The 71,450-nt window shown below is 47.0% G+C and overlaps 1 protein-coding gene across 1 annotated transcript; it reads left to right on the top strand.

The window, feature by feature from the left end:
* Positions 1-31,966: 31,966 nt before the first annotated feature.
* FNDC5 (fibronectin type III domain containing 5) lies at positions 31,967-70,635 on the top strand. Its single transcript, XM_054999938.1, has 6 exons — positions 31,967-32,063; positions 55,888-56,003; positions 59,060-59,258; positions 61,356-61,448; positions 68,743-68,876; positions 70,594-70,635. The coding sequence occupies exons 1-6, from the start codon at positions 31,967-31,969 to the stop codon at positions 70,633-70,635; spliced, it is 681 nt and encodes a 226-aa protein (XP_054855913.1).
* Positions 70,636-71,450: the final 815 nt, after the last annotated feature.

Below are 71,450 nucleotides of genomic sequence, written 5' to 3'. Positions count from 1 at the left end.
GCCCTCCTATCTGAGTAAAAAGCCTTTTTGAACAATTCTGTTTTGCATTGTTTGCGGAAAGCCAGGAACGTGGGGGCTCTCCTGACCTCTTCTGGCAGGCCGTTCCACGGGGTGGGGGCCACCACAGAGAAAGCCCGTGTACAAGCTGCGGTTGATTTCACCCATGTGCAGGGTGGCACCTGCAGGAGACCCTGTTCAGAAGAGTGAAGCTGCCATGGAGGGACATATGGAGGGAAGCGGTCCCGTAGGTATGCCGGACCAAGGCCGTGAAGAGCTTTGTTAGTGATAACCAATACCTTGAACTGAATATGGTAACTAATAGGTAATAGAGTGACTGCAGGATAGGAGTGATATTCATGCTCCTGCTTGCTCTTGATAACAGTCGAGCCACAGCGTTCTGCACCAATTTTGCCCCACTGATTGAGGCCTATATTATCTTTTACTGGGCGGCCCCTGCTTCCTTTTCTCTAGGGAAAGCAAGAAAGCTTCTCACACATCAGGCAGCCATGAGACGTTCGTCTCTTTGGTCTCCAGATTCTGTCTGCTGGGCTGTTTTCTTCTCGGCTGCTTCTCCTGGGAATCGTTTCCCTCTAGTTTCTCGTGCTCAGAAATTACTAGGGACAGACAAGAACCCTCTTGGGACTCCTTCGGCAGATGCGACACACCACCCCTGCTTCTCCCTTTGGAGGGGAACCTGCAGGTATTCCCTCAAGTTGCCATGGCAGCCACGGAGGACTCTGTCTGGCTTGGTGCGACCTTGGCAGGGCAAATTTTCAAGAGAGTTGGCCTCCAGCATCCTTTGCGGTTGGAAAATCCCTCTGGCAAACTCTGTAACGTGTAAATCGTCTGCAAGCCCTGCAGATGAATCAGCTAAAGCCTTAACTGATTAATGGGGGGTGGGTGGGTTTTAGCAGGTGGCACAGAGTAATTTATTTCCATTTTTAAAGCTCTTTCTTTTATGGAGTGATATTGTAAAAGGAAAAATAAAATATCAAATAAGAAGGTTGATACTTTCCCCCCTCGTAACAAGTGATAATGTTTGTTTATGAAATGGTGGGATACGGAAGCAAACAGGCGGTAACAAAGGCCGCTAGACTGAGGTTTCACCAATATACAAGTTTATTTAAATGGAATAAAGGGATTCAAAAGGAACCCACAGAACTGGCACATTTGCAATGGGTGTACCAGGTAGTGGGGCAACAAACCCATCAAGGGCCAGAGAAGAGAGGTCTGTCAGCATGGCATTCCACAGGACAGGAACCAGAGCTGGGCCAGGCCAAGCTGGGCCAGCCTAGCCTTTGTTTGTCTGGCGTGCAAAACTCAGCAGGTAAATTGCTTCACAGCTTGGAAGTAGACACGATTTTTGGCAGATCAGCCTGCAGTTAAAGGGCTGCTGGTTGGACTGTTTGCAATTTTTCCTTCCTTACTTTACAGCCTGCCTTTCTCACTGAGACTTGAGGTGGATGCTGTTGCTTCTGTATGCTGCTGCCCTCGAATCATGCTGGATCAACCCGAATGTCTGTCAAATGCAGGTTCTTCCTTACTCAGTGCCATGCCTCTCCAGTGCTTAAGTTGAACAGATGTAGAGGAGGGCTGGGTTTCTGCAGGCATAACAGTTCTGCACAAGAGGACAGGCTGGTGGCTGCAGCACAGATGGGAATCCTCTTTTCTTGCAGAAGAAACTGAGAATCCTTTTCCCAGTGACCACCCCCCCCCTTCTGCAAGGAACCATTGCCTCCTCGTGAGGAGGTCTTACTTCTGTGGAAGAATGGGTGGTTTTTCCTTCCAGGCCATCAATGAGCCACAAAGGGCAAACATTACATAGGAGCATGGTGGGATGCTGGCTAGAATTTCTGTGTGTTTATTTGCAAGGTTTGAATCAAGTAGAGTTGCCAACTCATTGTTGGGCAATTCCTGGGGATTTGGGGGTGATACCTGGGGATGGTGGGGTTTGGGAAGGGTAGAGATGTGATGCCAAAGTCCACCATTTTCTCCAAAGGATCTGATCACTGGACTTTCAAGATCAGTCATAATTCCAAGAGCTATACAGGCTCCACCTGGATGTTGGCAACCATAGAAGAAAGGCACGGATAGCCTTTGGCCCTTTGAAACCTTTTTAGAGTTCCTTTTTAGGCACTTTTGAAGTGCCTTTTTAGGATCAACTCAACCAAAACATTACTAAATAGCAAACTCCAAGTTTTATAAATCTTGTTCTTCTGTGATGTTTTGGTTGGTCCTGATGAAAAGGTATTAAAATTTCATTAAGAACTTATCTTTCCAAAAGGTAAAGAATCAAGAAAAGCTGCCTTGGACTCCTCTTTGATCAAAAGAAGGAGGAAAAGATTTCCTTTTCTCTGCTTCAGGATCAGTCCTGAAAAGGCTCTTTATGCTAGGTAGTTAACCCCCCCCCCCAATTGTCAACCTCTCCACCATCTCATTCCAATTCATTATGCAGCGTGTGCCCCCCCTCCACTAAACACAAAGACATGATCAAGGTTAAGGGAACCTGAGCACTGCAGATCTAAAAGAACAGATCATAGGGGGGCGGGTTGGGGTAGGCGAGGGGAAAATGAGGGATTAATTGCCAAAGCCCAGATAATGAGGATCTCTGCTCAAAAGCCCCTGCATATAATTTAAAGCTCTTGCCAGTTTTCCTGGAATACAAAGCCCTTTGTGATGTCTCTGTGCTCATCTGAAATGGAAGCTGTACTCTTGCTAAATCTAGACTTAGGCAGGTAGGGGAGGGGTGGCAGCAGCAGAGGGTGAATTCATTTCATAATGGAGGATGCATTCTCACATACGCGGCTCCTCAACCTCCAAACACCTTAGAAAGGTCAAGATCAGAGTGAGGCAGGGGCAGGGGGGGAAACAGTTCCCTGAGATGTAAAACCACTGTTGTGCCTCATCTCTAGAATTGTGATGGTGTTTATTTCTTTATTTATCTCATAAAAGCCACTTTTGGGAAGAGATCCAGAGGAGTTAGCCATGTTAGTCTGTAGCAGTAAAATAGTAAAGAGTCCAGTAGCACCTTTAAGACTAACCAACTTTATCGTAGCATAAGCTTTCGAGAGCCACAGCTCTCTTCGTCAGATGCATGCAAGTGAATGGCAAGTGAACAGGGAGGAATACACGTGAGTCTGTTCACTTGCCAGGCAAGTGTAATCTGTCACTTGTAACTTGGCTCTGATCTTGTTGGATCTTGGAAGCTAAGCAGGGTTGGCCTCAGTTAGTAATGGATGGGAGACCTCCAAGGAAAGCTGGGGTTGCTATGCAGAGGCAGACAATCGGAAACAACCTATGTCAGTTTCCTGTCTTGAAAACCCCAGCAGGGGTCACTGTAAGTTAGCCATGGCTTGAGGGTACTTTCTCCAACCATCACCAAGGCAGCATGGTATAGCCTGACCTTGTCAGATCTCAGCAGGGTCAGTTCTTGGACGGCAGACTGCCAAGGAAAGCCTGCAGAGGAAGGCAATGGCAGCCCACCTCTGCTTCTCACTTGCCTTGAAACCCCCTTGCTGGGGTCATTGAAAGTTGGTTGCAACTTAATGACACATACATACATATAAAAGGCACTTTTATTGTTCTGATTACACTCGGTATCCTGCCCTACCTCGAAGGAGGAGTACATACCTTTCCTGTTGTTCCCTGCCCAATAATGTGGCCGAATCCACACTTCCCTACCTTCCGCTTTTCATGTGCATTAATCGCGCTGGATTCTATCCCGCAATGTCCCAGTCTGTGTTCACATCCCTTCTCTTACTGCCGCTGCCTCGCGCTATACTTTGTCCACATCCCTGGTAGAATCGTGCAATACCGGGCAGGTTTAGATCCGATGTTGCCGATGACGACATCACGTTCATTTTTTTTTCATTTTTTCATCAGATTTCCACTATAGCGTTTTTTTGCTAAACTGCTATGGTGAGGCCACACCCCTATGATGCCTGCAATTGGTTAATGTTATTCTATGCCTTCTTCTTTGAAAGCCATTGGACCATTATTCTGGCGGGCTAATTTGAACTGATATTTAAGGTGGGGGTGATCCAAACTCTCCAAATGGGCAGACTAATTATTTGACGCTTGAACGTAATGTTAGAATGACGGATTTCCGCTATAACGGTAATTTCAACAGTTAAAAAAATTAATTTTAACAGCCACCGATATTTCCGACTGTTCGGCATCCTAAAAATGACATGGAAATGGAAATGACACCACCCCTAGATGTCTCCACGGGGATTTTGGAGCACCCCAATTAAGATTTTTGGCCGGGATTGTGCAACAATGCTGGGAAAGTCCCCTTTTTTTAAAAAAAAAGAGAGAAACGGTGGGCAGGCAGGCATGCTGCGGAGGGAGTGGAAAAGCTTGATAATTGCATGGCAAAGAGGGATGGTGTTCCGGAAAGGCTACAAACACGGAAGTGGGGTGGTTTGAAGGGGGCGGTCTCCTTGTGAAATGCTTCTATTTGTCCACATCCACGGTGACATCCATGGTGAGAACTGTGCAAGAGAAACGTTTGAACGCATGACAAATTCGTCTGAGGCGCAACGTGAAAGACACAAGAGAATGGCGGGATTGAGGAAAGACTATGTGAACAGCCCTCTGAGAAGCGAATAATGGGTGGGGGAAATGCAGAAAACTTGAGACGTGTGGATTTGGTCTGTGAGAGCTTAGGCTGAGGAAAGACATCAACTTATGCAAGGTCATCCCCTGCTGTGATTTGAACTCAGATCTCCCTGTCCCGAATCAGGCCCTGCCACTCTTAAAGATATGTTATCAATTATATTTATGCCCTGTTCTTGTGTGGGGCTCCTAGTGGCCTTCCATCCTAGGGACTGATTAAACCCCTCTGGCACTTTGCCTGTTTGGCTTCAGAGATAACAGTGTGATGGGTACCACCCAGACTATAGACTCCATAACAGGGCTGCCCACAAAAAAACCAAATGAAGGAGTCAAATGGCTCATTGATGTCCCCAAGCAGCTGAAATGAAGACTCAGCCCTGCCAACAGGCTCACAATTTCAATGGCTACGTCAAGCGCCCTTCTTTCTTCTGGGACTGTGATGCAGGTCTGCTTTGAACTGAATCTCAGCTCCCCCACTCAGATACCCTTAGACAAGCATCTGCCCCATCCACCCTGATGAAATATGGGGATAAGGGGACTATCGTATCTTACAGGAGAGTCGTAAAGATGACCGAGATAGCGTATGCACAGCACTTAGAGGAAAAAAAGAGTCATTTTTGTGAGATGTGCCATTGGGTATAAGCAGGGCTTTTTTTCAGCGGGAACGCAGTAGAACAGAGTTCCGGCACCTTTTAAAAATGGTCACATGGCCAGTGGCCCCGCCCCCTGATCTCCAAAAAGAGGAGAGTTTAGATTGCCCTCTGCACCACTGGAGCAGTGCAGAGGGCAATCTAAACTCCCCTCTGTCTGGCGATCGGGGTGGGGCCACCAGCCATGTGACCATTTTCGCCAAGAGCGATTTAAAATTTTAAAAACTCCCCCCTTGTTCCAGCTGACCCAAAATGACATCATTGTGTGGTCCTGGGTTCCACCACTGAGTTCCACTGCCTCTTTTCCCAGAAAAAAAGACCTGAGTGTAAGTCATGAGACCTGATGACACTGGAATATGAAATCTGGGTTAGGGGCAACATGGAAATGGGAGTCTACAACAGTATAGTGGGCAGAAGATAAAAACACATGTATAACATACATTTCGGCCGTGTTGGTCTGCAGTCGAAGAACAAGATTTGGGTCCAATAGCATCTTGAAGACCAACCATCTATTAGACCTGGATCATACATGCAAGCTCCTTGCATGTACCTGAGAGATCATTCTGAATTCTCTCCTCCTTCCTGTGTTGCTTAGCCCGTAGTCACAAAGCCCCCGTTTCCAGGGTCCCTGAAGCACAGGGAAAGGCTGTTAAGCCAGCCAAGACCAGCGGATCATATCTGTGCCACTGACAGTGCCGGGCAACCGCTCCTGCTGTGACAAACAGAGAAAAGCCATTCAAAATGGATTTGCATCCAGCTCTGATCCTGCAGGAAGGATGTAAAATTTCCTTTAATGTGTGTGCCTTCACTGTTGTTATGAAAATGTAGGATGCTTTACTGACATCCCATCCTCAGTACTTTTTTGCTGGGACAAAAAGCTGAAGTCCCTGGCAGGTGGGCAAACTGCAGCCTCCAGTGACACCCAGTATGAACTCTCTGAATGGGGATATGAATCTGAGCATGGTTTGGAGGCTCTTGCTCACTCTTCTTTCTCAACTGTACATTTCTGACACTCCAACCCGGTAGGCAGGCAAGAAAGCCCAGCCCAGAGAATTTGAAAAGACTCTCAAGGCAAAGGATAAGGTCACCCAGAAAATTGGCATCTCTCTGAAACCAGAGAGGAAAGGACAATTAACTCTGGCAGGGGAAAGAAGCTTCGGCCTTATGCCTGGACTGCAAGGGGGGAGGGGGGGCTCACAGGTTCTGTTTTATTCATGCACAGCCTGAAGCTGCCCCAGAACTTACTGCACTGGCATCAGTCACCACAGATAGGTCACGATTAGGATTTCCTCCAGAGAGGGAGGATCACATTTTAGCACAGCAAAGTGCCTCGGTTTGACATCTGAATGCCAGTGAAACAGGGAGAGCTGAGAACAGGCCACCAGCGAGTTCCTAGCAGAAGGCAGGCGTGGGATGCCAGCTTGGATGGAAGCAGCCATCTCTGTGCCAGTTTCTGTTCTGGAGAGGAATCGTCTTGGGGCAGAGTCGGAAGCTGTCTTGTAGATGCAAAGAAAGAAGAGCAGGTGGGGACGAACACGGAAGGGGCTTCCAACTCTGGGTTCAGGCAGCCAACTTTCATCTGGCCCTTACTGTCAGGGGAGGATTGGTCATTAAGGCCACTAGGAAAAATCCCAGGGGGCTGATGGCCTGAGGGGGGGCCACCTTCCCCCCACCAGGGCCACTCTTGTGCCAAATACAGAGCTCCCTTCACCCCATTCAGGCCAGCCCTTGTAGCTGCTGCTAGCAGCTGGTAAACAAGCCAGCTGCCCTGCTCCCATGGTAAATTGGGCACAGATGAAATAAGAACAAGTTAATGATTTTGTAATTGTTGTATTAGTACTTTATTTCGTTAGAACATTACGATGCTTTGGTACGTTACTGCTCCCATGGAAGGCAAGTGAGGCACAGTGGCATGCCCACCCTGTATGGGACCAGGGCAGCCTGTTCATTGATGGCAGTGGCGTCCCTGCCCTACACAGGGCCAAGGGAGCAGGCCTTCTCACCACTGTGGCAAGAGAACTGTCTTTTGCTCCCTCCCACATGGGGGGAAGGCCAGTGGCAGGAGACGGCGTCCTTTCCAAAGCTGTTTTTGCTTCCCAGTCCAGCCCTGCTCGCTGCTGTCCAGAGCAAGGAACAAAACCTGCATGATGCCTTTATATTAGGGCCAACCAAAGTGACACAAAAGATTGTGCACGCTTTGCTGCCCATCAGAACTCTTCCTCGGTCCGCTAGTCTTCAAGGACTAGTGTAATCCGCAGGAATTGGAAGATGCGGCTTTGCAGGGCACGGAGCTGAGCATAATGAAGCCATTTACCACTACAGATGAAGCTGGCTGAAAAGTTGGTTCACCTGCCCAGGATTCGGCTGCTGCTACGATTTTATTTGCATACTGAAAGGGAGGGGCTGCAGCTCTTGGGGTGATCATGCCCCCGGTACTCTATGAAGCATTGGGTGATCCCCCCCAAAAGAGAGGTGTGCGAGGCTTTAGGTGAAACAGTCATTCTATTTTTAAAAATCCTTTAAAAATATTTTTCTTAAAATGAGAGGTACTGAAGTTATACATCTAGTGTCATCACTAGATGTCATTACTAGACCTCTAGTATTATCACTAGATATATTAATGGTAAGTCAGGGCCAAGCTACACATGACGAATGACACTTGAACGGCAAGTGGATTGAGTGGAGGGCAAGTGAACAGGGAGAAATACACTTGCTGTTCAAGTGTCATTCGTCATGTGTAGCTTGGCCCTCAGCTAAATGGAACTTCCAAGTATAGGAGCAATGTACCTTTGATGACCGGATGCTGGGAGCTAAGGCCTGCTCAAGATTTCCAGCTGCTCCAAGCACCCCCCTTCCATACTGCCAAGGTGGAACTTCTTCTGTAGCTGACTTTGGAACTCCTGTTCGAGAAACAGGAGAGAAAACCACAGCAAAGAACAGGGGGAAAGCACAGATGTCCTCTCAACAGTAAGAGGCCTGTTGTATGGATAAGATGTACAGCTTAGGGGTATTTAGGGGATTCCTGATGTTGTTCTAATATCTAGTGCACCAGCACAGGCTCTGCAGACACCTTGTTCTGCCTTGGGGGATGTGGAATTTATCAGGTTGGCCCAGGTCTCAAGCTGCTAGACCTCAATGAGGAGGTCACCCTTCCAGTTCTATTCTACATTCCACTGAGCCCTTTAAGATCAGCCTAATGTTATAATGTTTATTGTGTTAAACCATGTGGGATTTCCTCTCCCCCACCCCTAATTTCTGTATAGGTACGCTGCTATGTATGAGGTGAATAGCTGGATGTGATGCTGTAATAGAATAAATGTTTACTGTAATTTGCAATGTCTGCACTGTATTTATAAGGTCTGAGCCCTTTAAGATCAGCTGGATGTAATTACGTGGACTATGCCAAATTAGGCCCATTAACCTAGTTGTAATGATGTATTTAGAGTCCCTTATCTGCTGTATGAGCCTTGTCCATTCACCTATGTCTGTCATTCATTTGGAAATGTAATAGGTCTTGAGCAGTCACGTGGGAGTGGATTGGCAACCTGTGAGTACACGATGCCTACGCATGTTCGTTGGCACTTCAATGGATTAATTAAGGTTTGACTTATATATTAATTTTTTTCAGTCCAGTTGTACTTGTGCCCAAGAAGTAGTATGTTTCATACGAAACGGGAATTGTATAAGATGCCTGCATAATCCCGTCGGCACCTGTGGATTTTACATCTCATTGGACTTGAGCCACCAGCATCAGACTGCCTTGTGACTTCCTCTTTAGTATATCCCCACTGTGGGTTTGTTTCGGACATTTATATTATGACTTGGACAACTGAATTGTATTAACTATATTTATTGTATTCATTGCATGTTATTTATTTGCACTTTGCACTTTGCACGTTTGCACTATTGCAACCTCTCAGTGGGGCCTGGAATTCTCCTGGAATGCCAAATGATATGCATACTACAAAGACCAGTTCTCCCGGAGGAAATGGCAGCTTCGCAGGGTGGACTGTATGGCAACACCCCCCTGCTGAACTCCTCCAAATTCTGCCCTTCCCAAACTTCACCCCCTAATCTCCAGAAGTTTCCCCACCTGGAGTTGGCAACCCTAACTCAACCCCTACAGAAACACCACATATATGATTCTTTTCTGCGGCCACCAGCAGAATAAGGGCTAGCCGTCCGCACATCTAGATACCTGCAGCCAAGACATTGCTCCTGTCTCTTTATTTGAAGAAGCGTCTCAAAGAAAAGCGTCTCTAACTCTCGCTCTGCTGCTGGTGGCAACAGAAAGGAAGTCTCATCCTCCTACTCCAAAGCACCAGACGTGTTGGGGAAACCTTAGTAAAATCTCACTTCTGTTGGGAGCAATTCAGAGCCAGGCAGGCCTCCCCCTGCCTTCTTGTTGCATCTTGGCAAGCGGGAGCCATCAGGCTTTTGTGTGGGTGCACACCAACCACCGTAATGCCAGTTTCTGAAAGAGAAAAAAAAAAGGAACTTTACTTGTAGAAGCAGCCCTCGCTCACAAAAAGAGAAAGCAGGGAGTGATTGACAAAATGCTGCTAGCTGGCTGGTTAGCGGCAGCTGAATACCATGTCCCCGAGTTTGTCCTTCTTTGCTCTGCTCACCACCAGTACTGAAGGCCTGGGTGTAGCTAGAGTACTCTAGTCTTTCAACTCTTAGCCTGAGAGTCGTTGTGTAGGGCTGGGTGGAAGACTGGCCGGCAGAGAGGAGGCGTACGACTTGCTTGGAACTCTCCCTTCCGCTTTTCCTATTAGGAGAAAGGGGGGGATATAACCAGGGCTTTTTTTCAGCAGGAACTCAGTGGATCGGAGTTCCGGAACCTCTTGAAAATGGTCACATGGCTGGTGGCCCCGCCCCCTGATCTCCAGGCAGAGAGCAATCTCAACTCCCCTCTGGCTGGAGATCAGGGGGCGGGGCCACCAGCCATGTGACCATTTTCTCCGAGGGCAACCCACTGAGTTCCACCACCTCTTTTCCCAGAAAAAAAGCCCTGGATATAACTAAATACATAAACAGTTTTTTTGGGGGGGGGGACAGATAAGCAAAATGCAAGTAAAGGAAAATAAAAGAAGCGATCCATGCAGCCTCTCCCCTATATCTAAAACTCTCATAGACAGAATTGTCTTTAAGATTTCAGCTTTCCATTCAGGCTGTCTTTTTCCTTTGGCATTTTCCCTCCCCATCTTCCTCCCTCAAAGACAAATTCTCCTGTATCGACCACTATACTCTCTCCACCCTACTTACTGGACCACTACCAGCTTACTCGGAGAAGATCCCCTGGACTCTCTGTTATTTACCTGCAGGAAACCATCTTCTGGCTGCCTCCATCAACGTAAGAATTGTTCTGCATCCTTCTGGAAAAGTAATTTTAGTTTAACCTCTCTGAGCATTCATCTTGTGCCTGTGTGTGTTATGTGCCATCAAGTCACCTGCAACCTATAATGACCTGCTTTCCTCTTTTCCTACTGCCTTCTACTTTTCCCAGCATTATTGACTTTTCCAGAGAATCTTGGCTTCTCATAACGGGACCAAAGTACGGTAGCCTCAATTTTGTCATTTTAGCTTCTAGGGAGAATTCAAGCTTGATGTGATCTAGAACCCACTTATTTGTCTTTTTGGTTGTCCGTTGTATCCGCAAAACTCTCCTCCAGCTCCACATTTCAAATGAATCAATTTTCTTCCTGTTAGGTTTCTTCATTGTCTGGATTATCTATATCTTGGTCCGCAAAGAGAAATCTTTATCTTTAAGGATTTTTTCTAGTTCCCTTATGTATGCTCTTCCAAGTCTCAATCTTCCTCTAATTTCTTGGTTGTAGGTCTTCTTTTTGATTGATGATTGAGCCAAGGAATAGAAAATATTGAACAATTTCAGTTTCCTCATTGTCAGCTTTAAAACTGTTTAATTCCTCAGTAGTCGTTACTTTTGTCTTCTTGATGTTCAGCTGTAATCCTGTGCTGGTGCTTTCTCCTTTAACTTCCATCAGTACTCATTTCATATCTTCACTATATTCTGCTAGTAATGTGGTGTCATTTGCATATCACAAATTGTTAATATTCCTTCCACCAATTTTCACTCCACCTTCGAAATCTAATCCAGCTTTCCTTATGATATGCTCTGCATAGAGGTTGAACAGGTAGGGAGATAATATGCAGTCTTGCCTGACACCTTTGCCAATTAGAAACCATTTGGTTTCCCCATATTCTGCCCTAACAGTAGTCTCTTGTTCAGAGTACAGGTTGCACATCAGAACAATCAGATGTTATGGCACCCCCAATTTTTAACACCATCCATAACTTTTTATGATCCACATAGTCAAAAGCTTTGCTGTAATCTATAAAATACAGGCTGATTTTTTCCTGAAATTCCCTGGTCATTGTAAATTTGCAATGTGATTTCTAGTGCCTCTTCCTTTTCTGAATCCAGCTTGAATATCTGGCATTTCTTGTTCTATATATGGTAAGAGTCTTTGCTGTAGAATTTTAAGCATTGCTTTGCTTGCATGGGAAATTAAAGCAGTGGTCCAATGGCATCTCCCTTTGGAATCGGAATGTAGACTGAGCATTTCCAATCTGTGGGCCATTGTTTCATTTTCCATATTTGTTGACAGATTCTTGTTAAGATTTTGATGGACTCTGTTTCTGTAGCTTCAAATAGCTCTATTGTTATCCCATCTACTCCAGGTGCTTTGTTTCTCCCAATTGCTTTGAGTGCAGCTTTCACTTCACTTTCAAAGAATTCTGGTTCTTCATCAAAAGATTCTTCTGTGAAGGTATCTGTCATCCTTCCATCTTTTCTGTATAGTTCTTCAGTGTATTGTTTCCATTTTTCCTTTATTTTGTGGAGCTTCTCCATCTTCTGATTCCAGTTGTGTAATCTATTTGGTTCCTGTACTGGTCACACGGTGATTTCCACATATACAGTCATCTTTTTGGTTGGCTGAAGCATGTGTTAGCAATGAACTAGTTGTTGGCTTCCCAAAATCCTATGTGTCGCTCTTCTGCTTCATTTTGTGATCCTAGTCCAAATATTCTAACAATGGCCGAATCCACACTTCCTTTTTGTTTGCGTGCCTTTTTCACAACTGCGGCACTGTTCAAGCAGATACTCACACGCTTTCCCATTCTCTGTGTTCCCTGCCATCACTGTGCCACAATTGCTCCTCCTTTCCATACCACGTGATAATGGTGGAAATCTGTTTTTGCCCGGCCCTTTTTTTTTTTTTAAAGGGCTTTCATAGCACATTTGCACAATAAAGAAAGGTCGGTATACTGCAAAACCTACTTTAGTGAGCAGCAGTTTGCGCCGGAAAAGAAACGGTCCCTGGAGCATGCGCATGTCACCAGCCAATTGTTAGAAAGTGGTCTGTGATGAGCAAAAAATGGGCCAATCAAAGTTGAGGGGGAGGGGACCCTGCCATTTCTTAAAAGTCAGAATATCAGTATAGCGCAAAATTAACTTTTTTTTTAAAAGGGAAGTGACGTGCGCCATCAACGCTGACAATGGAGGAGGGAACCGCCCACTATAACGCTTTACTCAGTGGCGTGTGGAGAACTGATTGTGCCACGAAGACGCACTGGGAGGGTGAATGTGATGATGCACAGCATGGTAGCAGAATGAACCCAACTGCCATGACTGCACAAGATAAGCGGATGGTGAGTGCATGTGGATTTGGCCAGTGTTTGATTCTGCTTTGTCTCCTACTTTTGCGTTCCAGTCACCTATGATTGTCAGCATATCTTGTTTAGGTGTATGATCAATTTAGTCTTGGACACTTGCCTAACAGTTTTCAATTCCTTCCTCCTCAGCATCTGTAGCTGGGGCATAAACTTGAGTGATGGTTATGTTAATAGGCCTTCCATGAAGTCTGATTGATGTTAATCATTCATCTTGCAGTATTGTAATCCCCATTCCTGGGGGCAGGGTGAAGATAGGAAACAGGCCAGCAGGCAGTCCCATTCCCAAAGCACTAGTAACAAATGCATCATCGGTGAAACTTCTGATGAAATTGTTTTGGAAACAGCAGCTGGAAGCTCACAATTACAGCTCACCAGTGCTGAAGGATCTTCACTGGCTTTGGATTAGTTTCTGGAACAATTAAGAGTAATGACCTTGACTCTGAATGCACTAAACGACTTGGCTCTCTGAAGGACTCGATCTATGCAATAACTTTTATTATTAAAATATTTTTATTATTTAAATACATTTTATTAACCCAATGACACACAACCGTGGGCCAGCTTTCGAGTTGTCAAAACTGCCTTCTTTTCCATCAACATACCTATGCAGTGAGATCCTCTTTTGAGACTCTTCTGGCGGTGTGGACACCTTCACAGGTGAGACGGATAGTTGCCAGAGACAAGGACCCTTTCTGTGCAGTACCATGTCTAGAGAATACCCTCTCCAAATAGATTTGCCTCTCACCTACTTTGATTTCTTGTTGCGTGTGTCATTCACTAAAGCCTTTGGCAGGTTTGAGATTTTTTAAATGTATCTTTATTTGGTTTCATTCTTCGCTTTGTATTGGTTTTTATTTGTTTTGCAAGCTCTCATGAGCTTCATTTTGATGGAAGATGGGAGGAAAATATTTAAAACAAATCTGTCTCGCTGCCTTCCAGCCCCTGCCAATCCATTTTCAGTATCCAGTCTTCTACTTTTTAATGTCTGCTGTACTAGAAGGTGACTTATAAACACAGTGAAGACATCAATACTGAATCTGGAGTGGGCACAGCTCTTCTTCTTCTCATTCAAACCCACCTTTTCCATCTTCCCCGAGAAGCTGTCCTCTCTGCTGTCTATTAAAAAATGTTTCAAACCAACAAAATCAATAATCAAGCGGCCATTTGACCCTGAGTTTGCTGTTGCTTTATTTTCAGCACCTCAAAGTAAGGGTGCCAACACCAGACCCCGAGAAGGCTCCTCTGCCTTTAAGAGTTGCTAAGGATCCTACCAGCAGAGGCTTTCCCATCAAAGAGCTGCTGTTACAGGAGAAGCTGCCATGCACTCTGGTTTTCCCTTTTATGCAACACTATATGCATTTATTCAGAAACAGCTTCTACTAATTTTAGTGAGACTTGCCATTGTGGAGCATTCCCAGAACAGCAGCCTTTAAAAGGCAGACTGCAGCTGGCTGCCCCCCACCCCCTCAAAGGTCCATCCTTTGTACCAGGCTTCTTTCTCTGGGCCACTGCAACCCTCTCCCCACCCTCTCCCCTAATGCAGCTTGGTTTATTGTTTTCCCCTGTGTAGTTATGCAATGGCTATTGCCAGCCACAGGAAAAAAATCTGGTGTGGCAAAGGTCCCCCCCACCCCCCGTGTATTATTATTTATTTTAGTGCATTTGTATCCTGCAAACTTCCTTTGCACTTTCTTATACTTTCTCGCCAGCAAGAGGAAAGCAACTGCTTTTGGACTGCAACGTGTGTGCACCTGGGTTCACTTTTGGAGGTGGGAGCCCTCTGCCGGGAGAACCAATGGAATCCCAGAGTTGGAAGGAGCCTTACAGACCATCTAGTCCAACTCCCCTGCCCAATGCACGGACAGCCTAAAACATCCCGACAAGTATTCGTCCAGCCACTCCTTGAAGACTGCCTATGAGGGGGGACCCACCACATTCTACTGCTGAATTACTCTAAATGTGAAGAAGTTTTTCCTAATATTCAGCCAGTATCTTCCCTCCTGTAGTTTAAAACCATTATTTCAAGTCCTATCCTCTGTTGCAAACAGGAACAGCTCCCTCCCCTCCCCTAAGTGACAGCCTTTTAAATACTTAGAGAGAGCAATCACGTCTCCTCTCTTCTCCAAATGGAACATTCCCAAGTCTCCTTCCATTTCCTTGTAGGGCTTGGTTGCTCTCCCCCACACCTGTTCCAATTTGCCTACATCCTTTTTGAAGTGAGGCCTCTAGAACTGCACACAATACTCCAAGAGGGGCCTAACCAATGAGGTATATAGTGGGACAATGACATCATGTGATTTGGATGTTATGCCTTCGTTGATACACCCTAAGATTGTATTTGCCTTTTTTGCTGCTGCATCACAGTGACTGCTCGTATTTAGCTTCCCATCCACCCATATCCCAAGATCTTGTTCATGTACTCTGCTACCCAGAAGTGTATTCCTCATCCAGTATGCATGCTTTGCATTTTTGTTACCTGGGTACATAACCCAGCACTTATCCATGTTAAATCACATCTTATTCAAACCTGCTCATTTTTCCAGTGTGTTCTGATCTCATTGATTTCTATCCCTATTTTTAAGGGTGTTTGCTACTCCTCCTAGTCTGGTGCCATCTGCAAATTTGATGAGGAATTCCTTCACATCCTCATCCAGATCATTTATAAAAATATTGGAAAGCGCTGGGCCCAGGACTGAACCCTGCAGCACTCCGCTGGACACCTCCCTCCAATCAGATGTGATGCCATTGACAATTGCTCTTTGGGTGCAGTTATCCAGCCAGTTCCCTCTCCATCTAACCATCCTAGAGTCCAGCCCAAAGTCCACCAGTTTACCTGTCAGAACATCATAAGGAACCTTATCAAAGGCTTTACTGAAATCCAGATGAACTACATGGCCAGCATTCCCCTGATCCAGTCAGCCTATCGCTTGGACGGTCATAGAAGGAAATGAAGTTGGTCTGGAAGAACATGTTACTACTTCCCCTCCAGATTTAAAGAACACCAGGCCAGTGAGGGGCTGTGGGTGTGTGTGTGTGGAGATTTGGGTCTTGGCTTGCTCAGCTCCACCTTTGTTAAGGAAGCGCAGCTGTTCTGTGTCAGATGCAAAGACCTGTATGGGTTCCTTGAGGATGACTGATGGGGCAGGAGCAAGGTCGTCATGGCAACAGCCTCCGATGGGGAAAGATGAGCTGCCTTCAGAGGTGCACCGACTGGTTCAGTGGTGCTGCTCCCCTGCCGTGAACAGCTGCCCGTCCGACAGAAATTCGACCGGCGAGTCCCCCCTCCTCCTCCCTCCAGTATCTACATAGGCGCTTTCTTTTCAGCCCGCTGTTAATGGCAATATTCTCAGAGCAAAGAGAAGGCATCTCTACCTGGATCCTGGCTCAATGGGTTAAAGGGTTAAAAGACAACCACACCCTCCTTGGACGCGGTGTTGGGGCGCCCTCTTCTGGCCACCCGAGGGATAGTGGAAAGGATCGGGGTTAACGCTGCCCGCCAAAGCAGACGTGACATTGGGAGTTCCGCGAAAAGAGCAGCCGGCATTTCCCCCCTCTCTGACTTCTTGCCTGCGCTCTGTATGAAAAAGGTAAAATGCGAGACCAGATTAAATCGGGGCATTCTGTTGAACAATCAAGAGGTTTTTAACCCATTAACTGATTACTCCACCTTCCAGCCCTAGTTCTGTTGGGATTATTGTGGGCACAAAATTTTATTTATTTCGTTTATACCCCTCTTTTCTTCCCAATAGGAACCCAAAGCAGCTTTAAAACATTGTTTCCCACTGCCTCCATTTTATCTTCACAACAGCCCCATGAGGTAGGTTAGGCTGAGAGTGTGTGATTGGCCCCGGCTCACCCAGCAAGTTTCCAGGGCAGAGTGGGGATTCGAACCTGGGTCTCCCAGATCCTAGTTTGACAGTAATCACTAGGGTTGCCAAGAGAAAAATGCCCTGTCTTTATTACAATGACTTAATGTGTGGAAATGGGCAGCTGGAACTTTTCCTGGCATGGAGGTAAGTAACATCATGTGATAAATAACATATTTTAGTCAATGAATGGGGCATTTTTTTTCTCCAGGAAAACAATTTTCTCTCCTTAATTGAAAAGGCAGACCTCTTCCCCAAAAGGTGAGGTGGGGAAAGGTAAAAACGTGCCTATGGCTCTCGAAAGAGCTTGAAGCACAGAGGCAGCATATAGTTTCTTTTTAAAAAATTAGACTTTCTTGTTTTCTTAAATTCCCCATCAAATGTGCATTCAGTTCATTCCAAGAAGGGTTCAACTTAAGTCCAAAAGGACACTTCCTCCTCTAACAATGGTAGAGCCATGATTTTGTTAACTGATTTTAATACCACAGAACAAATAAGTATAGCTACTAGATATCATTTTAAAATTATGTGTAAATAACAAAAGTAAGCAGAGAATAGCAACTTTGCTTTCCTGAGCACAATGAAAGCCCACTCCACGGTCACAGCAAACTTACCTTGTCCTACTCAGAAGTAAGTTTCACTAAAGGAGATTTAACTGTGTGCAGGATTGCAATCTGTGGGGAATTTGCAAGTGTTTCCATTTCAGTCATGAAAGAGTTAAACTGTTTGAGTTACCTACTTAAGTAGTAAACTTACTTTGCACCAGTAACCATTAGGGCTTCCAGTAAAGATTCCTGCCTTAGAAGGGGGAGTCTGTAAGCATAATGAAGTAGAATTAGGATTTTCTTTTGGGCAACTTGTTTATTGGGGGGTGGGCAATTAAGTCATGCTATATTCTAAAGTGTTATTGCTCTTTGTTCCAGGTTGTTCTGTCTTCTCTCAGTTCTCTATCCATCTATCCTAGCAAGATGTAGCCTGTTAGCAATTTATTATTTTCTTCCAAAGTAACCCTATTTTATCCTCTTAGTAAAGTAATTTTACAGAGCTACACTGGAGTCTGTGTCACTTCTCATTGCTTCCAATGCGCAACCTGTGCAATTACTCTGCTGGTTTCCTACACAATCTTATGAGTGAAGTACTGCATAGAAGGTTAAAAGTCAACCCAAGGAATGGCTTGCAGCTGGGCAAGCACCGAAGTCCACAAAACTTCCTTCCAGAGAGGGCCACACCAATCACAGAGATTAAAAAAGCAGGCAGAAAAGCTGATGGTACAAGTAAGGGGCAAAAAAAATATGTTTATTCAGATTAAAATTCCCTACATAGTTCACCAAGATGGCTTCTTCAGGGAAATCTACAACACAATATAACACACTAAGCACGGAGTTCCCAAAATTAAAAATTAATTTATAAAAGTTATATAATAGGCAAAATATAAAATTGTGCTAAACTGTCCAAAGGATGGAATAAGCTCTTGCCAGTTTAAATAGTTGCTCTTTTAAGTAGTTGTTTTTTTAAACTGTTAATTACTGTATATTTGATATTTAGTACAATTTTATGTTTTGACTATTGCATAACTTATAGAAAGTAATTTTTAATTAAGGGACCTCTGCTTATAACTGCAGGATTTGAGTAGAGTGGAACCTTAGAGACCAACAAGATTTCAAAGGTGTAAGTTTTTCAGAGTCTTAGCTTTGAGTCTTGAAAGTTTATACCCTTAACAGTCTTGTTGACCTCTAAAGTGCCACTGGACTCAAATCCTGCTGTTCTACTGCAGACAAATATGGATACCTACCTGAAATTATACTAGTAACTATGTATTTTATTGTGTGGTAGATTCTCCTGAAGAAGCCTTCTTGGCGAAACACATAGGGAATTTTAATCTGAATAAACTTAGTTGCACCATCGACTTTTCTACCTACTTTTTTATCTCCTAGAAGGGAGTAGATATTTCTTAGTGTTGCCTCTGTAGAAATGTTCATTAATTTAGAATTCTTCATTAACTAGCAACAAAGATAGTACATCCTAACCATAACCAAAAAACACCAACCAGTTGGAATCAGTCGCCTATCAGTGCCTGCAAGACTGTACCACGTTTGAGGATTCTGTTAATAGAATCTCCTGTAATCGGCGGGGCATTGCCCCAGAGCTGCTGTTTCACTCCATGCCAGCAGGCGGCAGCAAACTCCTATCACTCATGCATTGGGACATGTTGGGGGTCAAGGAATCTTGCCTTTGCCTGTTATTGTCAAGGTCACCTCGTGGGCAGGTGAGCTACCTGGCAGGTGTTGCTTTCATGATTGCTGCTACAGTCCATCCCGTCATACCCCAAACAGTTTTTTTCTCCTGCTCACAATCCCTGACAAGCAAAGGAATAATTGCAGACGAAGAGAGGTCAGAAAGGTTTGAATTCTCACTCTTAAGATCCAATTGCAAAAACGGCAGTGTGTTTTAAGGGCCTTTGTTGCTCCATTCAATAAAAATGGTAACTGTTGTTATTGATGGTCAAACTGTTTCCCTTTGAAAAACAACATCCAGTCTTGAGGACGGCATTGTGGCTGAGTCAATTGAGACCCAACTGTGAATCATGGATGTCCCAGTTTGAATCTTGATTCTGCCATGGACTCGCTGGTTCCCTAGGCAAGCAGCACTTTCCTTTTGCAATATGGGAATAATAGTGCTGATCTACCTTAGAGGGTTGTTGTAATGCTTACAACAGGACTAATGTAGGTGACGCTCTTTAAACATTTGGAAGCTCTTTACAAATGTGCACTATTAATGCTAAGTACTTTTGTTTCTTTTTAAAGAAGCCCCACACAAGGCCTGTGAGGAATATGTTGTTGGCTCTGGTTATTCACCACAAAATAGAGTCAGAGGGCAATCCTAAGCAAGTCTACTCAGAAGTAAGTCCCATTTTTGGACCCCGTTTTATAGATGGGTTAAATGGAAGTATAAAATAGAGACATAACTATATGTTAGCAGAATACAATCAAATGAATGAGCAGAGTAAAGAAGTACTAGAATTAAAGAATGCAGACTTACAGTGATAATAGCGTAGTGAAAATAGTATAATTATGATGGAACTGTAGAGATGAAATGGAATGTATGATTTACAACACGTATCCAAAGAATGTAAGACTTTTGATTAATTTTGTTATTAGAATAAGATGGAACTAAAACAAATAAAAAATATTTTTTTTAAAAAAAGAAGTAAGTCCCATTTTAGTCATTGGGGCTTACTCTCAGGAAAGCATTTTGAGGCTTTCAGCCTTAGAGTATGCTTCACTGCAGGCATTTATAGCTGGGGGGTGTATGTCCTACCTCCCTTGTGGCCACCTGTGTAAGCTGCTCCCTGTGTGAATGAGTGGCTGCCCGTTGTCACTTCTAAAATGGGTTGTGAATTTGTCAGCATGGAGCTTGAGAAGGGAGAATGTCCCCAAGAAAGGCTTTTCTTTTCTTAGCATTGTCGTAGAAAAGTAGCTGAGGCTGGTGGAATTTCCTTTTCTCTGTGTGTGTGTGTGTGTGTGTGTGTGTTATGTGCCATCAAGTTGTTCCAATTTATGGTGACCCTATGAATGAATGACCTCCAAACCGAGCCTTGCTGAGGTTGAGCAAACTGAAGGATGTGGCTTCCTTTATTGAGTACCTCCATCTCACTCTGGGTCTTCCTCTTTTCCTACTGCCTTCATCTTTTCCTAGCAATATTGTCTTTTCCTGTGAGTCTTATTTGTTGCATGCACACCTTAATGTGGAAAGGGGCTTTGAGTGTGTCAGTGCGAGAGCAATACCACCAGAGTCCAAACTCCTAGCAGAGCCACTCAAGGTGGAAGGGTCAAAGCTGAGACACTAGAGTAAGATGCATCCACCTCCGTAGGGAATCAGTGGCCCCATCAGCAGAAGAGAATTGACGGTTCTAGTGGTGACGGGGACGGAGGGATCCTTGAAGGGCAGCTACTGGGTAGCAGTAGTAGTGGAAGGTGACACTGGCAGAGGATCTTTCACAGACAATGGTAGCAACACTTCAGCTAACCCTGGTTCACGCTGCATAGAAAGCGGCAATGGTAATCCTGATCATCTCATATCTCAAAACCCGTCCAACGAGACAACCATCTTCCACAAAGTCCCCTTCAGGGTCTGAGCTAAAGAAACTCTCTCTGGCCTCCCTTTGATCTATTTTGTGCCTGTTTCCAAGACTGCCCCCAGCTCTTCCGGATGGCAGTTTTTCTCCTGCTCTCTGTTGCCTTCTAATCCCCTAGCCACTACAAGGAACGCTCTGTCATGCACTTTTGCCAGAGGTGGCAGCTGCTCAGTTAATGGCTTCTTAGAGCACCATCAGGAAAAAGCAATTCCGCCCATTTGCCTCTGCCAGTGGTAAGATGAAAGTAGCAACTGTCTCAAGGACTCGAGCATTGCGTTCTTTCTCTGGCCAGCCTTTATTTGCATACGCCCACCTCTTCATTTGCATAATCCCACCTCTTCATTTGCATATCCCTCTGTTTCCTAGTCATGTTAGAAATGGGATGCAGAAGCATTGACAAGAGACCAAATGTCTCACATGTACCCATCAAATGAAGCAGCCTTCTTTTGACTCAGAACATTGCTGGGGTACGGGGAAAAGACTGTGCCTCTCTGCTCAGCCCCCCTTCTGGGTTCTCGTTTTTTGGTTCCTTAAATGCAAGAGGCAAAGTTGGAGGAGCAAGACAAATGGTTTTGGATGTGCCTAAAATAACCCTCCCAGCCATCTGAATTCTAGCGAAGAGGGGTCCGTCACAAAAGGTGGAGGACCTGACCCCCTCTGCTCCCTGCAGTTGGAGCACTGGCAAGCAAGTGGGTTAAGGTCAGGGGCAACCGCTGTGAGCTGGGGGCTACAACTCAAATGGGCAAACCAAAATTTCAGGTGGGTAGTCATGTTGGTATACAGCACAAGAGCAAGATTCGAGTCCAGTGGCACCTGGAAGACCAGTCTCCATGGTATAAGCTTTGGAGAGTCAAGCACTCAGTCTTTAAAGTGCTCCTGGGCTGAAGTCTTGCTCACCAAAGGGCTTGGGGGATATAATTATTGAGGCTTGGTGACCCGGGAACCCATGAAGCCAGGCAGTGATATAATTTCTTTGCAAATGACCTTTGCATCTGGACAGTGGGGTACAAAACAGAATTTTGGTCTAGGGGTCCGTGTGGACTTTTGGCAGCTTGGCTGCTGCTTTACTCCCAGGTGAAGTAGGATCTAGGCACACCTGCTTGCTGTCTCAGACAGCTTGTGACAGGTTTGGGAATTCGGTTTCCTTTGTTTCCTTCCTTCTGCTCCCTCCAAGAGGATAAAACAGGGGCATGAATGAAATCCAAGCACCGCCCACAACAAGGGCTGCTGGCCCGTCTCTTCCCAAGGCCTGGAGTAGCTGCCAGCAGCCAGCCACTCTCTCTTCCAGTACACCAACATGGAACAGTGAATCCAAGAGACTGCAAGCAAAGTCCTGCTCACATCTCCATATTTCCAGCAGGGGAAATCTTTGTAGGCAACAGCATGATAGATTTCTTGCCAGAAAATTACAGGTGGGAGTCCACGAGGACAAAACCTTCCAGTTTGACTGGATTTTTAGCTAATCTGAGTCTTGCACTTCTGACCAATTCAGGGCAGCCTATACCGGGTTATATCATTTTCCCCCATCACAACAACCCTGTGAGGTAGATGAGGTTGAGAGAGATGGAGGCTGGCCCAGAGGAGTCCAGGGTGAGCAGGGGTTGGAAGCCAAGTCTCTCCAGCCGTTGTTTGATGCTCTAACCACTCCGTTGCATTCTTTTGGCTTCCCACCATTGCTGGGTTTTGCCTAGAAGCAAATGAAGGCTGTCTCTTTCCCTAATTCCCGTCCCAGACAGGCCTCTGTTGCATGGGGCTGGAGAGGAATGAGCAAAAGGAAAAAGCAGCTGCAACCCCCCACCACAACCAGGGATCCCGTTACCAACTGAGCCCCACCCCGTGGGCCCTTTCTTTGAAGCTGAGCTGACGTCACTGTCCATCCCCAGCTGAGAGGTGGGATGAGGGAGGGAGGGAGGGGCAGTGATCTCCTCTCCAGGAAACACAGAGAAGACAAGGCAAAGGAGAGGGAGAAGGAAGAGAAGTCCACTGAGAAGTTGGTGAGCCTCACGAAGGGGAGTGGGGGTGGAGGGTGCTGTTACACTGCAGGGCCTAACTCTGAGCATTGACAGACATGGATCCTGCCCAGAATGGCCGAGGGAGCTTGGATATTATTGTCCTGAGCCATTTAATGGGGGGGGGTTCTTTGAGGTGGTGTGCATGACAAACCCACAAAGACAATGATGGAGAGCAATACGCTCTTTGTTTTTATATCTATGGGGTAAGCACTGCAGTAGGGGGTAGTGCCCAGTCAAATAGACTGTAGTCCAGTAGTCAAAGGGCCCCCCCATCTCAAGCCTGCCTCTCCTTCCTCTTTGGTCCTGGAACCCCTCCCTGCTGGCTTCAGGCACCTTCCACAACCAGTCTTATGACCCACTGGTGACCCTTGACAAGCAGGTTGTACCAAGTTAGGAAGAACCAGCTGGGCTCGCTTTCCACTCCCCCCTCCCTTTGTCACTGGGACAATATTATCTGGTCCAGCCATTTTTAAGAAGGGTAAGTGGGTCAACCACTGGCCAGGTGGCCATTTCTCGAGTGCTGATTGACAGTCCGTCCCCCCCCCCCCCCCGGCTGTATTTTCAAGATCTGGGGTGGGGATGGGATGCCACATTGGTTCTGCCTGCGGTCCCACTCTGCCGGAGCTGATGGCAAAAGACTCTTTGACCTCTTTGCTCCCAGCAGCGGCAACAGAAGTCTCTTCCTTGTGCCTTTGGCCTATGGCTTGGCTTGGCGCATGGGAGTAAGCAGTGAGGGTGCTAAGGAGGGGAGAGCCTAGCCAAGTAACTTCCACTTCAGGAGAAGAGTTTCAAGAGTCCCTTGCCAGCATTGTGGCTTGCTCTAGGCCATAGTAATGCCAATGTATGGTGGGGGGCAGGAAGGTGGGAAAGGAAACCTTTGGACTGAGGGGCCAGATGAAGAGCTCGAGAAGGCTGGATTGGGCCCTGGAGCCCTTTAAACATAACCCCAAAGGGGGCAGAGCTGGCCGTTGTCTCTTTTGCCCCTTTGCCAGCCTCCTTTCTCAGATCACTGAGTGGGACTTGCTACTTGCCAGCTTCCTTTTGTTTCCTCGGTGGAAGCTCTCCATGCATTCTTTCAGCAGGGAGGGGAGTTTTTAACTGACAGGTGCCAGGCGGTGTCTGCCTTGGCAGCTGGGGATGGGAGACAGAAGAGGGAGGCTGAGGGAGGGGGAGCGGAAAGCCGCTTGGCTTGTGTCCAAAGAGCCTTCCCGCTGGGAGGTTGCCCATGAATGAGTTGGCCATGAATTTTCATCAGCGCTTTCAGTCTGAATCTAGACTTCCCTCAAATGCAGGGGAAACGGGGCCAGCTCTTTCTTCTGGCGACCAGGAGACCCAATTTCAGAGTTGTCCTTTTCGTCAGGTGTGAAGCTGGGTTTCAAAACAGCTCCAGAACTCTAGTTTCTCAGTTCCTTCTTTGGGGGACACAAGCACGGTTCTGGAGTGGCCGGGGGCTGCTTGTGCAGTTTTCTGTATGATGGGGAATCGCTAACTGTCAGAGTCTCTATCTGCTGGCCTGGCCCAAGCAGCGCAAAATATGACCACTACGGCCGTTGTCACACGGGCATCTCTTCCCTTAAATTTACAGCATATAGCGCCGTACCTGTTATCGGCACAGTAACGTTTCTTTGGGTCACCTAACGGCTCTTTGCGCCACCAGCTGTCTACACTGAAGCACTCTGTTCTGTTCTCTCTAACCGCGCAGAAGCAGCTCCTCCCCCCCTTTTTTAATTATTCTGGCGTTTAATTCCACTATAACGGAATAACAGCATATAAACATTCCGTTAGAGCAAAACATGACGACCCTTTTGTCTTTCCAACTTTGAAATTATATAAATAGCCCTTTGCCCACAGAAAACTCCCTGTCTGGCGTGATCCCCATCGCTGAAGACTCTGCCATGGCGATTGAGTCATTTTTACTTCAGCAGAAAGTTTGCATTGTGTTATGTCGTTATGGCGTTATAAGGACATAATAAAATTTTAAAAAAGGGGAGTCGCAGGAAGAAGTGGATTCTGGGACTGAAGGGAGGGCATAGGACATAGTGAGGCGAAATACATCGATGTGAGGCATTCACACTGAGGCACAAAATAGCGCGACTACCAAGCACAAAGCAGAAGAGAGAAAATCACTACAGTGTTGGAATAAGGTGGGTGTGTGCCGGGAAATAGCACCATTTTAGCGCTAAATAAAAGCCCGTGTGACGACGGCCTAGGTTTCAGGACAGCTTGCTTCCCAGGAGCTCCAGCTTCTGTACCATTGAATCCTGAACATCCTTTCAAAGTAGTGCAAGCTATCCTTCTGCTCTTCTCTGAGAGGTAGCCAGGATCCCTTCCCAGTCCGGAGTATCTGCCAGGTCTTCGTGCCTGTTGCTACAGGGTTTCTTGCTTTCAGTCTCTAGGGTTTCCCCCTAGGGCATCCCCTAGTCCAAACATATTTCCCAACCCCACTCCCGAATATGGCTGGTTTCCCTTTGCTCCACTATGATGTCCTTCTTCTTTGGACTCAGGCCTGTCACAGCCTTGGGCCACCTCAGTTGTTCTGGATCATGCATGGAGCCCACGGAAAAAGGCTTCTTGCAGCGGAGACTCTGCCCTCTGCCCTTTTGCAATTGAATCACTGGATCTTTGTGAAACACTCATTTTATGGGAGTGCAGATGCTGTCTGCCTGATGGCCAAACCATGTGCTCAGCAGCTGTTACCTCTGGGTTTGTTTAAAAGGTCTTGCCACCCCACTGTTTAGGCCATTCCGGCAGCTGTGGAATATTGCAACTCATCCGCCCTAAGGTGGGGCTTCTATATGTACAGCTTCCTGGTTAGAACAAGCAAACAGGCTCCCTTGTTGTATTCAGGGATGTCAAGTGCAGGGGTGGTCTTATCCAATGGGCAAGAGGGGCAGTAGCCCTGGCCCCATGCTGTGGGGGCCCCCAACTGCCCACCCCACCCCCCCAATGGCAAGGGGGAAAAGAGGAGAAAGAGCAGGCTCCACTGCCACCACTTCCACCCATCCTATCTGGGGCTCAGGGATCACTTGCAGGGATAGCCACTTCTGCCCACCCTGTCTGGAACTCAGGCATCTGGCTCAGCAGTGCCCCCTTGTGCCACCTCCTCAGACATTTGAGCTGCCAGCTTCTGTCAATGGCTTTCCCATCTCAAAGGGGTCTAAGGCTGCCCCATGTGTGGCCCTGGAGGCGGGAGACGGGGGTGGGGAATCAATGAGAGTTCCCAATGGGGGTGGCAGTGATTATAGGCCCCCACCCTAGACTTATGCCCAGAGCCCAAGAATCACCAGTCTGGAGGCCAAGAGCTGCCCCCAGAAACACTCACTTTGGAATCGCCCAGCTCCAATCCAAATGCCATATGAAAACCAATCACACGAGATGCCAAGTTCTAGAGGCCCCCGATGACCAAGGTCTCTGGAACTCTTTGCCACTAGTCTGTTCTCATGAGCAGCCCACACCAGTGGGCCTTACCAAGAAGCAAAGAAGTCTGGCCCAACCACTAGATAAACCCAGGCGATTGCCTAAGACATCGGTTTGTGAGGGACGCCAAAATAGTGAGAGGAGCTTCCTCTGCTGGCTTGGCAATAATTGGCTTCTGGAATCTCTGGTCTTCTCTAGTTGCCCTGATGGAACATGGAGGGTTTTTGAAGAGCTCAACATTTTTTCTGGAGGAGTTAGCCGTGTTAGTCTGTAGTAGCAAAATCAAAAAGAGTCCAGTAGCACCTTTAAGACTAACCAATTTTATTGGAGCATAAGCTTTCGAGAATCACGTTCTCTTCGTCAGATGCATGGAGGGCAGAAGGAAACTGGCCAAATATAGAGGAGGAGAGGGGGGGGGGAAGGAGGGGAGGGGGGATGTAAACAACTCCTTTGATATGGAGATGCAGACAGCTCCTTCTGGTGTGGGGATCAGTTTGCTTGTGTAAAGATTCAAAGGAGTTTGCTGTGTTAGTCTGTAGTAGCAAAATCAAAAAGAGTTCAGCAGCACTGCAGCACAAGCCCTCGATAACCACAGTCTTCCCCGCCAGATGCATCTGACAAAGAGAACCGTGGTCCTCGAAAGCCCATGCCAGGTGCCACTGGACTCCCCCTGACCCCGCCTCTGTAAAGGAAATCAGTTACCTGTGATAATGAGATAACCATTCATTTGGCCAGTTTCCTTCTGCCCTCCATGCATCTGACGAAGAGAACGTGATTCTCGAAAGCTTATGCTACAATAAAATTGGTTAGTCTTAAAGGTGCTACTGAACATTTTTTCTTTTTACCTTGTTCCTTTTGATTGCCCCGTAAGTGAAATGTTCATTCTAGACTTCTCCCTTTTCTGTCTATTGAACTGGTGTGCGCGCGTCCGCTTGCGTGCCAAAGTCATAGTTCATCTAGGGTTTAAGACCCTTGGGCCAGCCCTGTGAGGCAAATCTGCCAGCAGTCGCAGTGGGACAAAGCATAATTTTCCCTAGAAGCTCCCTGCCAAGGTCTGTCCAGGAGTGAAAGCTTTCTGGGCCTCTTGAGATCCACAAGTTTCAAACAGCAAGATTAGAGTCCAGCAGCACCTTAAAGACCAACAAGATTTCCAGGGCAGACACTTTTGAGAATCAAAGGTCCTTTGTCAGAGTCTTGAAAACTTATATCCTAGAAATCTTGTTGGTCCTTAAAGGTGCTATTGGACTACGATCTTGCTTTTCTACTGCAGACCAACATGGTTATCCATTTGAAACTATCGACAAGTTTCACAGAAGCTTTAAGGTTCCAGCAGAGTCAGTGTTCCAGCCCAGTCCTGACCCCTTCCTGGATTGTTCTTTGTTTGCTTTCATTTAGGGCACGTAACTTGGCTTGCTTACTTGAGCAACCTGTCTGTTCTTTGTCTTGCTGGCTCGTGCTATACATGGCGCATGGTGTCAGCTCCGTCCCCTCTCTGCAGATGCTGAAGCCTTCTTTCTTTGCTGCTAGCAAAACACAAAAGTGCTAAAAATGTGATGTTGCTCAGCTTCCATACAAAAGCTTTGCCTGACAATCACTGAGACTCTAATGACGCATCTTGCAATTAATATTGGATTTATAATTCCTCAGGAATAAAAGTGGTGGGCAGGCCACAAGAGGATTCCCGTCAGAGGCCTTGACAATGTATCTCACTCAGCAGTCTAAATTGGCATGAAAGCTTAATTCTCAGCTCTATATGGGAGTGGGAGTGAAACTGTTTTTGGGTTCACTGGCATTCTGACCATTCTGATCTTAAAAAGGGGGGTCCTTCTCTTTACTTAAGACTGAAAGTTTGCATCAGTTTAACCAGTGAATTAACCAACCATGGCTTTAGTTGACTAACCTACCAGGCTAATTTGAATAAGTGAATGATATTTTTTTATTGGCAGATTTATGATTTAATGGGAAACTTATTGAGGGTTTTAAAAAGTCTTTTTTGTTATTGTTCCGCTGTGCCATAAGCATTGTGAAAGGCCCATGTTAATATTTTCTTTTCTCTAAAAATTATGGGTTGCTTTTGTTTATTTAATGGAAAACTCCCTCTTCTTTTAGCAGATCAGAATGCCACCTTCCTTGAGGATTGGTAATGTGCAAAATGTAATGAAGACAATTGATTAATAGTATCAAAGGCTAAGGATCAATCAATGGAACGTTCTTTATTTGGTTAACAGCTAGCTTTACTTTTGATACATATTTAAAGGTCATTTGGGGCTCTAATCTGTATTTCGGGTTTGTGAGTATGGAAGCAAAGGGAGATAATTACTGTATTCTGAACGTGGACTAGAGGGATAGGATTTTGTGTGGGGAGCGTTAGAGGAGTTAGCTTCATTACTATGAAGTCATAAGAATGAGAAACAGAGACTTCAGAGGTCATGAATCTTCAGAAAAGACATCTTAAGGTGCTTCCACATGGCAACAGTTCTCCCTGTGTCTCTATTTATTTATTTAATTAGATTTATACCCCGCTCTCCCCACAGATGGGCTCAGGGCGGCTAACAACATTAAAAATACATTGAAATCACAAAAACATAAAATCAATAATAATTTTTTAAAAATCATTAACATAGTCCAGGAGCTGGCTATTTAAACAAATATTGCGAGTCCATATACAGGCATAGCAAATGGCCGAGGGCAGCCCCAGAAGAAGTGGTGGTCTTAGACGGAAGAAGGAGGACAGCCACTGGCACTCAGCCAAAGGCCCAGTGGAACATCTCCATTTTACAGGTCCTGCGAAACTGTAACAGGTCCTGCAGGGCCCAGAAATCCAGAAATACAGGCAGTAATAAAATCAAAACAAAATCAACCCACCCACCCCCTACACACACACAAACACACGCACACACGTTTCTGCAAAATGCCTTTTAAAAAGCAAGGTTTTTACTTGGCACCTGAAGCTTGGCAAACTTGGTACCAAATGAATCATGGAGGCCAGGGAATTCTCCAATAGAAGAGACCCTGTCTCTGGTTGCCACCTACCTTTCCATGTAAAGCATGGCTGTTTTTGAAAGTCCTACATGACAGGCAGGTTCACGTGAGAGCAGGTCAAATATGCATGTCTGTGACTATTTACAACTTTAAAGTGCTTGGAAACAAATAGATCGCTATTTCAAAACAGGCCAGAGATATTCTGCATTACAGCTGACACCGGCCAGCGCTCTGAGAGCAGCATTTGGAACTGGCTGATGTTTCCAAAATGGTCTTCAGAGATCTTCAACCCTATGCATAACGTGGTGATCTGTTCTGAATGTGATCAAAGCATGGATGGCGTGGGCCGAATCCTGTCCCTCAAGAGAAGGCGATGGTTGACCCACCACCGGAAGTTAGCAAAAGATGCAACAGGCCACAGAGGAAATTTAAGTCTCCCTCTGGAGATACGCATTCAACAGCATCATAAGGCTGGAAGCCGCAGGCCCCCCCCCCCCCCGCTAAACAAACAGACTCCTCAGCTGCTAGTTGGCTGTGTTGTCAATCAAAAGCACCTCCGTCTTGCCTTGGATTGAACTCCATTTCATTGGGCCTCATCCCGCCTATTTTGGCATCTGTCCAGAGCTGCTCAGGAGAAAGGCGGGCATATAAATATTTTAAAAACGTGTTTAAAAATCCTTGTTCAAGACATTCCACCTGTCTCACCAGGCTTAGCCACAAAGGCCCCATCCAGCCACTCCCCCATGGCAATTTTGATACTAAATATTATGGGGGGGGGCAGTCCTTGCAGGACTGGATAGCAGAAATGCCAAGGAGTAATGTAGCTGGTTCCCAGCACAGGCTCCTGGCCTGTTAGGATGAGAGATGCTCATATACAGTGTCCCTGACACCCATCTCAGCCAGCTGAGAGCCAAGCTACAAGTGACGCCTGACACAGGTTGGACACTTGTCAGCTTCCCTCAAGTTTTGATGGGAAATGTAGGCATCCTGGTCTTGCAGCTGTAATGGAGAGCCAAGCTGTAAAACCAGGACGCCTACATTTCCCATCGAAACTTGAGGTAAGCTGACAAGTGTCCAACCTGTGTAAGGCGTCACTTGTAGCTTGGCTCTTAGAGGCCACAGCTGATCCTGGCAAGAGTGCCAGGTGAACTACCAGAGCTGCACTCCTCTGTCTCTCTCCCTCAGTGGAGGTCATCAGTCAGGACAACCAAGCCAGGCCTAAGACTGGGCCGGAAGCTGGATCGAAATTGGTCCCTCTCCCAAGAAAGTTTGAAGTTTCATGGCCACCCCCCTTCAGAGTGCTTTATTTGACCTCTCTTAATCTGTGCTCTTAGAGGTTGAGGGGAGGTATCTCTGAAGGGAGTCTTTCATCTCTCCTTCCTTTGTGGTTGGCTGGAGAGTGCAAAGGAAAGGGGGTTCCTTTGATTTTCTCTGCTGATTCTTTTGCACATTCCCAGTGGCTATTGTACCTCCTGTTTTTAAAAAGTAGGTCCAAGTTTGGAGAATCAAAGACAAGGGATGTCTAAGGACACCTCTTCTGGTCTGTGGCCCATTTTTTGCTTCCCTGTTGTTATGTAATGCAGATTCCCCTTGGGTCGGACTAAATCTCATAGCGACCACCCCTCCGCCCTGCATTGCCTCCCCTTTTGCTTCGTACGTTGTTCCCAAAGGGTGGCGGGTGACTTTCTTTCCATCGGGGAGGGGAAGGAGCTGGAGTTTCCGCCGCCCCCAGTCTGGAGTGCCTGCTGGCCTCCCTCTGCCTCTCCAGCCAATCAAGGCACAGACAGGGGAAGCGAGCATCTTCCCGGTAGGGAGGCTGAGCCGAACGATCGCTGTTGTGGTGTGTACGAAGGCGCCGGGAAACGCCGGATCGAACCTGAGCGATCCCGTTTCTTCCCCTTGAAAGAGCGTCGCTGCCCCGCTAAGGTTAAAGCCTGGGGGCAGGAGGAGGGTCTGAAGACCCCCCATCTGGGGTCTCGGAGCGCAAGGGAGGGCCGGGGATGTGGGCAGCAAAGCGAGCCTCGGCGGGCGGCTCTCCTTGAAGGGAGGGAGGGAGGGAGGAGGAGGAGGGGTTGGGGCTCCTCTCCCCCCTCCCCGGCCCCCTTCCGCGCTTTCTTTCCATGAATGGAGCCGCTCGCCTGATGCTGGGGACGGCCCGCGGGCGGCACGTTTGCATTTTGCAGAGCCCGAGCCGCTCCTCCAGCCGCCGCCGCCGCCAGCAGCTCTGCCTCGCTACGCCTTTGCCTCCCCGGAGCCCAGCTGCCTCCCGCTTCAGCCGCCGAGAAACTTTCTCCGGGCTCGGGGAGAGGGACCGAGCCGGCCTGCCGGTGCCTTCGGAGCCGCCGCAGGAGGCAGGAGCGGCGCCTCGTCCCCCCGCAGGAGAAGCCGTCGGCCGGGCGGCCGCGGCGACGGGGAGCTCTCCGTGGTGCTGAAATGCTCCCGCCGAGTCCAGCCCTGCGGGAAGGGGCGCCCGGCTCCTTCCCGGCCCTCTGATCGGTTGCGGCTGGGCAGAAGGCTCTCCTTCGCCTCTTGGACGCTGGATCGGGACCGTTGGAGCTGCAAGAGCCATTCCCATGTGGATGCAGTATGGACCACCGGTGGAGGATGGATCCGTTGCTTCTTTACATCAACGCAGCCCTCCTGGTTTATTTCAACTGTGCCAGCTTGAGTCTGGTGGATGCAGGTAAAGGGGAGAGAACCGTTCCTGGCGCGGGAGCAGGGGGGTCGTGGGAATGCGAGTGCTGACTCCTTGTGCCTGTCGGTGCTTCCAAGAATGGGAGTCATTAATTTCTTGATGAAGAAATTCCCCTGAACTTCCAGACCTGTTGTATTCTCTTGCAGCATTTGACACCCCCCACCCCCTCCAGTAAATAGCTTCCTCAGTGGCTCATGCCATATTCATGAGAGTTCAGAAAGAAAGCAGTGTGCGTTTAACCTATTGAACTCACTGTTTCGTGATTCTGAAAGGGGAAAATAGAACCACTGGAACTGGACAAATTTGTGCAGGATAGATTACTCAATTAATGACTGTAATCACTCGACTCTCCAAGATATAAAGACAGATGGACTCACATTCTAGCTGTATCTGAGGAAGTGAGCTGTGACTCACAGAAGCTCATACCCTACCACAAATTTTGTTAGTTTTACAGGTGCTACAGAACTCTTGCTCTTTTCTGCCACTACAGACAGATTAACCCATCTTGCTCTAGAAAGACTCTGCCTTGTTTTCCTTTTATTCAACCAAACTTAAGAATAGAAGTCAATAAACAGCCCACTGACTTTTCCTTCTGCCATTTAAGTGATTAGTTGATGTCATCTCATGCCAAAGAAAACATCTGGTTTGCTACTTGCAAATGGGAAGTGTTGAAGTAAAAGTGCTGTGGTCCTGAGCTGTGGTCTTAACCAGCAGAACTCTTCCTGTGAAGACACCCATTCTGTTTGGGGTTGTTGGCACTTGAAGGAGCCCTAAGAATTCCACGTGGTATCTGGTTCAATTCAAAATTGCTCTCCTGTAAAGTATTTTATATAGGTCAGTGTAGCTTGCTGGAGAGCGAAGCTTAGGGATGGCAACTGGAACCCCCAGTGTCCCCAAATATCTGCAGCTGTCTCTCTGGTTGTTGGTGCAGAGGAAAAGGAGGTTTATGGATAGACTGGCTGTGATGGTGAGAACAGGATTTGCTGGTGGGCAACAGTGGAGTAGTGGGCCCTGGCCCACCAACCTCCATCCCTTCCCCCAAATGATCTTCCCATAATGCTAACTGCTGTCCAGAATGAGAAGGAAACCATTAAACTAACACAATATGGCAAGTCTTAGGAAGACTTGGGATCTTTGGCATATCATTTCATGTCCACCGGACCTACGAGCCTTGGTGGATCTAGGAAATTCTGTTATGGGAACTTAGAAGGGCAAGATGGAGGTAGTTTCAGCAAGCAGATTCAAGTTAACAGATTCATAGCTTGAAAAACATTGATTGGAGGCAGGGAGAGGTTTTTGCTCTTCTGAATGAATTGGCGTGTTGGTGTATGTGACATTTGATAGCTGTTGACCATAAAGTCAAGCTCTGGTATTTCACAGGAAAAGCAAAAGCACATAAAATGTTCAAAGGTGAAGGTGTGATTTGCAGTACGCAACCTGTCACACTTCTTTTAAAATCCTGTTTCAAAGGATGTGCTAAGAGCACCTCCCAATTGGAAACTTAGCCCTTAGACACATTAGTGACTGAACCCTGGAGATGGGGAGTAATCATCAGATGATATGAAGGTATAAAAAAATTCTCAAGGATGATCAACTGGTAGCTATAAGCAATTTTATCTGGCCCTGGTTAAGCCATGGTAAAACTTTCCTCCAAGTTTCATTCATACAGAAATTGTGACAATTTAATGCACTCTCTCACTCTGTCTCCCCCTCACCCCTCTCTGATTTTTTATGTAATGCTGAACATCACAGGGAAGCCGTTTTGGCTATCAGGCATCGACTTTATTATGAAGCCAGACCAATTTGTGCAGCCAAATGCAACTCCAGAGCTTGGACTCTCATCGAAAGAATTCAGTGGGTTCTGCAGATCGAGAAGTTGGTATTACTTGCTGTTGCACATGGACTGTACAGCAGGGGGGTCTTAAAGAACTCAGTAGCAAACCCTTTCCCTCCCAAAATAAGGGTCCTTCTTTTATTACCTGCCTTAGTATTGCAAGAAAGGGATGCAGGCCACCCCATGACCTTTATGGCATTTTAATATCCTGATCTTTCCTGAGACCACCAAGATTCTGTGGAGCTTGGGACAGTTTTTGGTGGCTGTCCATCTTGTCAGTTTCAGAAGATCTGACTTGGGGGACTATGGTTATCTGGGGCTTTTTTGGGATTTGGTAAGGCATCTAATCAGGCTATAGATATATCCATGCCACAAACATAAAGAAGCTTCTGGCCTGCTTGTGACTTCAAATACAGAATGCCATATTTCTGTAAAGGATCTCTGCAAAAAGACCTCTCACCGTTCTCCTGGTTCTCTCCCCCCACCCTCCCGAAATCATATTAATTATGTCAGTTTCAAAACAGCTCAGATTTATTAGAACTGTTGTAAGTCAGATGTTGTAAGAAATCTAGACTCACACAAGTTTCGTTTCCTGAAAAATCTCAAGCATTCACCTTTGAAAATTTTTCTAGATGCCATGGCTACAATAGAAATAATCAGGATATGTTTGGCCAGGGGAGTATTTAACTTATGGGAAAAGTTCCAGGTGGGCCACTGGCAGAATAAGCAGAACTAAGCTGCAGGGACCTCTTGGCTTAGACTTGGCCAGTGGCGCCAATGCTGGCAGCAGTCCAAGAGAAGGTAATGGGTGAACTGGCACCCAGAGTTGGCACTGCTGGCCAGGTCTGAGCTGAGTTGCTGAGTTCTTGTAGCACCACAGGGACGACTCAGCCTGGTTTGTAGTGGGCAATTTTAACTTCCAAATCCTCCCTTGCATTTTGCACTAACAATGGCAAAGTAAATTCATATAATTTTGCAAGAATTAGCATGCAAATTAATCACACATTCAACACAGGTTTCTTTGAAGTGCAAGATTCAGGTTTCTTTGGCGCAGAGTTAGAAAGAGAGGGGTGTGGTTGTACTCTCCAGTGGATTACAGGGGTCTTTGATCTGCATTTCATTCCGGAGGCATATTGCAAAATTCAGAGTGCCTTTTTGCAGCTAGAATTGATTTCGTGCTGGATAACATGAGATGTAGCTTCCTTTCTGGAGTAGCTTTGTGTGTGTTGCATATGTCTCTTTCCATCCTATAGCGGGCATAATTTCCCCCTGTGTTGTGACCAGAATTTAATTCCTAAATGAGCCGATTCCAGGAATCTAGGCTGTATTCTGTTACAGATGCCCTTCCTTCTGATGCTGGAGAGATTGGGCTGTATCAAGGGAAGACACTCTGTACATACTCAGTGACACTTTGTTCTTTATTTCTGCTTGGCATGTTGCAGAGCCAAGGAAGTTCAGGAGCCAGCTTCTGTCTCAGATTTAAGCCCAGTTTCTGACACGTGCTGCCCAGTGACCTGCAGTTTCATTCAGATTGCAACCACTGGCTTTACCTACTCATGCAAAAGCATTTCTTTCTCTCTAACAGTGAAGAGTAGCTTTAAGACACTAGGCGAAGAGCTGGTTCAGACAGGCAAAGCAAAACAAGGCTGCTAGGATGCTGTGTGCTGCTGGACGCTGCCCTGGTTTAATGGGGAGGCATTGCTGTGGCTAGGCACAACACATTTTTTTCTGCTTAGGGTCCATCTGCTTCTTGCAGCATGGGCTGGGACAGATCTCTCTCTCTCACACACACACACACACACACGTTAAAGGTGCCTTTGGGTTTGACACGGCTGCCCTTGACTGATCTTGATGTGAAGGAATGTGGGACTCCGGAAGTGCTAATGTCTGGGAGACACCATTGAAGATTTATGAAAGTGTCCTTAAAAGGGGGAGGGAGGGAGTGTTACGTACACATCAAAAGCCTTTGCAATTCTGAGCACCGCCAGTTTCTCCTCTGCCCTCTCTCACTTTATCCTTAGCTCACCTCAGATCTGGCCGGCTGAAACTGATCAAGTGAACAGAACGGAAGACAGGATGATTTTAGCTGGGCCCCTTGCAGACGCAGACACACACATGCTCCTCAATTGCATATGTATTGTGAATTTGGATGTTGTCTGAGATAGGCCCAATACACTTTGGGATCTGAGGGGGAATTTTATATGGTAGCCCTAGACTCCCCCGCACACTCAAACTTTGGGCACAATTCCCAGGACGTTCTCTTTCTTGATAGCAGAGCCACCTCCCAGTGTTTAGACTGGGAGGGAGAGGAATATAGCTAGGGGGGTTCCAGTGATGATCTTGGGGCAGGGGAATTTCTTGTATGCCCGATTGGCCATAGATCTTGTAACTCCTCCCTTCCCTTAACACACCCCTGTTCCGGACCATACTCCTCCCTTTAAAAAACAAAGTGCTATCTCATAATAGATAGATATGTCTCTAAGCATGTACAGAGTGCTGCTTTCTCACTTGACACTTTCCTATTATGACATAAGGTGTAAAAGCAGCACAGAAATATAAAAACCAAAAGAATAAGAAAAATTAGAATGAAACAAATGAACAAGCAGCCACATCAGACATAATCATTCGAAGCAGCACCTAATTGAAAATTGAAGCAGCAGTAAAGAGGGGGGTGGGGGTATCAGTACTTTGTCAGCATCAGCCCAACCCAGGACAGATTAATTTGACACCAAAAAAGGTCAAACAATAAAACCATTGAACGTCCCTTGAACAGAAGAGTTAATTGACTTCTGGAAGGCTAAATATGACGGGAAGGAATTCCTTACTGGGGGAGAGGCACAGCTGAAATACTTCTGCTAAAAGTAGTTATTGTTACTTTACCTCTGAGCATGTTCAGAGTGTCTGGGATGAGAGACTCCATGAGCCATGCTGGGCCCCCAGACAAAGATGCCTTCTGCCCTTCCACATCTCTTACTCCCAGTCCAAAGATGGCTTGGCTTCACACTTGGGATTTGGTCTTCTTTATCTGTCCCTCTTGGCAGGCCTGCCTGGGAGAAAAGGCCAGGCTCACAGGTCAGCAGAGAATGTGGCTTTCAGACTGGCTTCTTTTCTGTTTTGATGGACCACCATTTCTGATGATAATGTTGCATTTTTGCAATGATACTTTTGCAGCCATCCCTTAGTAACAAAGGCATGTGTACTCAAAAGCAAGTCCCACTGAGTCCAGTGGGGAATTATTCCCAAGTAATGGGGCACCAGATTGCTGCTTTACTGACTCTCATGAGCGGTTATCCCATCATAATCAATTGGGACTGATAGTTGCCTCTTATCAATCACTAGGAGCCAAGAGGGCTAACCCACTCTGACCCTTTAAACTAAGAGATTCAGGACAGACAAAAGGAAGTGCTTCTTCACATAGCACATACTTAATTTGTGGAGCTCATTGCCACAGGATGTGGCCACACTTGGAAGGCTTTAAAAGGGGAGTGGAAAAATTCATGGGGCCATGGAGGATTGGGCTATGAATGGCCATGGAAGATGGGGCTATGAATGGCCATGGAGGAATGGGCTATGAACGGCCATGGAAGATGGGGCTATGAATGGCCATGGAAGATAGGGCTATGAATGGCCATGGAGGAATGGGCTATGAACGGCCATGGAGGATGGGGCTATGAATAGCTATTAGTGGTGATGGCGGCTAGTCATGATGGATATCTACTCTCCCCTGTACCAGAGGCAGTATGCCTCTTTATACCAGTTGCTGTGGAGCATGGGCAGAAGGGTGCTGTTGCAGTCTCCTTCCTGGGGGCTTCTTGGGGGCAGCATGTCAGTTACAGCATGAACAGACTGCTGGACTGAGTAGCCCTTTAGCCTGATCCGGCATGGCTCCTCTTATGTTCTTCACAAAACCATGGAACAAGCTTTACCTGGAAAGGTAGGGGAGGAGCTTCTTACAGAAACTCTCGTTCTTGCGGATTTCCAGCTGAGAACCAGGGCCACAGCCCACATTTTGAACCAAAGACGCCACATTCTTCTTAGTCAAGTTGCTGGGGGTCCAGCCATGATGGGATCATTAGAGAAACTTGGCTGGGGAGCATCTGCCCTCCCCTGAGCTCAAAAATAAAGCCAGTGGAGGGGTATCTGGAAGGTAAGAAGCACTGCTGCACTTCAACAGTTTGTTTCCGGTTTTCCTTCGTTACATTACTCACTGGCCCAAGGTTTCCCAGTGCGTTTCATGGCAATTGACACCTGGGTCTCCAAGGTCCAGCACTGCAAACACTACACTTCACTAGGGAAGTGGGGGCCTGGTGTGCCCCCCAACTCAACATGTGGCTGGCCCCAGGGCTTTTTTTCTGGGAAAAGAGGTGGTGGAACTCAGTGGGTTACCAGCACAGGGGGCAACTCTTGGTGGGAGGGTAGTGCCCCTGGTACCACATGCGCATACGCAAAGTGTGCACACGCTCTCAGGATCACACAATGATGTCACTTTGGGTCAGCTGGAACAAGGGGGGAGTTTTTAAAAGTTTAAATCGCCCTCAGCAAAAATGGTCACATGGCTGATTGCCCTGCCCCCTGATCTCCAGACAGAAGGGAATTTAGATTGCCCTTGGGCAATCTAAACTCCCTTCTGCTTGGAGATCAGGGGGCAGGGCCACCAGCCATGTGACCATTTTCAAGAGGTGCCGGAACTCCGTTCCACCGCATTCCAGCTGAAAAAAAGCCCTGGCTGGCCCTACAGTAAGGGAAATGCTTGTACAGATGACGGCTAGGTCTATCTCATGTGTGTTTGATTCCTTCTAAGGTGCTGTCATCCAGTATTTTGAGAGTCCCCGCTTTCATGTTTAAAGCCAAGCTTCTAGTCTTTGTGCCTGCAGACAAAAGGCTTTAGTGAAATGTTGGTGAAAGGGGGAGGCTGATTTTTGGGAATTGTGGAGGGGGCATGGCTTTGTCCTTTACCAATAGCCACTGTCACCTGCAATCTCCACCCTTCCCCATTCTGTCCCTTCAAAATCCTGGTTGCAAGCTTATCAGATTCTTTGAAGCCTGCCTCCTAGCAACAAAGTAGGTTCTTCAAAAGAGGCAAATGTGTATTTTATGTCCATCTCAGAATCTGGGCTTTCTCAGATTACTGGGGGAGGGGGGAGGACTTGCACTTATTCTATGACGTGTCTGCATGACGTGTGACTCCCCAGTACAACTCATCAACCGCCATCTCTTTGTGGTTAGTCCCCTGCTTGCAAACACAAACAGAACATTAAATCAATGTGCATATCAGCCCCCTCTGTAATGGGCCAACACATGTGGCTAGTGGGCTGGATTCGGGGTGGTGTCTCACAAGTTTTGCTGTGTGTACAGAAAAATGGTGCTAAATGTGGAGTTGTGTACAAAAAACAACCCATAAAGAATGTCTGCAAATCTTTACGGTTGCAAAGATTGGCCTAAAATGGTGCCAGCAACATCGGCTGGAAATCTAGAAGCCAGAAAAGGGCTCCTGGGATTCTCATGCATCAGGGAAAGAGCTTAATCACTTTGCATCACGGTCTCTGTCCATGACTAGTGGGTGTAGTATACATTATGCAAAAAAACCCACCCCTATGCAAGAAAATGGTGGTTGTAGCAATTGCCGTCAAGTTATAGCCGACTTACGGCAACCTCTTCTGGGGGGTTTCCAAGGCAAGAGATGAACAGAGGTGGTTTGCCATTGCCTGCCTCTGCACAGTGACCCTGGTCTTCTTTAGGGCCAAATCTGCTTAGCTTCCAAGAGCAGATGAGATCAGGCTAGTCTGGGCCAAGAGCATACAGCTATAGAATCCCACTTTTCTGTACACTGGGGAAAAATTTCCTCTCCTTTTGTTTGGACATCTCTGCCCAGTGACTAATCAAGTGTCGGTTGCTGATGGCAGATGTGACCCACACAGAACATCTTCTGGCACATTCTCACTATCTGCGTGGACTCTATGAAACCAAACAGACTATGAGATGCAATTCCCAAATGCTACAGAATGCCCTTCCTGGCAGAGACCCCCCACACACATACAGACACCCTGTGGTTGCAGCAATTCAGGAGTGACACACAGCGGCCTTAAGTGCGAACCCTCCCTGCAACATGCACATACTGTGACACTTGTGTGCACATCTTTTGGCAAATGTCACAAAGTCAATTAGGGACATTTTGTTGGTCTCGTCTGTGAACAAAAGCCAAAGAAAAATCAGGAATTATTGGGAAGGGAAGTAAGCAAAGGGGAGTGAGAAAGTGCATCTGGCAGTCTGTGGGAATTGCATTAGCAATGCTTTCTCCCCCCGCCCCGCCCCCCCGACGTTTGCCACTAATTTCTATTGCTGTCTGCCGAATAGCAATTGCCAAGGTAATATTGAAGTCATTTTTAAAGCTTGTGAATATGATTTAGCTCTGTAATAACACCAGGCCTCAGGGCCGTGTGGCCGTTTCTGGCCCAGCTCCTTTGCTGCTGCAGAACGGCTGCCTGTTATTCAGAGGTTAATGGAAGAGTGAAGTGAACTGTGCAATTTTTTCTTAATGGAGTCAAAAGGCTGCGCAGTTCTGGAGCAGTCAGTGGGACCTTGGGGCAGATAAAGAAGGAACCAGGAGATCCACTTAGGCTGATGTATCTTTGCAGCACAGGATTGGTGCTTTTGCTCAAAGGGCAATCTACCAGGTTTAAAGACTGTGTTATCTTCACATGCTCTGCCAGAATTGTTACAGTGTTTGCATTTTGCAGAGAGGCAAATCCGGTCTTTAGCATTAGACTGTCAATTCCGTATCAAAACCCCCAGGGCTTTGGGTTCTAATTGATTGTCGCAGCTGAGATTGGGAAGAAAGCGCCCCCGTGGTCCAGAAAACTAGAGAGCCTGGACGTGGCAGTTTCCCCCTACAAGTCTACTTCAGACAGCTGGTGCAGAGGGGCTGCCTCCTCCCATGCCATCCTGCCTGCTAATAAAGATCTGCCTCACAAACCCTGTTTTCTGTGCCCCCTCCTTCAGAACTGAAGCGGGTGGCAACCAGAGACAGGACTTTTTCAGTAGCGGCACCTTGCTTGCGGAATGCCCTTTCCCTTGACACTCACCTGGCATCTACATTGCTTTCTTTTAGGTGCTAGGCCAAAACACTTTTATTCCTTCAGGCCTTTAATGAAGAAGTTAATCCGTTACCTCCGTTTGTATACAGAGGCTGTTTCCGCACACCCTTATAGGGATGGCTGGCTCACAGAACGCTGGCAACGTCTCTGTTTGCGAAATGGTTGCAGGCTGTTTGGCGTCTGTTCTTTCGGTGCCTTTTCTGGGACTGTGGAAACAGAAGCCAAACTGTTTTGCAAATGGAGATGTCTGGATTCCTGGGGGAAAGCCACCAGCGTTCCATGAGTGGGCTGTCCCTATAAGGGCATGTGGAAATGGCCTGAGTTTTAATCTGGAAACTGGTCATTTTAAGTTGCTTAATTATCTGTGTTTTTATGCTCTATTTGGCTGTTATATTCTGGGTTTTAAAGAATGTTTAGTTTTGTATGTATTGTCGAAGGCTTTCACGGCCGGAGAACGATGGTTGTTGTGGGTTTTCCAGGCTGTATTGCTGTGGTCTTGGCATTGTAGTTCCTGACGTTTCACCAGCAGCTGTGGCTGGCATCTTCAGAGGTGTAGCACCAAAAGACAGAGATCTCTCAGTGTCAGTTTAGTTACAAAACTTTAGTTTTGTATGTTGCCTCAGGCAGGTTCCCTGAAGAGGTGACATTAAAATGCTCAAAATAAAAAAATAAATAAATAGTGGCTGAGTGTGTGAGCCAGGAGCCCCCCAGTTCGAATCTTTCCACAACCAAGAACTAAGCACCCGTCATAAGACGGCCATTGTTTGCTATCTTTCCAATAATTTCCTCTCACTTGCTGCCAAGGAAGTGTCTAGTCCTTGAAAGATATTTAATTGATGACTGAGGAGAAATCCGTGCTGTCCTAAGCAGGGTCAGACCCTTCTAAGTACTTTGAAATCAATGGATTAATTAGTAGAGGCTTCTTTGGGCAAGGAATATAGAAGATTTAAAAGAAAAACTATATTTTATGTACAAGAAGGAAAGATGGGGTGGTGTCCCAACAGCTGTGCAGCTGACCTTCTCTCATCCTTTCCCCCTATGAGCTGTATTTTCCTCTATTAATTCCTTCACCAGCGAGCAGTCTAGTCACATAACCCATTTTCTAAGCACAATTAACTGCTGTTGCCAAATACTTTGTTAGAATCTGCTTTTCCGAGGAACGGATGGGTGAAGTCCCTTAAATGGAACAAAGCAGGCAATCTGATGCAGAGTTAGTTAATAGGGTTAGAACAGCATCCCCATTAAAAGGAAGGCCATCAAAAGGGAGCTGTGTGTGCAGAATCCAAGATTTCATCCTGCTGGGAAAATATGTAGGGAGACATGCTCTGTGAGAGGTTCATTCCCAAAGTGAGTTAAGGAAGATAATCAAGTCGTTTTTGCTCGTTGTCAGCTCTCTGAAACAAGGAAGTCCATGACCAGTCTTGTACAACAGGGTCTCTTTCCTGCTCTCCAATAATGTGCTGCTATAGCCTGCACTTCTGGCTGTGCATCTTCTGCCACGCATCTGCTATTGCCTGCACTTCTGGCTGCGCTTCTGCCATGCATCTGACGTAGAGAACTGTGGCTCTCGAAAGCTTATGCTACAATAAAGTTGGTTAGTCTTAAAGGTGCTACTGGACTCTTTTCTATTTTGCTACTACAGACTAACATGGCTAACTCCTCTGGACTTCTGGCTGTGTGTCACTGAATACCCCTTCCCCTGTTTTTTAACTGCACAAGGTCTATGTTACCTCTGTGCAGGGCCTGCCCGCCCATTGAGGCCGGTGAGGCTGCCATCTCAGGGCGCTAAGGCACCAGAGGGGCGCTGGCCCGGGGGCAGGTGTGCGTGCCACAGAGCTGCCACCACTGACGATGACCAGGAGCATGCGCTGGTGGCGGCAGTGTGGGGCAGCTGAGCGGGCAGCCTCCTGTTCAGTTGCTCTGCAGGCCAGGTGCAGCCAGGTGCAGCCAGCTGTGTGCGCGCCAGGCCCTGTGTGATGACGGCACATGCAGTGATGTCATCACGCTGTCCGGTGTGTGCGTGCGCATGCACAGAGGCCGCATTAAGCTGCCTCAGGTGCCGGCAACGCTGGAGCCGGCCCTGCCTCCGTGGCCCACAGCACACACACCATGTCACCCAGGACATTTCCCCAAGAGGCACTTGGGAGATATTTCTGAGGAAAACGTTTTTGAGATTTCCTTCAGGGGATAAACTTGGAACAGAGACATCTTGTTTTTCAGATCTCTTTTCTGGTGCCTCACAGAGTAACGTAAGCAAACAAGATAAGCCCACCTCACCCACCCCCAATTCTGAGGAATTTACCATCTGAAGTTTTTACAGCGGAAGAGACAACAGAAGGAGGGGAGGCAGAAATGGGAGAGGCCAAGATGAATGGGAGTGAATGAGGTTGCAGTGGCTTAGTTTTGCAAGGATAGGAGCAGATGGGGGTGATTGTTCTATTTGCACCATTCTTCTGTGATCCAGAGGAGTTAGCCATGTTAGTCTGTAGTAACAGAATAGTAAAGAGTCCAGTAGCACCTTTAAGACTAACTAACTTTATTGTAGCATAAGCTTTCGACAACCACAGCTCTCTTTGTCAGATGCGTCTACTGGACTCTTTACTGTTCTGCTGTGAGTCTCTCTACACCAGACATCTTACACGATGTGAAAGATCTGACACTTGTTCTCCGACTGTGGATACACATGCGCCGCTAGGAAGACAGAATACACTTGAATATAAGACCACACAGAAAGTAAGTCACTTGAGCATCCCCGTGAAAGATGTCTTGTCTAGACAGACTCTAAGTAGGTAATGGTGCCCTAGGTGCTTTTCGGGAGTGTAGTGAGAGGAAGACCAGTCAGGTACACAAGAGGTTAGATGTACGAACCAAAGAGCTTTATAAAACTCAGGAACACCCTATTCTAGCAAAGGCAAGAAGGCAGACGACCAGCATGCAAAACATGTTGTCTTAGGAGTGAAGAGTACCAGCTGAATGCTAGAGGGTGACCAGCCATTCTCTCCAGAGGTTGAGAGCAGCTGCGGCAAGAAAGAGGCCAGCCCATGGTGGTCAAGCCCAGCTTTGCTCCTGCAGCATTCGGGATGGAGAACGCAGAAACAAACTTGTTTTCTTGGTTTCATGCTCTCTAGAGTGCTCTGAGCTCCTCTTAGCCAGATGGTCTGTATATAAACAGAAATGAGCCATATGAACATATGAAGCTACCCTGTACTGAGATCGGGCCCTTGGTCCGTCAAGGGCAGTCTTGTCTACTCAGACTAGCAGTGGCTTCCCAGAGGCTTTTCTCATCACCTGCTGCCTGGTCTTTTTAAATGGAGATGCTGGGGATTGAACCTGGGACCTTCTGCATGCCAAGCAGATGCTGTGCTTCTGAGCCAGAAATGTCTCCATTGCTTTCATTGAGCAGGTTAATAAGTCATTTTTACACCCTCTCCTTGCAGCTGTCTTTCTCCCTGCATGTTCAGACCACATCTTGTCCAAGACAAACTTACTTTCACACGTCGATGGAAAGAAAAGCAAGGCTGAATGCTTCCTAACCCCTCCTGCTCTGCTCCTTTCCATGCTCCTTCAAGCCAAAGTTTCTACTTTGGTTACTGCTTTGTGCAATCTCTTCCCCCATTTTCCAGACATTAATGGGCAAGGAACTATCATGGACCCTTGACTAGTTTGATCACAAATGCCCTGACCTTCTTTGCCAGTTTGGTGTAGTGGTTAAGAGCACGGGACTCTAATCTGGAGAGCCGGGTTTGATTCCCCACTCCTCCACAAAGCCAGCTGGGTGACCTTGGGCGAGTCACAGTTCTCTTGAGCTCTCTTAGCCCCACCCACCTCACAGGGTGATTGTTGTGGGGTAATAATAGTAACACTTTGTAAACCGCTCTGAGTGGGCATTAAGTTGTCCTGAAGGGCGGTATATAAATCGAATGTTATTATTATTATTATTATTATTATTACTTCTGGTCTTCCGAGTGTCTCCTAGTAACTGGCACTGTCCAGTTTAACCACAACTTAGCCAATCACTTCCTCTTTTTTACAGCTAGAAAACTTCCTCCCCTCAGCTGTAGCCTCTGAGTTTTTGAAGGCCTTAGTCAAGTTCTAACTTACTTCTGGGGCTCTTGAACTCGGGGATAGCTGGGCCCCTTGTTGCACATTTTTGAAAATCCCTCGAGCAACCTGAGTCCAATGCCCCTGTGGATGTACTCAGCTTAGCATGAGGCTGTGGCAATAATGGCATGGAGGTAGGCTTGCCTGGTTATTTTTCACGGTCTCTGAAGACCAGGTGGGAGCTGAGCGGATCCTGAGACTCGGGCCAGCCTAACCTCTAGGCAAACCTAGGTGATGGTCTAGGGTGCTAGATTTTCAGGGGTCCCTAAAAGGCAAGAGGAGCTTCCTCTACAGGCTTGGAGAGAAGCTTGGCATTAACTGGCATCTGGAATCTCCACATCTGTGGACTCTGGTCTTCTACAGCTGCCATGATGGACCATGGAGGGCTTTGGAAGAGCTAATCTATTTTTTTTCCTTGTTCATTTTGAATGCCCCAGTAACTACAACATTCATTCTAGACTTCTCATTTTTCTCCCTATTGAATGTGATTGCCAAAGCCATTGTTTGCCTAGGGCACCCTTGCCTGGGGCACTGCCAACGGAAGAGGAGCCACTTGGGAGAATGGGTAGAACAGAACAAGACACAGCATAGAGTTGGGGGAAGCAAAGGCCATCGATGGGGCAACCTCAAGAGGCGAGGGCAGAAAGTGAGGACAGGCCAAAGCTTGTGGGAAGCTTTTTGTCAGAACTCAGTGTTTGTCACAAAGGGCAAGAAGGTCTGGAGTGGTGTGGTACTCTCAATATGCCTCCAAACCAAGCAGCCAGGAAAACTTGCCCTTGGTCTGAGTGCCTGCCTCCTCCTCCTCCTGGCTGGAATTGTATCTTTGCCAGCAAACTCAAAGACTGCCAGTTTCCCATGTCATCTCCTCACCAGGCCATTTGATCCTGTAAAGGCAGCCCTGGTTCTCGAAAGCTTATACTACAATAAAGTTAGTGAGTCTCAGGGCTTTTTTTCAGTAGGAACGTGGTGGAACGGAGTTCTGGAACCTCTTGAAAATGGTCACATGGCTGGTGGCCCCGCCCCCTGATCTCCAGATAGAGGGGAGTTTAGATTGCCCTCCGCGCTGCTCAGCGGGCGCGGAGGGCAATCTCAACTCCCCTCTGTCTGGAGATCAGGGGGCGGGGCCACCAGCCATGTGACCATTTTCTCTGAGGGCAACCCACTGAGTTCCACCACCTCTTTTCCCAGAAAAAAAGCCCTGGTGAGTCTTAAAGGTGCTACTGGACTCTTTACTATTTTGCAGCTACAGATTAACATGGCTAAGTTCTCGGGAAATCCTGACACCCAGGATGTGTTCCACCTTGCACCAGCCTTTCTTAGGAACTATCTCCTTTGCAGAACAGGGAGATGCATACTCAGTCCCTTTGCTGAGCTTTTTGGTCTTCTGTTCCTGCTACACCCACCCAACATCTTATGGAAGGTTCAAGTTCTCTGGTCTCATTAACTGCTCAGTTTCTTTCAGAGCAATTTCCTGCGTCCTTTCAAGAGCTAAAAGCTGACCCGTTGGGAGGGCTTTGTTTTCTGAAAAGGCAGAAGGACAGAGGGGAGAGGGAAGGGCTGGGCAAACAGCCTTATATAGGATCCCGCCCCTCCCTGCATGACTCAAGCCCTGATAACAGAGGAGGGTCCAAAATGCCTCCCACATGCTCCTTTGTGCCTTTGTTGCTGGAGCACTTTGGGAAGCATTTCAGCCTCGCGAAAGACTCCATAAAGTTGGTAAGCAATTATGCGCAGTGGGGAGAGCCCTGCTGCACAGGAGCAAAGAAAGGTCTCTGAGTAGCAGCAGAGAGTGTGTGAAATCTTTTCATATCCACACCTCCGCTTCAGAGCCAGAAAAAAGGACCCCACGGTCCCAGAAAAGGGGGAAAGAATAAAAGGGAGGGGAGGGGGCCATGGGGTTGAGTTCCAGCTTTTAAGAGGAGAATTTTCTGAAGAGTTAGTGAGGGGAGTGCAGGTCATGTGCACTCCTGCCTCTCCACTTGGCAGGAAAGGTCAAGGCGCAGGGAGGAGCAAGCTGCCTGGATGGCATCTTGACATTTCAGTGCTTCTTGAGAGTGACAGGTCTTGTTCCTGGCAGCACTGGAGTGGCCTTTCCCCCTCCCGATGGTGAGCTGGTGACCAGTTTCTTGAATAGCTCTGGAATAAGGAGGCTTTTCCACACCAGTGAAACATCTCCGACCAGGCACATGGTTTAGATAGGGAAGGATCTGTGGCAAACCTCAGCAGGCCCTGATGTGGACTAGAGGGTACGACAATGAGATGGGGAAGGCACAAATTCCAATCCCATTTCAGCCATGAAATTCACCTTGTTCTCTCTCAGCCTGACTTACCTCACAGGGTCATAGAATCACAGAGTTGGAAGGGACCTCTAGGGTCATCTAGTCCAACCCCTGCACAATGCACAAAATTCATAACTATCTTCTCCCCGTACTCCCAGCGGCCTCCTGCTCCACACCCAGAATGTGGCAAAAAACCTCCAGGATCCCTGGCCAAACTGGCCTGGAGACAATTGCTTCCTGACTTCAAAGTGGCAATTGACATTACCCTGGGTGTGAAAGAAAGAGCCACGAGAACTAAGCACTGATGTGACCCTTCCTGCCCTCCCTCTCATGATCTGCCTAAGTTCTCAGAATCAGCATTGCTGTCAGATGGCCATCTAGCCTCTGCTTAAAAACCTCCAAAAAAGGAGAGCCCACCACCTCCCATGGAAGCCTGTCCCACTGAGGGACTGCTCTAACAGTCAGGAAGTTCTTCCTAATGTTTAGATGAAAACTCTTTTAATTTCAACCTGTTGGTTCTAATCTGAAATGGAAATGGAAAACAACTCCGCATCATCCTCTATACGACAGCCCTTCAAGTACTTGGTTATCATATCACCTCTCAGTCATCTCCTCTCCAGGCTAAACATACCAAAGCTCCTTCAATCTTTCCTCATAGGACTTGGCCTCCAGACCCCTCACCATCTTCGTTGCCCTCCTCTGGACACACTCCAACTTCTCTATATCCCTCTTAAAATTGTGGTGCCCAAAACTGAACACAATACTTTAGCTGAGGTCTAACCAGAGCAGAGTAAAGTGATACCATCACTTTGCAAGATCTGGACACTATGCTTCTGTTGATACAGCCCAAAATCGCATCTGCCTTTTTAGCTACCACATCACACTGCTGACTCATGTTCAGCGTATGATCTACTAAGACCCCTAGATCCTTTTTGCACATACTACTGCCAAGACAAGTCTCCCCCATCCTATAATTATGCCTTTGATTTTTTGCTAATTGGGGAGGGTCAGCTTCTAACAGGGCCCCCCAGGCAGACTCACAGGCTAAGAGCCACAGGGCAAGAGCCCTAATTGAATTCAAGGCTCACCCAGCAGAGGGCAGGGCCAGCAGTCAGCCCCAGGCAAAACAGACCCTCTCCAATTGGCAAAAATCAAAGACATTGTGAACAGGAATGGAATGCAAGGAAAAACTGCCCTACTAAAAGGCCCCACACCTCTCCATGCTTTGAGCCTGCTCGCCTCTCCAGCTAGGCCCACGCCCCCAGGACTCAGCCAGGCTGGGTGCTGCTGTACCCGTGTGACTCAGCTTGGCTGGGCCAGGTGCCGCCTTTCTTGTCACTGGGCTGGCCAAGCCCAAGTGGGGGCAGGCCGTCAGCCCACTGGGAAAAGTCCCGGTAGCCATAAATGCCAATCCTCCGCTGGTTATAAGTATAAAATTAGATGTGGTGAAGCATGACTGGATGAGTAACGATTATTATTGCTATCATTTCGATGCAAATCTAATTTCTAAGTCATAATAACTCATCAGCCTTGGTCCATGGTTTGCCACCAGTAGCTAAGAGCGAGAAAATCCTTAACTCAAGTCTGACTTGCCTCGGGAACGTGCTAAATGACCTTAGGCAAGGGGCTGTTTTATACAATACTCCTTGGCTGGTTTCCCCCCCCCCAGGCTTTAACAATGGGAATTGCTAGATCAATATAGCAGTATAACATTATAACGATCTGTCACCATGATCTACTAATTCCCAGCTTTCATTTTTTTAAAAAGCAAGTCTCTAGTTCTTTTTGTTACAGAGTTATAAGGAGAAAAGTACAGGTATGTGCAGGAAAATAATAGCTGTGGGGGCCAGCAGGGGAAACCGCTGTGTGGATGCTCCACTGCCACTTTGAATGGCTCTGCATTCACAACAGCAATGAGGGCTACAAGGAGAATCATCTCCATGGGGAAACCGAGCCAGTATCTGCACTCAGGGGGTGATAATGCTGTCCTGCCTTGTATGTGCCTTGCAAGAATTCATGAAATGAGAATGAGAAGAATTTTGCTAAGTATTATCTAAATATTGACCTACAAAATTAAAGGCAGCTTTGGAGAATCTGTTAGGGAATGTCCTACATGGCTCGGCAGACAAATCACAGCAATTCAACTCAACGGGGGAAAAACACAGAAAATCTTGGCTACAGATTCAGAAAGCTCCATGGCTACTTGCTATAAGGCCTCTGGCTTCAGTACTGAACTCTTGGTGTGTGCATAAAAGTTGCGTATGAATAGTTTTTAAGGTTGCAATCTCCAGAGTAAGCTGCAGTGAATAAAATGGTAGTTCCATCCAAGTAGGCCTGCTTAAGGCTGCTTTCGTAGTGTGTGGGTGTGTTAGAGAAAGAGAGTGTGAGGGGAGATTAGCCAGATTCATGGAGGATAAGCCTATCAGTGGCTGGCTAAAGAGAGCCTCCACATTCAGAGGCAGTATACCTCTGAATAGCAGTGCCAGGGAGCAACCTCAGGGGCTTTGGCCTTTATACCCTGTTGTTGTTCCTCCATAGCATTGCCACTGTGTGAGTCAGGAATGATGCCGGACTAGATGGACCACTGGTCTGAGCCAGGGGGTCTCTCCTTATGTTCTTATGAGAGTAGGCTTGACAGCCTCCAGACGGAGGCTGGAGATCTCCCAGAATTACAACTAATCGTCAGGCCATAGACCTCAGTTCACCTGGAGAAAATGGCTGCTTTAGACAGTGGAGTCTAGGACATTGTACCCTGCTGAGATCTGTCCCCTCCCCAAACCCAGCCTTCTCCAGGCTCCACCCCCCCCCCAAATCTCCAGGAATTTCCCAACCTGGAGCTGGCAACCCTAGGAGAGTGAATAGTGGCGTATATACAGGGAATGGGCAGGCACGTTTGTATACATCAGCCACAGCACTGAAATTTTAAAATGTCTCTGCTTAGGAAGAAACCATTGGCTCTGTTTGCAAAAGGCATGGCAGTCTCTTGAAGCTACTTGGTGCAACCTGCAGAACAGGGAACATTGTGACCTACAAAATCCTGTCTTCAGTACAAACTGCACAGGTCTCCATGCAGTTTCCAAGTGCTGCTTATGGAGCCTTGGAACATCTACGCTCCCACTTTCCAGGGAGGTTTTCTGCTCTTTTCACCCTTTGGCCATGCTAGCTGTGATGGGAAGCTCTCTCCAGAGCTGGGCTGCTATTCGTGCACTGACGGCTGACTTCTAATGGCAGGATCCAGCCACAGATCCTCCTCTTGTGTCGCACTTAATTGCCTTCCTCTGCAACTTGCGTGGCAAAGGTGCAGCTGCCGAACCAGCATGCCGTGCCTTGCTGGATATTCTGAGAAGGCTTTAGACGCCTAATTGGTGGGGCTTCCCTTTTCAAAAAGAGATTGTCCTGGCATCGCAGAGGCAAATGCTGTGAAAATGGACTTCTGCTCCCTCTAGAGAAGATGTTCAGAAACCGAAGCTTGCATCCCAACGGGTCGCTATGGATTTAAGCAGTCCTGCCACATCCTGCCTATATCGATGTTTTGTGGCCGATACCAAGCTGCACAGACAGCTCTGCTGATGAACAGTGCATAACGGTGATGGGAATTCAGGGATTTCCTCTTTCCCCTCTGTAGGATCAGTGGGAAATGTATACCCTCTCAAGTTTTTACAGTCCCCTTAATGCAGATGGTAAATTAGTTGGAGCCAGGAAGAGTGCCAAGTTGGGCTGTGAGCAAATCTGTTTTTTAATTGGACCTTGAATGCTGTAGGGGTGGAAGCACAAAGGAGGCCATTGGCTAACAGTAAATGGGGTTCATCTTATGAACAATCTCCAGTGAATAGGAATACCAGTAGTTCCAAGGGGAGCATCCAGCGGGGTAACCAGATTGGTCTGCTGTAGCAAAACAGTTTTAAAAACTAGCAGATTTACTGAAGTGGAGACCTTTGCGGGCTGCAGCCCACTTCCTGGAGTGCAACCAAGAATAATCGTCACTGAATACTTTTCTTAGGGCTGACTGCAAATTCACAAAGGAGCAGGGCTTTTTTTCAGAGGGAACGCGGTGGAACGGAGTTCCGGCACCTTTTGAAAATACTTGGCAATAGTGCTTGAAAATAATATTATTTCAAAGAAATCTGTGTGTTTCTTCCTCTTTTCCCTCTTGAGAGTTCCACCACCTCTTTTCCCAGAAAAAAAAAACCCTGCAAAGGAGTAATTATGCATTCTGGTTAACAAAACTGTTCTCTGGGTACTAAGGATACCTCCCCCCACTCCATGGTGGTGCTGGGAATGATAGGATAACCAAGCCTGCAGTTTATTGCAAATGTATGCATGAATTTATTTAAAACAATTGTGCCCCTAGGGTTGCCATGCCAACTCCAGGTTGGGAAATCCCTGGAAATGTTGGGGTGGAGCCTAGGGAGGGCACGGTTGGGAGAGGGGGGACCTCAGCAGGGTTGAATGCATAGATCCCACTTTCCAAAACAGCTGTTTTCTCCAGGAGAACTGATCTACATTGTCTGGAGACCAGGTTTGATTCTGGGAGATACCCAGGCCTCATCTGAAGGTTGGCAGCCATGTTTGTCCCACACTCTCCAAATAGGGTTGCCAGCTCCAAGATGGGAAATTTCTAGAGATCTGGGGGGTGAAACCTGGAGAAACCTGGAAAAAGTGGGGTTTGGGAAGGCAAAGGACCTTGGCATGGCATAATTCCATCAAGTCCACCTCCCAAAGTAGCCATTTTCTCCAGGTGAACTGATCTCTGTGGCCTGGAGACCCGTTGTAATTCCGGGAGATCTCCAGTCACTAGCTGGAGGCTGGCAACCGTATCTCCAAAGCAAGTTTCCACAGTATTGTCAGAGGAGACCTTTGACAGAAGCAATCAGGCGAGACTGTCAAAAGAGCTCAGGTTGTAGCAAAGCCGGTGGGGGAAATGAGCAGGGAGCATTCTCCCTCTGGAAATATAAAAACCAACAGGAATTCAGATCTGTCTGGAGGACTTAGTGGAACTCACAGGACCCTTCTTTCCAAAGCAGAATGTGGGGGCGCTTCTATTGGCAAAGCAGGGCAGTTCTTTCGGAAGAGGCAGTGGCTGTTGTTGAGGAGGGGAGGGAGTGTTTACACCTGCTTGGTCCCAAACATGATTCCGTTTTCAGCTGCAGCTTTTCTGCCTTGTACTAATGTCGTCTGGGAACTAGAGCAGCGCAGGCAGCGAGCGGGGAGAAGCTCTAGCCGTGCCTACTTTTGCTTCTTGCTGTGGCATTTCCTGAGTGCCGGGTGGCACTGAGGGAAATTGACTCACCGCAGCCTCTCGGTTGATGGTTAAAGGGCAGAATCTTGTGTTAAGAAATACAAATATTTATGACACGGTGACCAAGACTTCCTCCTTGGAATTTTGTTTGTTAAGAATGGGAGCAGGATGGAAGTTTACATTAAAATGGGCTAGGATTTATAGGCTATGGCAATTATTTAATGATAATATTACAGTTGTATTATAATGACAGCAAAAAAAAGAAGATCTGCTCTGCCCCCACCCCAGCCTGGGCCTGTCCTCTTTTTTTTCTCAAAGGAAAAAGTACAAGAATCCAGATCCAGTGGTAGCGTTTTCCACGTTTCCCCCATAAAGTCCATTAATAATCAGGTGCTCCTTTAATGAGGCGCTAGAAGGAGCCCTCCGCATTTTAAAGGAGATGAATGGGATTCAGCAATGTTTATTTCTTGAGCCCATTTCTAAGCAGCCTTTTCCTAAGAAATATGCCCTTGGCAGGGCTGGGTTGCAGCCAAACGCTTCCTTGGTGTACTGTGAGGGGACCTGTTCCTGTAGCATGAAGATAGGTCCTGTGAAGCACGGCTGGGAGGTGGCTGGTGGTACATTGCAAGGCAGCCAGGAAGAATAAGAGAGAGAACCCCACCCCATTACCATCCTTGGCTCCAGATTTGCGCCTCTTCCTGCTAGCTTTTTCCTCATCCTGGCCACTTCCAGTTTCTATGCACTATTTTAGGGCTGATTCCACACGGCTTACCTGAAGCCGGGACGTTGCGCAACGTTGCGGATCATGCCGGAAAAAACGCGGAAGATTGCATTTTCTCGCGTGAGTTTTGCGCGAATGTCTACAAAAATGCCATCCAAATTCTAGCGTCCTTTGTTTTTGCAGCATGCACTAAAATCAGGGTTTTCTTTAAATTCTTTTTTTCTGCCAGACTGGGGTTTCACCTGGCTTGACGAAGCTCTGCCTTGGAGTGATGCATGGGTTTAGTTTCAGGTGGGCAGCTGTCTTGCTCTGCAGTAGAACGGCAAGATTCGAATCTAGTAGCACCTTAAGGACTAACAAGATTTCCTGATTATCAGAGTCAGACCTCCCTTTGTTAGATGAAAGGAGCTTTGACTCTTGAAAGCTGATACCGTGAAAATCTTGTTGGTCTCTAAGGTATTACTGGACTGGAATTTGGCTCTCCAGCTAGCGACTAGAGATGGGTGCGAACTGGAAAAAGCCCGAACCATGTGGTTCATGGTTCGTCAAATTTCACAAACTATGAACCATGAACTTTCATGAACCTGCCCCTGGTTCGCGAACCGGTTCATTTGGTTCGTGAAAATGTCACATCCAGGCCAGAAAACCATCACTTCTGGGCCAGCAGAAGGTCACTTCCGGCCAGCAGAAGGTCTGCAGGAAGTCCATCCCATGTTGCCTAGGAAACTGATTGATTGGCACCAAGCTGTCTGCAGTGACGAACCAAAAAACGAACCAGCCTAAAGTTCATGGCGGTTCGTCAGAAATGGGATATGACGAACCGCTGGTTCGCGCCATGAACCGGCCTGGTTCATGCTTAATTTTGGTTTGTATTTTGGTTCGTGCCCATCTCTACTAAGGACCAGCTCTTGGCTATTCCATACTGTGGCTTGATGGAGCAGCTTCAGATCATTTTGAAAATATAATCTCCATAATCCTTTCAGCAATGCTGCAAGGTGTGATATCTCCATATTGCAGCTGAGCCACTGGGGAGAAAGCCTCACTCAGAATAATTTTTTGTTTATAGTTATACCATACTTTTCTTTCCTAATAGGGACTCAAAGCAGCTTACAACACTGTTCTCCTCTCCTCCATTTCCTCTTCACAAAACAACCCTCTGAAGTAGGTTAGGCTGTGAGTACATGATTGGCCCAAGGTCACCCAGCAAGCTTCCATGGCAGAGTAAGGATTCGAATCTAAATCCTAGCTGATGCTGTAATGGCTACGTCACACAGGCACCTACTGAGGTTGTGGCTTAGTTGAGATTTGAACTGGGGTCTTTTGTACTCTGGTGTTCATCTGCTACTGTGGTCCAGATTTACATAAAGGGACCTTGGAAACTATTTTGCTGATCAGAACACAGGGATGTTTGATGCTATTTGGGTCTGTCCATTCCAGTAACCCGTTTCCAGCAGTGGCCAGCCAGTTGACTCTGGAAGTTCAACATGTAAGGTCTAAACAGCTAAACAGATGTACACTGCCTGAACATGGAAGTTCCATTCAGCTGCCTTGGCTGATGTGAACATATGATGTTGTTTCATACCAAGTAGGTTCTATGGTCCACCTTTTTCATTTCTGAATTCCCTATGAATTTGTCTAATCCTTTTTTGAAAGCTGTCTAAGACATTGACTATCAGCACAATCTTGTGGCAGAGAGCTCCACAGGTGTCGAGTTGAGTGTCACAGAAAACATGGTGATGGGCTGACTGTGGGGAGCAATTCAAAGCATGATATTGCAGTAAATGTGGGGGCTGAAGGACTGGTAACTAGGTTTGGCATTTGGGTCTTAGACTGGAGTTCTGCAGCATCACCTTCAGCTTGTCACTCTTGGCAAGCCACTTGCCTCTGCCCAGGCCTGCACCATGTTTTCAGCTGTAGCCAGCCAGATGTTTCTGGACAGCTTAGAAGCTGATCACCAGAGCAGCAGCATTCCTTTGTTGTACTGCCTTTGAACATGGAGGTTCCATTTAGTTATCCTGACTTGTAGAAGGAGTTTCAGCGGTCACTGCTGAGTTGGGACAGGCTGGAAGGGCTTTGGGAGGTTGACACTGAGGGGAGTAGCTCAATAGGATGGTTGGGGATGATGGGTTGCATCCAGTGGATCTGTTCCCCTAGTTGGAGGCTCTTTCCTCCAGTGGAAAGAGACTCCATTGTATGAAAGTACCTTGGCTAGTGGAATAGGCCCGTAGTATCCTACACTATAACATCCCCATTTTTGCAGACACCCGCCACAACTGTTCAGAGGTATAGTGCCTTGGAACAGGAAGGACTGGTTCAGTTGTTGGACTAAGGGCCATTGATAGACTTTATCCTCCATGACTTTGTCTTATCCTTTTTTCCCCTCAAGCCATTTACATTTGTGGTCATCTAGCGGCAGTGAGTTCCATAGGGTAATTGCACATGGTCTGAAGAAATACTTTACACTCCATTCTCTTGCAGTAATGAGCTTCTTCACTCCAGTAATAAAATGGCTGTATCCTGCCCACTCTTTTTATCTCCTGGCAGACAGCCCCTCTGCTCCAGTCAATGTCACTGTCAAGCTCCTGAAGGCCAACTCGGCTGTGGTGACCTGGGATGTTCTGGAAGAGGAAGTAGTCATCGGATTTGCCATCTCCCAGCAGGTCAGCTTGCTTCCATGGCTCTATTGATGGTGCTCATCTCTGCTTCTTGCTGGCCCCTCTCAGGGCAGAACTGAGAGGTTCTGTATTATTATGAAGACAAAGCTTGATGGGCAGGCAAAACTTCCACTTCCTAGCACTCTGGAACCTTCTCCACTGTCTAATAGGACCTCTCTCCCCTCTGTGTAATAGGAAGCTGGAGAAAAGTGCAATAGAAAGAGAGATAATTTGAGCATTGGCAGAAAATTTATTCTGAATCCAGCATACATACCACCAAGCCAATTTGCAGGCTGATGGAGGGGTAGCGATGCCCCCCACCCAAAAGGTTCCCCCCTCCATCCCTTTGTATTACATGAATCCTGTCCTACTCTGATTTTTAAGGTTGTTTCTGGTTTTCTAATACTTCAGTCCAGGACTTTTTTTCTGGGAAAAGAGGTGGTGGAACTCAATGGGTTGCCCTAGGAGAAAATGGTCACATGGCTGGTGGCCCTGCCCCCTGATCTCCAGACAGAGGGGAGTTTAGATTGCCCTCCACGCCATGGCAATCTAAACTCCCCTCTATCTGGAGATCAGGGGGCGGGGCCACCAGCCATGTGACCATTTTCAAGAGGTTCTGGAACTCCGTTCCACTGCGTTTCAGCTGAAAAAAAGCCCTGCTTCAGTCTCATTCCATTGTTGCGTAAGGTGATTTGTTCAAGGCTGTGTTTCTTCTGGAAGATTCATTTCGAAAAAAATCTCTCAGGCTCAGGCCAATTTAAGACGCCGTTTTTTTATACAGCTTGTTTGTCAGGAGGGCCTGCTCATCAGTCAACTTGATTGATACCTGTTGATGGATGTGGACAGGATTCTTGGGTTTATGAAGACCACCTGTAAACTAGACCCTTGCCTATTGTGGCTTGTTAAATATTGCAGGTCCAATTCAGCTGCTCTACGTGTGGGAACTGTAAATTCCTCTTTGGTGGAAGGGAATTTTTCTGCACACTGAATGAAGCATTTGAGAGGCCTTTATTGAAAAAGAACTTGCCAATACACAAGTCCCGTTTTCACTCTTCCATTTCTGGGCAAGGTGATCAACTGGGTGGTGGCAGCACCACTTGGGCATTTCTGAATGATTCATCTGTCCTTGACCCATTTCCTTTTGGCTTCTAGCCCGGTTTTGGGGCTGAGACAGCTTTGATTGTTCTGCTAGATAATCTCAGACTACAAATGTACACGGGGTAATTCTTTGATAATTCGGCTAGAATTAGTGGCGTTTGATACTGTAGCCCATTAATTATGATTAAAGTATTTGGGAAATGAAGTGTGCACGTGGAGGTGGGGGTTACAAGGGCTGTCCTTTTTATCAGACTGAATATAAAGAGTTTCCATCGGAGACTGGATCATCTATTTAAACCGCTAATACAGGCTTCCTCAGGACCCTGTCCTCTTGCCATTTTTTTTATTATCCATATGAACCATTGCCTAGGATTATCCATAGTTTTGGTATTGAGGGTGTCATCAGCAGGCCTTGAGCCAGGTAGGGTTATCAGCTCTAGTTTGGGAAATTCCTGGACATTTGGGGGTGGAGCCTGGGGAGGGACCTCAGCAGGGTATAAATGCCATAGTGTCCATTCTCCAAAGCAGCCATTTTCTCCAGGGGAACTCATCTCTGTAGTCTGGTGATCATTTGCAATTCTGAGAAATCTCTAGGCTCCATCTGTGGTTCAGCAACTTTACCAGAGCCTGAAATGTTTTGGGATAAGAGGAGACATGTGGAAACTGAATCCTGACTGAACGGAGGGGGTGTAGGTTGGGAAAAGTTGATGCTTTGGACAGGATCGACTTGTCCGCACTGCACAAGGTTTGGCTATCATTAGCTATGTAAGGAAAGGGTTGCATCCTGCTCCCTCGGTCAGCTTTGGCCCTCAGTACCCAACCCAATGCCTGTGGGGGAGTCAAATCTGAAAGAGGAGGGAGTATTGCTGGCACCCTGCAAGTAAGGCATGCACACTCACCCCCACAACTTTTGGCCTCTCAGAAGGAGAACGCTTCCTCTCAGAGATTGGGAGTCTCTCCAGCTACCACTCTAACTGTGGCCAGCCCCTCTCCCCCCCAGCCACTTCCAGTCAGCTTCTATGATGACAGTGGCATCCTAAAGATGAGTCTTTCTAGAGTCCCCCCCCCCACTACCTCATGGCAGCCTCCAGGATCTCTTCATCCCTGGAAAGCCAATCAGGTAAAGAGTCTGTGGAGGCCTTCTAGGTGCAACCCTTTTTGATGGATAAACACAATGTATTTGTTGCTCAAAGCTTTTGTGTTCATCTTATCCATAACTTGTCTTGCCTTCTTGACCCAGCAATGCTGCTCTATGCATCTGTGATTTCTAGACTAGATTACTGTAGTGTGCTGTTTGTGGGGCTGCCCTTGAAGATGACCTGGAAGCTTCAGAATGAGGGCTGCCCGTTCATTGAATGGGACTCTTAATACTGATGATAGAGGAGAGTCCTATTCAATGAACGGGCAGCCCTCATTCTGTGGCATTCGCTCCCAGTGGCATTCGCTCCCAGTTGGCTTCCAAGCCCAATTCAAGATGCCAGTGCTGCCCTTTTAAAGCTCTTTTTGGCCTAAGATCCATATGGTTGAAGGACTGCCCTTCCCTGTGTGAACCTTGTGCTAACTTTGGTCACTTGGTTAATCCTTATAGGCAATGCCTTGGTTACAACTGGCTCACTTCATGGCTACTCATTTGAGAGCTTCGTCCATTGCCTCCCTCACCCTGCGGAATGGACTCCCAGAGACAATCTTCCTTTGCATCCTTCAAGAAGGGCAGGCAGATCTGTTCTAGATGAGCTGATCCCTGGAGAGGTGGCACAAAAATGTTCCAAATAAAGAAATAAATATTGTTCTCAAGGGCTTTGTGAACTGAGTTTGCTGTGGAATTGAACATGGAGGATTGTAATGTTGGTAGACTGACTCTTCTGTGCTTATCTTGATGCTTAGATTGAACTGCTTGTTAATTTGTTTTAGCATGTGTGGCAAGCCAGCCTGAGTACATGTGTGCTGTGCCTTTTACCCTGCAGAAGAAGGACGTGCGCATGTTGCGCTTCATCCAGGAGGTGAACACCACGACCCGCTCATGTTCCCTCTGGGACCTGGAGGAAGACACCGAATACATTGTGCACGTACAGTCTATCAGCATCCAAGGCCAGAGCCCAGCCAGCGAACCCGTCCACTTCAAGACCCCCCGGGAAGCTGAGAAACTGGCTTCCAAAAACAAAGGTCAGTGAGGAAGAGGGCTGGACCTCAAACAGGGTGGTGGGTGGTCTGCAGAGCTGACTGCAGAGGAGAACAGCTGACATACGGCCCAGTGCCAAACATTCTCCCTTTGGGATGGAGCATTCAAGAAGGCCAGAGGCAGCTGAGAAGAGCCTACTTTTGCATGTCTCAGGTTAAGGGGACCCACTGAGGGTGACTTTCTTCAGGACTCCTCCAAAAATCCCAGAAGAATTGTGGGGCTAGGTGGGTTACTGAATAACAACAAAAATTGTGTGCTTATATACTGCTCTTCTAGACAAATTAGTGCCCCACTCACAGCAGTGAACAAAGTCAGTGTTGTTATTATTATCCCCGCAATACAACTGGAGTTCTGGGGCTGAGAGGAGTGGCTTACCCAAGGCCACCTGCAGAGCTCATGGCAGAAGTGGGAGTCGAACCAGCAGAGTGCTGATTTGCAACCCAGCCACTTAACCACTACACTACAGCAGCATGGACGGAGTATCCACGGACCTGGGAAATGGCACTTTTAAACTGGAACCCTTCATCAGGGCTGCCCAATATCTGCCTCCCTCTCTACAAGCATTCCTCCACCACCCCATCCAGAATGAGTGGTCAAGCTCAGAGGGCCTGCACTAGGAGACAACATCAGGCGGAAGCCTTGACCTCTGTGCCCTGTTGGTTGGCCCTCCATGGCCACTGCTTGCCCGCTGTGTGAAATAGGACCTCTGGTCTGATCCAGCAGGGCTCCTTTGATGTTCTTATGAGCTGAGCCTTGCCAGGTCTTTACGTATCAGGACACTGCAAAAAGATTTCCAGGCTCTGCTTTGAGGAAAATCTTACCTTCACAGGATTCAACAACTGTTTTGTGCCAATCCGATTTGGACCTAGCAATATGTGTTGCTGTGGAAGGGGCATGAAACTGATACTCAGCCACACAGCAGCTGTGTGGGATGGCTATTAAAAGGTAAAGTCCATTTGGGCTCAAATGGTCCCTGCCACAGCTGCCATTTTCCTGCATTGAAACAACGCTGTGAGGGAGTCCTGCCCACACACACACTTTTTGCTGCTCGATGTACACAGAATGTTCCACACGGAGTAGCAAAAATGGAGAAATAATCCCCACTCGGGCTGTTTTGGCATGGGGAGAATGGCTTGGGGAGAAGGCAGGACACTTCCTCCCCCATGGTGTAGGTTTGCCAGGCCCCCTCTACCTATTGATGAGTGTTGGGGGCAGGGCGACAGCAGACACTTACCACTCCACACACACAAGTGTGCATGTAGCATCTTTTGATGACAGCACATTGATACGACTGGAAGCACGGCATTGCACCAGGAGTGACTCTTTAGGAGTCAGCCCAAAACAGTGTTTTCACACTGGACGTTGCACCAGAATTGATGACATCGGCTGGGGATGCAGGCAAGTTCTTGCACCTTTTCCCTGGCTTGCCTGCTGATGATATGTGATCTCCGAGTGGCCTGCCTCTTCCCGCCTCCTGCCAGCGAATGTTGGGCAGAGGCAGGAATCCCCAGGAGATTGTCTGCCATGAGCTGGCACCTGAGAACTCTACTGTGGTGGCATTCCAAGCCCAAACAGGCTCCCCTTAAAAAGCTATTTCCCACAGCTGCAGTGTAGCTATGGGGAATATGGCCTCTTTAAAAACACAGACATATAATTTGGCTTGACTTGGGAGTGACATAGAAAACAGCGGGAGGCTGGTAGTGGTACGACTCAGTGTCCATTTCCCCAGTGAAACAAATAGCAGCTTCCTGGAGCTGAATCAGGCACATTGGAGGGGCGGTATGAGCCTCTTTTCTCTGTGCGCCACCCTCTCAATCCTGATTGGTCCCCCTCACACTTGGGAAGCATGGTGCTTCTAGAACAAGTCCATGGCCCAATTTAGGGATGTCCCCATGAAAAATGTAATGTGAAGAATACAGATGAATAGCGGAGGCTGGCTCTCTAGTCCAGAAACCTGCAACCTGTGAATTTCTCCAGAACCCTCTGCAAACACGTTGCTGAAGTCTCGCCCCCCCCCCCGAGCCCCTTGCAGGCTGGAAATGGCTCTAAGTGTCTTTTTCCTTCTCTCCCTCCACATGCAGATGAGGTGACCATGAAGGAGATGGGAGAGAAAAATCAGCAGCTGCGAGCAGGAGAGATTCTCATCATTGTGGTGGTCTTGTTTATGTGGGCAGGTTAGTAGGAGTCCCTGCATGTATACATACATACGCAAGGCAAGGCGTATGCCTAGCGATTTAAAAAAATTATCTATTTTTATTTTATTTATAGTCCACCTATCTCACTGATGCTCAAGGCAAATTACATAGAGATTAGCACAGTCAAGATCAAGGACATTTTAATAAACATCGGATAAATAAATGCAAGTTTACAAAGACATAATGTTAGCAAAAATCCATTACAGAGTTGAAGAAATGCTGAAACAGAGCATAAGCAATTCTCAGACCGACATTAGATAACATAGAACTACCCAGTAGGATCATACTTAAAGCAATAGGTAGTACATAGGTGGTGATGATGGAGAACGATAGTGAAGAGTGCCGTCAAGTCACAGCTGACTTATGGCGACCCCTGGTGGGATTTTCATGGCAAGAGACTAACAGAGGTAGTTTGCCATTGTCTCCTTCTGCAACCTTGGCCTTCATTAGAGGTCTCCTATCCAATTACTAACCAAGGCTGAACCTGCTTCTGTGATCTGACAAGATCAGGCATACCTGGAGAACATACTTAAAGCAACAGATAGGATGTAAGGCAACGTAGTGGTGAAGTCTGTGGTCCCCGACTCTTTAGTGAAGCATCTCTTTGAGGCCACCTCCTTACAATACAGCCCTCCTATCTAGGTTGTTTTCAAAGTGAGCATGAGTGTTGCCTTCACATACACAAGCACACACACAATTCTGTATGCATGCCTGTTGCATACTTAATGCTAGGCATCAGAATAAGGTAGCATAGTTTAAAACAGGAGCACAGTTTAATAAGTTAAGTTTCTCTGTGTGGGTCTGCAGTAACAACTTCCTTTTTCTCTGTTCTTGCTCATACTGAGTCCTGGAGTGGATTTGGACAGTATAAACACTGGCCCGGATGAAAGTAACAGACTTGCCACAAACACCACCATGTCCAACATGGGTTGGGTTAGAGATGTCATTTCACCTAATTCCTGACTACTAAGAACCTAGAATATAGTGCGTGGAGACGGATGAATGATCTTAAGTGGTCCTTGGGTGTTTCATCTCACCAAATTCCGGTCAACCAGTAGGCCTGCCAACTCCAAGTTGGGGGAAATCCTGGAGATTTGGGGATGGAATCTGGAGAGGGAGGAGTTTGAGGAGGGGAGGGACCTCAGCAGGATATAAATGCTATAGAGGCCGAATCCACACTTCTCTACCCTCCGGTTTTCCTGCACATTCATTGCACTGGATTCTATCCCGCAATGTCCCAGGCTGTGTTCACGTTCCCTTTTTTACTGAGTCAGCGTCACGCTATGCTTCATTCACATCCCTGGGAGAAAAGCGGGATAAGGGGCGGGTCTAGATCCGCCGTCACTAATGATGACATGACTTTTTAAAAAATTTAATGAGATTGCCGCTATATTGATTTTCCTCTGTATTGAAAATCCGTTTGATTCATAGAAAACACCACAATGCATTGCACAAGACCGAAGTAGCATTTTATGTTGGTCAGAGACCCCCCAGGAGAGCACAATAGGTCACTGAAAAAGACTGCAGGCATTGGTGAGGCACAGGTGTTCGAATGGCCAATTACCGCAGACTACTGTGTTACCACTCAACTGTATTTATAGGATAGTGATTTTTCACTATACCGATAATTTAATTAAAAAAAAAAACTAGAAAGAGTCAACCTTTGCAGCCACAGTCTGCTTATCAGAAATGACCTAGGCTGTCCTTCGGCAGTAAAATGTTATTCACTGTAATAAAAATGGCACCACCACCCCCGATGCCTCCACGGGCTTTTTACAACGGCACTTCCCAAACCGCTTGGGAATCGAAACGGGATTGCGCAATAGCACTAGGAAAGCACCCTTTAAAAAAATAATAGACCAGATGGGGGTGCGGGCGTGCCTCGAACAGAGTTGGGACCATAAGAATTGCTTATGGTGTTCTGGAAAGGCAAGAAACAAGGAAGGGGGGGTAGTAAAGAGGGGGCGGTCTCTTTGTGAACCGCTTCTATTTGTTCACATCCATGGTGAGAACTGCGCAAGAGAAGCGTTGGAAAGCATGACAAACTTGTCTGAGGCGCAGCGCAACAGATGCGAAAGAATGGCGGGATTGAGGTGAGAGTATGTGAACAGCTCTCTGAGAAGCGCATAAATGGCGGGAAAATAGCAGCAAACTTGAGCCGTGTGGATTCGGCCCGAGTCTACCCTCCAAAGCTGCCATTTTCTCCAGGGGAACTGATCTGTGCTCTCTGGAGATCATCAGTAATTCTGGGAGATCTCTAGGCCCCACCTGGAGGTTTGCGATCCTATGCTTATTGGCTAGGCAAGCGGCCTTCATGGTTTTTGGAGGTTCTACTCCAACCAAAATGAGGCTCTGAAATCAAGGCAAAGTGTATACCAGAGCAGCATCGTTGGTTGCAGAATCCCTCTTTCTGAGTTTGACAGGTTTCTATCCCTTGTTGCTGCAAAGGAAAGCTTGAAGTCTGTGAGTGACGCCTGCTGAAGTCTGATAAACCAGCAAGATTTAAATAAGAGTCCCCGTTGGATTTCAGCACCCAAAAAAACCTCCTTGCTTCTTCCCATAATGAATGGGACCAGAGTAAATGATGCAAAATTGTAAAAACAACTAGAATAATTTTTGTTCAGTTTGTATAATATGTTTATGTCACATAATCAAGCTTTTCTTGATGCACAATTTTGATGATTTTTAGCATGGTGTACACCCAAGCCTGATTTTTTTACCTTTCCTTTTTGCTTTATTGTTTGTTTGTTTGTTTGTTTGTTTGTTTGTTTGTTTGTTTGTTTGTTTGTTTGTTTGTTTGTTTGTTTGTTTGTTTGTTTGTTTGTTTGTTTGTTTGTTTGTTTAACTTCTGTCCCACCCTCCCCACAAGCAAGCTCAGGGTAGGATACAACAATAAAACATAATCTACATTTAAAAACATCAGTAAAACAGTGGAATTCCCGTTGATACCACTCCCAGACAGCAGCCGTGCAACCACCCCCTGCCAGTAAAACACAAAAGGGTGGGTAAAAAGAGGGGGAACAAGCCTTTTCGATCAGGTGGTAACTCACATGGGGGGCCAGATGACCAAGCTGTAACTCATATGGGGGGGAAGATGATCACATGGCCCCCCTACCAGAAGGCCGGTTGGGAGGCTTTCCGAATGACTGCTGATCCAGCCTCTACCATATGCCTGGCGGAACATCTCAGTCTTGCAGGCCCGCCTGGGACTGAAATGACACCCCACCACGCACCCCGCCCAGTCCTGAGTGCTGTAGATCTCTTTTCCACTTACTGGTTTTGTCAGATGCCCTTAAGTAACCTGCCACTTGAGAATTCACATTCAGTGCTTTGGCCAGTATTCTAAGGACCCCCAAACTCACCAATCAAAAGTGAATTGTCTCCTGCCCTGCTTTGCAAACAATCTCCAGTTCTCTGTATTTACTGAACCTCATTTCTGAATAACAGAAATGTTAAAAGAACAAATAGGCTAAAGTATCAGAGCATAAAACAGCAGAGGGCCAAAAAACCTTGATCCTCTTACAATTTGTTACCAGGAAAACTTCCTCCAAAGCAAAATGCTTCCCTCTACAAGGTCACAGCAGTGAGCTGAGAGTAGAAAAGGATGGCCAGTCCATGGAAGCCAAGGGTCCAATCCACTTGGAACATCCGCTGTTCAGGTGTCTACCCCCAAACTCCCCCCCCCCACCACTTGCCACACATCCTAGGAGGACTTCTGTTTTAGGCAGTGCTTCCTGGCTAACATTGTGTCTTCCTACACGTGCTGAGGCATCTCGTGTAGAGAGACTCCGTGTCAGTGATTACAAGACAGTGTATGCGAAGTTCTTTGAAGCATAATATCAACACTAAGGGCACATTTGGGATACTTTGACTGTGTCAGTAATCCTGACAGCTGTCTTGTAAAGTAGGCCAGTCTTAGGATCAAATCCAGAGTGCAGATGTGAAGCTGCACCCAAGGGAATCGTGGCCTGCCAGATGTTAGTTCATGGCTGAGATAAGAACTGAATTTGAGATCTCCCTGCTTAGGAGTACACACTGAGCAACCGTGTTCTTCACGTTCTGGCATTTAAAAAACAGGTTCTGGGGCTGACGCCTTGGCTAGAGCCCCCATCTGGCTTGTCTGTCTGAGTCTGCCCAGCATGAGGTAACAAAAATGGAGCTTGCGCTTGTTTGCTTGCTGTGTTCAGTGTGTCCCCAGCTCCATTCGACAGCTGCTTTGGTGGTATAAAACATTTATGAAAGCAGAAAACTTCTCCCCATGAGGTTTGCGATCGCTTTAGCTGGAGGGGAGCTTGAGGGAGGGAGGGAAGGAGAGAAGGGGCAAGCCACTTCAGGTGAGCCAAGCACAGAAGAACAGCAGTGAGGAAGCAAATTGTATCACCCATGTCCTGCTGTGGGGGAACTGCCCCCGTCCATTTCTCCCCTTCTGTCCTCCAGCTGAAAGATTTTTTGGTTCACCTCACATGATATCTACACAGATCTGTGAGGCAAACCAATCCAAATGGTGTGGCTAAGATGCCCCCCCTTCTGAGGTTGCAAATGTGAGCATACTGAACAGTCTCACCTAGGTGGAGTGGGGGGGGGGCGTTGTATTAAAAAATTATATTAGTATATTTTAAAATTACTCATTGACTGTTTAAATGATTGCCATTCTGCACTGAGGAATAATTTAAGACCCTCTCTTTTTCTTGTCTACCAGACCACACGTATGGAAAATGGCTTCTAGATGGCTTCCCCAAGCACGTCTAATTGTACGCTGCCTCTCCAATTCAAAATTGTAGTATATACATCTGAGGGCTAAAACCCACTTCATCAGATACAAGATTATGACCAATTCTCTCTCTCTCTCCCTCTCTCTCTCCATCATTTAATGTATTCCTTGCTGTGAAATCTCCCATTTCTTATCCACTGAATTTGGTCTTCCAGTTCCTCCTTGTATGCCAGAACTGTGAATCCGAAACTAATGGGCTCAGGGAAGGGATGTCTGGGGATGATTCACAACCTCTTCACAAAGGGCACAGAGGCTTGGAGGCAGCAGCGCCCGTTTTCTTGTAGAAGGGGCCACTGGGAATGTCATCCGCAGCTGTCACGTTGTGTTTGCAAGCTGCAGGGAGAAAGGGTGCTTATTCAAGCACACTGAAGTGCCGAGGCTACTGCAGAAGATGCTTCTGTCTCTTTCATTTGTCACCAATGCCCAGGCTTTATTCCACACAGACCTAAGCAAGGCAAAGAAATTTTCCATTGTTCTGCTCTTTGTATTTCCCTCCTTCTCAGGGCAGATGCAGGCAGACAGAGGGGTCTGCCTTTGTCTCTATGGCGCAAACGAGGCTCCAGGATGTCTCGGCTTAAAGTAGCATCAAGTCACCTGAGGGGTGAGCTGCATGGCCCCTGACTTCTCTGTCCTGGCAGGAGCAGCTCTACATGCTGGTTCTGCACAGGGTTTTTCACGGATATCTGCCTTCTGGACTGGAAGGCTCTGCTTCTGATTGGCTGAACTATCAAGGCAACTGCACTGAGTTTGTCAACATTCCGGCTTCTCAAGGAATGACAGTGTTCAAAACGTTTTGCAGCCCAGCTTCTGAAGATATTGCTTCGGCCAGGATTCAAACCCAGTTTGGACAAGTATAAAAACCATATGCAGTAGCAGCTTTGTGGGGCAGGCTGAGAAATGTGCAATGGTCCCAAAAGAAGGGGAAGGAATGATCAGGGAGCCTGAAGGAAGGCTGTTGAAGAAAGGGTTGCCATTTCCAGGTTAGAAAATTCCTGGAAATTTGGTGTGGGGTAGAGCCTAGGGAGGGTGGGGTTCGGGTTAGAGTTAGGGGAAGGGAGGAACATCAGTGGCGTATCATGCCCTAGAGTACCACTGTCCAAAGGGGCCATTTTCTCCAAGGAACTGATCTCTGTCATCTGGAGAGCTGTTGTGACCAGTTGTTTGGCAACCCTAGGTACAATTAAGGTTAGTGGATCAACAAAGAAGGCATAGAAGGCAAGGTTTAATGGAAGCAAAGGAAACTGGAGGGAAAGCACAAACTGAAGCAAGAGGAGGGTCTCTTAAGAAACATCACAATGCTTACAGTTGGCGGGATGGGGCTGAGAGAGGTGCAACAGGGAAATTCTGCAGGCTGAAGAAACACAAAGACTAGAGGCATCAAGATGTAAATAAAATTGGGCCAAATTCTTCTCCGGGGCTTACAAATTGGGGCAAGCACTATCCACTGTTTGGTGGACAGGGAACTGTGTGGCCAAGAGTCAATGGGGCAAGGAGGTGCTAGTCCCTGAGAGGAACAGCATATTGACGTGGGCCAGGAAGGCCAAGAAACAGGGATAGGGGATGTCTTTCACACGTATTGCCTCCAATGGGTCAGGAGGACCTGGAGACTCCAAAAGTCCTTCTAGCATCTAATGTATATAATCAGTCTATAATCTGACTGAGAATGTGCAAAGGCAAGTTTGGGGAGCAGATTTGTTTCAGCATTAAAAGGTTGCATAGATAGTTGAGAAACCAGTTATTGCCCGTTTATCCATCTCATCTTTAAAAAAGAACAATTCATGTGACAGTGAGTTTCTTAGACTGTGGTATAATGGTATGATGAAGCATTTTCTTTTTAATGCCTTTTTAATCAGCTGATTTAACTTTGCTAGACAACCTGAGTTTAGAGGGAAATAGAAAAGAGTCCAGGAGCACCTTTAAGACTAACCAACTTTACTGTAGCATAAGCTTTCGAGAACCACAGTTCTCTTCGTCAGATGCATGCATCTGACAAAGAGAACTGTGGTTCTCGAAAGCTTATGCTACAGTAAAGTTGGTTAGTCTTAATGGTGGTCCTGGACTCTTTTATTTTGTTACTACAGATTAACATGGCTAACTCCTCTGGATCTATGAGTTTAGAGGAAGTACATGATGCCCCACACCTACCTACCTACCTACCTACCTACCTACCTACCTACCTACCTACCTACCTTCCTTCCTTCCTTCCATCCACCCCCCCATCCCTCCCATCATTCACAGTTTTAAAAATTCACCGTATTTAGTTCCCTAAGCTTTAAAAGGGCTTTTGGCAGAGGATCTACTGCTTCACATTTCCCATGTTTCTCTCCACAGCTTGATGCTAATAGAGGAGCCATTGAGAAAAGGTCCCTAAGACCTGGCTCTCTGTCTGCCAAAGTCCCATCTTGGAGCACCACAAGAGCAAATACTCCATGGAATCTGAGCTTCCCCTGCTGGGAAAACCATGCCAGTAATGTAACCTATGACATTTTTTCTTCCCATTAGGGGTGATTGCCCTGTTTTGCAGGCAGTACGACATCATCAAAGACAACGAGCCAAATAACAACAAGGAGAAAGCCAAAAACACGTCTGAAAGCAGCACCCCTGAGCATCAGAGTGGGGGGCTCCTGCGCAGCAAGGTGAGAAGGAAGCAACAGTCCGTACCCAAATACAAGCTCTGAACAACAACCCCCCAATGAAGAAGTCCTGGGGAAATTTGCAAGCCCAGAGCAAGACATTGTGTGGGAGTGGCAACTGGCCATCACATATCAGTCCAAAACAGCAGAATCTAATTGCATATAGTCTAATGCAAGGGTCCCCAGCCTTTTTGTGCCTGTGGGCACCTTTGGAGTTTTGGCATTTTGTAAAAACGGCCCAGGTGTGAGTAGGATAGAGCATTACCTGTGGATTGTCTGACTCCAACCTGGCCAGTGGGAGTACAGGAGAAAGCAAGGGATGACTGTACAGCCTTCTTTGACTAAGTCTGAGCTAAATAGCTGCTGGGGCTCAGCTTGGTTTGTCCCTGGCAGCCAGCAGCCCTCCAGAGCAGCAGTCCATGAGGAACTTTCTCAATAAGCTAAAGGGTCATTATGCTCCAGTACCACAGCCCTGGTCCAGATTGCTCCCCCTACACACACACAGCAGCTACATCCAATCTCAGACCTACAAGGCCTTGCCTAGCTGTCCATTTATCTTGGGATAAGAACCTGGGGGTGCCCCTGTAGAGGTGCCAGGCTTCCATTCAGAACTGCAAAACTGAACCAGTGAGTCATAAGAAGCTTTGTTAGTGAGGCTGAAGGCTCCAGGGATGCTTCGTTCTTCTTGGAGGCTGTGCGTGGCTGCCATTTGGAATGAAAAAAGTATCAAAGATGGCCTTTTCTTTGAACAACAAGGAGCATCGTAAATTGTCGGTTTTATCTCATGTGTTTTCTGTCAGTGTCGCCAAAAGGAACCCTTTACAATGTTTAGCTGATGAATGGGTTAGATGAAGTGACTAAAAACCTTTTGAGGAACTAAACTGCTGTTCCTGATCTGTCCGTCTTTAAAACAAACAAACAAGCGAGAGGTACTGTTTTCTACTTGCAAAACTAGAACTGGCTAGCACTGCTGTAGAAGAGGCATTCTCCCTTCGCTTCCACTCTGGAGGGATGCCTGCTCAAAGAGGGCACTTGCAGCATTACATGCATGCACAATCTAGAAACAAGCAAAATGCCTTTTCTTCAGAACAATGCAAATGTAGGCAGATTTAATATGAGGTCTACAGGTGTTCTGGCTCCTGTAAGGTTTCTTTCTGGCCTCTGATGGCAGGAAGGGGGAATGAAGGTTCAGGGCAAAGCTGCAACAGAATCTCCCTGAACCTTTCCTGGCTTTTTATCAGTGGCTCCCACAAGGCAGCCACTGCTTGCTAGGGGCCATGGCTTCTCTTGTTTCTGGCACCTGGCTGTCTCCTCGCTGGCCCCTTCCGATTGCTTGTGCCAGTGGCATAAATCTCTCCTACCTTTAAACAGTCAACTGAAACACAATTAACAAAAATGTTTTAATTTTTTTAAATGCATATCGATCTTATCTCTGAGTGGTTTGCAACCTTGAGTTGTAGGATGGCAGGCCTGGTGACTCCCTTGTTTCTGATGGTGGCATTTTTTTACTCGGCTATTCCAGGTGTAAACCTGGGCTGGCTTCCTCTAGCTTTTTCATGGTTGACTCAAGGGCTACCCTTTGTGGCAAAAATGGATGTCAAATTTGCTCAGATTGCTTCGATATCAAATACCTGACAGTTCAATGCCCAGTTCACTTCCAGCCCAAACTCCAGAATCACCCCCCTGCTCTGTCTTATTTCCTTCTCTCTCTCTCTTTTAGTTTCCAAAAAACAAGCCCTCAGTGAACATTATTGAAGCATGACAAGAGTGACGGATGGACTCCTTTTCTCTCCCTCCCTCCAAGATTTGGCAACTGGGGAAGTGGATATTGTCAGAATATTGTTGGAAAGAGACCTGACTAGGTGCAGACTGCCAGGCACCAACCTCCATCTTGGCCCTGCAAAAAAAAAAAAAGCCAACAATCCCAACTTAATGCAGAGAAATTCTGGGAGGACCAGTAGGCATAGACTATATATGGAAAAAGGAACACTTCCATGAAAAAGGCCCATTTGGCAGTTCAGAGTTCTCCCCTCCCCGGTTGTGCAGCTGTTCACCAACCAATGTTCACCTGTTGGCATGGCTAGTAGGGGTGTAGTCTTTCACTGTGACATTCTCTGTCTTGCTCTCCTGCAACACATCTGTCTCTTGGGAAATGTTCCTTTTCATTGCTAATTTGTTTGCCATGTACCATGGCGCCACATAAAGCAACAGGTGCCACTGTGGACCCTCAGCAAGGACACTGCTGCTGCTTCCACCTTCATGACAATACTGAAGGATGCCCTTTCTCTTGACCACAGACCGCACCAAGGACTTGGGCTGTAAATTCCACTCCAAAGTCGTGCCGTTTTTGTGTTTTTAACATAAACAACTATTTGCAGGCGTTTGGTTTTATGTCTTTTTTTAAAAAAAACCCAGAAGCACAATGTTCTGTGCCTGGCTTCTTAGGAGCTCACTACCTGCTTCTCATGGGTTATTGTAAGCCAGGGGTCCCAACATTTTTGAGCCTGCGGGCACATCTGGAATTCTGACAGTGGTGGGCGCAGCAACAATATGGTTGCCACAAAATGGCTGCTGCAG

This window comes from Eublepharis macularius, chromosome 15, assembly GCF_028583425.1.
Source record: "Eublepharis macularius isolate TG4126 chromosome 15, MPM_Emac_v1.0, whole genome shotgun sequence".
Classification (NCBI taxonomy): domain Eukaryota; kingdom Metazoa; phylum Chordata; class Lepidosauria; order Squamata; family Eublepharidae; genus Eublepharis; species Eublepharis macularius.
This window is presented reverse-complemented; position numbering and strand designations above follow the sequence as displayed.

Excerpts from the sequence above, each read along its gene's own strand:
- FNDC5 (XM_054999938.1), top strand. The coding sequence starts at position 31,967 with ATGGACCACCGGTGGAGGATGGATCCGTTGCTTCTTTACATCAACGCA. Across the intron at positions 56,004-59,059 it reads GATTTGCCATCTCCCAGCAG|AAGAAGGACGTGCGCATGTT; the intron begins GTCAGCTTGCTT and ends TTTACCCTGCAG. Across the intron at positions 59,259-61,355 it reads ACTGGCTTCCAAAAACAAAG|ATGAGGTGACCATGAAGGAG; the intron begins GTCAGTGAGGAA and ends CTCCACATGCAG.